This window comes from Cryptomeria japonica, chromosome 5 (assembly GCF_030272615.1).
Source record: "Cryptomeria japonica chromosome 5, Sugi_1.0, whole genome shotgun sequence".
Taxonomy (NCBI): domain Eukaryota; kingdom Viridiplantae; phylum Streptophyta; class Pinopsida; order Cupressales; family Cupressaceae; genus Cryptomeria; species Cryptomeria japonica.
The window spans coordinates 626,643,135-626,715,223 of NC_081409.1; the positions used below are offsets into that span (position 1 = coordinate 626,643,135).

Below are 72,089 nucleotides of genomic sequence, written 5' to 3' on the forward strand. Positions count from 1 at the left end.
ATTATAACTTAAGATCGGGATATGGGATGAATTCGTGCACCTGGATTTGGTAGTAAAATGTCGATATGAAGTCGCCCTGCGAATTTGAGGAAAAGTTGCATGGACCGTGGTGGGAATGTACATGATCCTATGAAAAATCCGCGAAACAAAAAGGGTTTTTCCAACTCTGCAAATGGATCCCAAATCCAAAAGTATAGTTACCCACTTGCAACCTACACACAGAAAAGAGAGGAAAATGGGTTGGGATTGGGGGTTTGCCTTTAGGTCAAACCCCAATTTTGGAATTAACCAAGTAATAAAAGAAAGTACTTGAAAGTATATGTAAATGAAAGACTGAATTGTAAATCACCTCAAGGGAGGTTGTGATAGAAATGTTGATAGAAATGCTTGTGTGGAATTGAATGTTGGAATCAATCTCCTCTTCAATGGTTTAATCCTTGACTTGAATGCAACACCTAGCCTTGAAGGAAGACTTGAGAATGCTCAATGTTGGAAAAGAATGCTTGAATGCTCTTGAATGTTTGATCACTTATGCAACATAACCTTATCGGAATTCCACCTTATGAAATTCTACAAATGAGAGGATGAATGCCCCCTTAAATACATGTTAGTGGATTTGATTTTCATCACGGACCGACATCGGGGGAGTTTCCCGCCCAATGCACAACCAACAATGCAACCCTAGGAAGGTTCCTGCCCCAAAATAGGGTAGGGACGGGGGCATCACGCCCCTGTCCAAAGGGGCATAGTGGCACCACACCCCTATCCTACCCCTTTCTCCAGGGAAGAGTGCAGATGGGGCGATGTAGAGGCCAAGAAAGAAGTTGTTTCTGAGGTTTGAGCAATCTCTAGTCTTTGATCAGGCTAGAGGATTCGATCTCGCGTGCGTGAGGACCCTAATGCAGTCAAAAAATTTCTAGGGTCGCAATTTTATGACACTACACTAATTGGTTGAATCCTTCCCAACAAAAAATTTTAATATTTAACTTTGATGCGAAGTGCCTAAGCATGAGATTATTTGAGAGTTGATTCTTCTCAAGATCTTATTCAACCCCAATTTACATCCCATAGAAACATTATCATCCACCTTTTTATTTGAATCTTCTCCCTAAGATTTCAGACCATGAACAAGCAATTTTAATTCATTCATTTCCTTATTGACTATTAGCATTCCCTTAATCATCTCCTTCCTCATTGATGAAATTTTTTCTTTAACCTTATTGATTTCTCATTAACATCAATATCCTCAATTTACAAATAATACTTATCTAGAGATTTTTCAAGTGAAACAACATTCTTTTTGCTACTTTTTACATCCCCTAACATGATGGGAAAAATAATTTTCCACTAAATCCTACAAATTATATTCAAAAAATTAAATTTTCACTATAACTTACCAAGGCATAAATCTCACTTTCCAAGAAAAAACTCCAACAAATTGGCTAGTTTGTAACCTTGAAAGAGAATTTGATGGAAACCTTAATTCTACAATAAATTGTTTGTTTGTTTTTTTAGAAAAAAGACTGGTAAAAATTTGTTCAATCAAATTGAGCAATACACATAATAGGGCCACAACCCAGCAATAAGAAGCGGAGGACTTGACATAAGACTCCCAACCAAACAACAACTAAACTGATAAATCCTCCTTGACCAAACCCTCAACAACATGAACATACTCCAAGGGTAGATGAGCCCAGTCTTCAACTCTCCACCCATCCAGGTGATCTGAGGCCCAGTTTTCCAGACAATCAGCAACTCTATTCAACTCACGAGGCACATAACAAAAAGAAACCATTTCTAAGGAAGCACTCAAAGAAAGGATCTGTCTACCCACCATAGCCAAATGCCACTCAACATCCTCCATCTGCTGATGATTTAACATATCAACCACAACTTGGGAATCAGACTCACAGATAATCTTACTCCACCCTAGAGAACAAACTCTCTTAAGGGCCATCAGAATAGCAAGGGCCTCCATATAATTATTAGTTTGGAAACCTTTATAGACAGAAAAGAGAAAAACAACATTACCAGAACTATCTCTGCCAATTCCACGTACCCCAGCATACCCAGGATTACCTCTACAATATCTGTCAGTATTAATCTTAAGATATCCCAAAGGAGGAGGGGTCCACTTACCTTCCCGGCAAGCCCTCCTTTTAACATTTCTACTACTGACCTGAAGTTTCTTACATAAGACATCATGAAGGTTTGTCCCTAAAATATTCAAACTTTGAACCACCTGCATGTCACTAGGATCAACATCTCCTAAAAGGTCACACTTCGCCATTAGGGTCTCCCAAATCATATTTAAAACTTTCAGACACACTTTTTGCACCATTTTTATCCTATCCTGGAAAATCCTACGGTTCCTTTCCAACCAAACCTGTCAGATAATAAAACCTGGACCAATGTCCCAAGTTGCATCCAGAAAGGGATTCTTGGTAGGAGATCTACCAAGGTTGTTCCAAAGCTCCGCCAGAGTGCTCGCATGAACACAAGCATGTTTCCAAACCCCCCACCACCAATGCCAAATATCTCTAGCGAAGGAGCACTGGAAGAAAAGGTGAGGTTGTTCTCCTCACTCTCATGGCATAAAACACATATAGAGGGCCCATGAAAGCCCCTCTTATGAAGATTTTTCTAGGTAACACACCTATTATGTACCACAAGCCACAAGAAAAAGTTACACTTTGGCCAAGCCAACCTATTCCAAACTTGTTTCCACTAGGGAACATCCACCTTGGCAAAGGACATACGTTTCAGCTCTTGATAGCCAGAAGCCATAGAAAACTTGCCCTTCGGATTAGGGCCCCAAGAAAGGGTGTCACCACCTCTAAGAGAATTACACAATCTCCCAGCTAAAATTTCAACTAGGGATTCCCTCTCCTCCACAGAACCCCCAAGAGGCCATTCCTGATGTTCCTTCCATCAAGCTACCTCACCACATCCCACCCTTGAAACCACTTTAAAGTCCTCAACTTTACTCCAGCTTGCTGCCATAATGATGTCACCAAGAGATTGGAGATGAGAAAATTGAGACAAAATAGGAGGATATCCATTCCAAGAGTCCTTCCATAACAAAGCTTCAAATCCTCTATTACAAATCCAAAAGAGACCCTTCTTGACTAGATGAGCTTCTCTCTTCAAGGTGTCCCAAATCATTGACCCATTTTCTATCAAGATACATCAGGGGACATCCTTCCCTTCCACATCACCAAGATATTTAATCCTAAGGATACTGGCCCATCCTTGATCTTGATTTACACACCATCTCCAAAACAGCTTAGCAGCAAGAGCGCAACCATTCAAGATAGTTTTCCGCAAACCAAGGCCACCCTCCTATTTTGATTTACACAAATTATCCCACTTAAACAAACTCCACTTGGAGGAAAGCAAATTGCCAATCCATAAGAACTGTCTAGAGAGGGCTTCAAATTCCTTCATAAAGCTAACTGGGGTTGACTACACAAAGCACCTATAAATAGGAAGTGCCTGAACAACTGACTTTAAAAGAGTAACTCTACAAGCAGTTGAGAGCCACCTATTATTCCAGTGACACACCTTGCTTCAAAACTTATCCAAAATTTCCTTCCAAAAAACTCCTGGCAATCTACGAACGGAAAGAGGAATTCCAAGGTAAACAAAAGGAAGGGTACCAATTTGAAACCTCAAAATACACGTTATCCTTTCCTGAATGGGAGCAGGAGTATTGAAGAAAAAAAATATGAGATTTTTCCTTATTAATCAGTTGTCCAGAGGCCTTCACATAAATATTCAGAGCTCTTCTAAAATTGGTCGCTTCATTGATTCTAGCAACCCCCATTAACGCAATGTCATCCACAAATTGAAGATGAGAAGAAGGAGGAATACCAGGACCCCACCTCCAACCCTGAATCAAACCTTTCCTGATTTGAGACTTGATAAACCTCCCCAAACCATCAGCCATCAGAACAAATAGATAGGGTGAGAGAGGATCACCTTTCCTCAGGCCTCTAGTAGCACCAAACAACTCAATTGGCTCACCTTTAATAAGAACAACAAAGGAAGAAGAGGTGATGCAGCTCATAACCCAACTAATCCATTCCCTTCCAAATCCAAAATCTAAGAAAACCTTTAGCAGAAAACTCCATCTGACCCTATCATAGGCTTTGGCCATATCAATATTTATAAACATAGCCTTCTCCTTAGAAACAGCCATGGAATGCACTGCTTCAGTAGCAATAATGACACCATCCAAAATTTGTCTCCCAGATACAAAACCCCCTTACTCTTCGGAAATTAATCTACTAAGCCAAGGCTTCATCCTTTCAGCAGTCAATTTAGTGATAATTTTGTAGATCACATTACACAAAGAAATGGGCCTAAAGGAGTTAAGATAATTAGCACCTTCCTTCTTAGGAATGAGAGCAAGAAAAGTGACATTTAGGGTCTTAAGCATCTGCTTGTTACCAAAAGATTCATGCACAACTTCCAATAGATCTATCTTGACAACATCCCAAAAAGCTTGAAAGGAATTAATAGGGAAACCATCAGGCCTAGGAGCTTTGTCTTTCTTCATACCGAAGACCACTGCCTCAATCTCAGAAAGAGAAATAGATTTAAAGAGAGCCTCATTCATTTTCAGAGTAACTATGGAAGGAATGCAATCAAGCGCCAATCTTTCTTCAACACAAGCAGGCACCAAATCTTCTTTGAATGGGTTCCCCAAGAATCTAGTGGCTTCCTAGGCAATCTCCCTATGAGAGGAAACCTGAGTCTCTTCCGAAGTAATGAGAGAATTGAGAGTACTACCATGCCTTCTGTTATTTACTGTGTTCTGAAAGAATATTGTGTTTCTATCCCCTTCCTGAAGCCAATCAATCTGAGATTTTTGCTTCCAATAAATCCCCTCCCAAAGCTCTCATTCTTATAGCTCTTTCAAAGCAATAGCCTCTTCTCTGTATAAGTATCAGACATCTCCTGGTCTCTAATTTGATGGGTAATGATGTCCACCCTCTGTTGAGCATTCCTTTTGGCAGATAAAAGATTACCAAAGCTCGCCCTATTCCACTTTTTCAGCCCATACTTAACATGTTGCAACTACTTGACAAAGGAATACATAGTAGTTCCAAAAGCCAGCATCCCTTCCCTCCACCATTCAAGCATATGATCCTGAAGAGAAGCATCCCTCAGCCACATAACCTGAAACTTATATGAGGGATTCTTCGTCCTCCTAAACTTAATGGCTAACAAAAGGATAGGCCAATGATCTGAGCCTCTCCAATCCAAAATGTCTGCACAGGTAGTCCAACTATCCTCCAACCAGTAGCTAGAAACCAGGAACCTATCTAATCTTTATGATATAGCCTCAGCCCCACATCTCCTATTATTCCAAGTAAATAAACCGTTGGAAGGTTGGACATCCACAACCCTCAGAGTCTCAATGTTACTCCTCAAGAGCCATGTAGAAGGGTCCAACCTGGAAATACCTCCCCACTTCTCTTCCAAACATAATACAGCATTAAAATCACCTGCCAAAATCCAGCAAAAGAAAGGCACAAGAGAGCGGATAACACCTATATGTGACCAGAACAAGGATTTTCAAACATAATCAATTGGAGCATACACATTAGTGAGAAGGAGAGTCTCACTAGTCTTGCAGCAAGTGGCCACCAAGGAGATAGAAGACTTGCTAGAGATCCACCAAAGTGGGACAAGCTTACGAGGATCCTATAACAAAGCCAAGCAGCTAACATCACATCCATTTCCCCCTATGGATTCCATGTCCTTCGAGCCCAAGATTCCAAGAAAGGCAAGGATTCCTAGATCCCCATAAACTTACAAAACAGAGAATTCCTAGATAGATATTCAATGTCTTCCTCAACAGAAGATAGAGGAATTACAACAACCGGCCTACTATCACTCTTAGCCAAACACCCATTAACCTTCATTGGTTTGAAACCTTCAGCATGAGAAGATTCTTCCCCCATATCTGAACTAGCTAAACCAACAATCGGATTCTCTCGCATGCAGGAGGAAGAAATATTGCCTATCAAAATATCACAAAATGATGTGCCCGAAGTACCCACGGGTTCTTTTTAGGCAACCATGCAAGGCCCCCACACAAAGAAGCAGGACCCACGAAACCCCCAAAAACTAGAACACAAATTGAACAACAAAGTGACATAGATACCAAGGCTCGGCACCACCACCCCTTACAAAAGCCAAAGAAAAGAGAAATAAGGCAGGGCAGGGCAGCCCAGTGCTACTCCTACGCCACCACACCCTGACCCACTAAAACTCCCCCTGAATCACACCACTCAAACCCCCGACCCTGCACACAAAATCTCCACACACCAAAAATAAGGATAAAGGTCACCGATCAACGGACCACAAAGCTCAAACAGAGAAACAAAAGTTGGCCTCAAATCCCAACCGGCACCCCGAACGCTAGCCCAATACCTCAAAACCCTGACTCCCCACACAAACACTCCTCCCTTGCACCGATCCACCACTCCTAGCCGCATGCAAGGTCGCCAGGCTTGTCATGCAAGCCACGGCCCTCAACCGGTTCACCTTCTTGCCAACAATAAATTGTTTAATTGTGCTATAATTTATCTAAAATTTAGATTGTCAAATCTTTAATATATCCTTGAAAAATCAAGAAAATTCAAGAAAAATTTTATCAAAATGTGATAGATATACACTTATCAAAACTCCAATATTAAAAATATCTTATTTCTTGTATTCACAATGCTAAGAGCATGCATTGATATCACATGTAATGAAAAAACTTGCACAAAAGAGAAATATAATATTAAATATTCTATAAATACTTGACAATAATTGAGAAAGAACAAGTCACTTTGAAGGGGAAAACCTCTAAATATCTTCAATGAGAACACAAATCACAATTTAATGATAATTAACTTACCTCTTAACTCCTATATACTTAATTGTGACTTGGTTGTCATCCATGCTAACTTACACAAATAATTAAGACACCTAAGATGACCTAAATATCTAAATTTATGAATATAATAATTATCATAACTTAATTAAGAGTTAAGGCAACCACAAACCAACTACTCATAACCCTATGCACATTCTAAGATTAAGGGCATAGTATAATAACATTAAAAAAATAGTTTCTACAAACACTAGACCTAATAGCTATAAAATCTATGGTAAAAGATGTGTGCTTTATCTCCAGGGCTATATAGTTGGTGCTTTCATTACTTGTATGTAACAATTTATTTCCAAATTATCCAAAATGATATTAATAATAATAATAGTTTAGAGCCAAAATAATAATAAATTTGAGAAGAAAAATATTGTTGTTTAGAAATTCATCCTTCATCTAATAGTTTATAATAACTCAAATTTGTTTAAATTATTATTTAATGTGTCAATGAAGCCCTATAGAAATTCAATCTTTCATTATGTCAATTACAACTACAACTATACATATTTCTCTTCATTTTGTTGATGTCAAAAGAAAATTTCAGTTTCATGGTAGTGGAATTGATCGGTCAACTTTGCAGAATGAAGAAGAAAATGTTACCTCCTACTCTACAATGTTGAATTTGAAAGTATAATCAATAGATACAATACTTAAATTCTTTTCTATGTTAGGGTATTGATCACATTGTAGATCTACAATAAACTCAATACATAATACAATTGTGTTAATAGGTAATAAAATTGATACAGAAAGAAGGTTTTGATAGTGTGTTTACTTCTTTAACTACTTTGAAATTGTATTATGTTTTGTTCTTGTAGGTTGATTCAAGCAAATCGTACAAGATATAGCTATCTATAATATTATATGATAATAATCCTCAATCAAAAGAATTTGATTACAGATATGTTGAATGTAAGATATGAGGATTGCGTTGATATTTTTTAATAGTGAGAATTTAACAAATTTTGAAGAGGCCCCAAGACCCTTTACAATAAGATTAAATCCAACACATAGCCTAATAACAACAAAATAGTAGCCAAAAAGGCTACTATGAAACAATCTAGCTCTCACATAGAAAACACAACCAACAACGCATATACAATTGAACCCAACTACCAACAAAATAAACGAAGATGACCAGCTACACAACCCCTAAGCCTTTCCTAATGCTCTGAGCACCCAAAACATGGGTGTGGGAAGTGCAAGCATGTTTACAAGGACCACTTTTCCTTCTATGGAAATCTTCCACGGGCTCCTAACACTTAGAACAAAGGGAGATGGGAGGGCCATCATCCATTTCCTACACCATTTCCATCGTATCAAACTTGTTCCCTTCAAAATGCATCATGTTCATCCTCATTTACTCGTTTTACATGAAAAATGATGTGCGGAGAAAAAAAGAGAGATAGGTAGTATTAATTGGTGATTTAATACAGTTTAGAAATCCCTCCAAGTTCCTAAATTTAGTCCACATCTCGAAATAACAAATATGAAGCCTTTCAATAGAGGTTCTCAATTGGCAACCAACCTCCAACAAAGGGTTAGAAGATGGTTTTTTATGTGCAGTGAAGATATGATGTGATTTTGTTAATGCGGTGAAAAATTGTAGATACTTCATTCCATATCTTGTCCAACAATTGACTTTTACAACTGCCTAGAGTTTAATTAATCAAGGGCTATGAAAACCAATCAGGTTACACAATTATTAAGAAAAATGAGGATTCAAGAATACATTTATTTCAATTATAATAAGTTCCAATATACAATTTTAAATGCAATATTTTGTACATATATTTTTTATTATCATATTCATACTGTGTTACGTAATTTTCTCATGTTACCAAGGTTATATTTTCTTACTTATAATTAAATTTCACATAAACTATTTGTTTTCTACACTAATACTTTTAACATAAGTCCAACCATGCACTTTTGATATAAGTCCACTAGCTTCTTGTTTCACTGTGTAGGTACACAAAAGATGAACAAGAAATAAAACTCTTTCCAAACTCATTGAAAAGGGAATCCATCAACTACAAAATATTCATAATTGAAAATGTTACAAACATTCCTTCAAATAAATATAAGCATTAATTGTTGATTTATTCATTGTATGTGTTTTTTCTATTGTAATTTGGACCAAACATATTATTTATATTTGCTAAGTTATTATGTTCTCTTCTTATAATCAAGCCAATACAATTGTTGGAGATTTTAATGTATATTTATTCCATCCAATCTTCCTTTAAGACACAAGACATGATACCATTAGAGTTACTAGCAAAAGACTCTTTATAGACTCATTTCATAAGAAAGGGAATTCGAAGCTGTAAAGTCAAACTTTGCAATGTTTGTCAATGTCCTCTTGTCTTACTTAAACATTGGTGTTTGTATTGTTAGAATATTTTGTCAATGTTCTATGTTAATGCTTCCTTGGAATATGGTTTTTCAACTTTGTCCTTTTCCTTTAAAATAAGAACAAGAAATGAATCTTTTATGTCTTAAATAGGCAAATTTTGTAGAAAAGTATTATGACCCAACCAAAGAAATATTTTTATAATGAGATGAGCCAAGATGACTCTCATATGGTTGTTGCTTCAGTCCATCCCCATGTGTAATCATAATTCTCTAGCTCATGACATATGTGTGTGTTGGATTTTGCCAAGATCAAGGGCGCAATGAAAAGCATAAAAGAGACAATAGAATGACAAGAACAAACTGTATTCTCATCAATATAAAAATGATCAACTGGATTAACCAATACAATGAATAGAGGCCTACTTATATAGGCAAGGCCATATGGATGTATGAGCACACAAATATGACATGTGGCTCAATGAGAAACAAGGGTAGGTAGGAAATAGGTGTGGGTAGGTAGGAGAAATAATATAATATTCCACATGAGGTGGATCACCCACCGAAGGTGGAATTATCATTCCACAATAAGTGGATATGATAGTGTAATAACAAGATCAACACCATAAAAGGTGGAATTTCTCCTACACACACTATCCCAATGTGACACAAACACCCAAGTGTCTCATATCCAAACGACTATGAAATGCATTATCCTAAGTTAACTTAAGTAAGTGTAATAATATCCATAATGAATATTTATTTACACCAACACCCCCCCTTAAGTGCAACTTAGGGGAATGAAGACTCAAGTCAACAAATGCAAGATGGGTCCCGGCTACTAGGCCATGATAGGTACCCATGTACAAAATGCAAATGCAAGCAAAACTATGCAATGCAATCTCTCACAAACGGAGAAAGGGAGAAAACCCAGTGGGAAAAAAACTCCCCCCCAAAAGAGAGATGAATGTACAAAAGAATCTCAAAGAAGAAGGACAAAACCTCAAAGAGGAAAAAGTCCCCCCCATAAGAGAGGAAGGAGAAGTCAGCTGACCCCCCCTAATGACACATCCCGCACCCCCAAGAGAGCTCGCAACTGCTGGAACTTACTCTCAGTGAAAGGTTTGGTGAATATGTCAACAACCTGCTCTGCTGTAGGACAATACTGCAAATCAATGACCTGCTCTTGGATGAACTCTCAGATATAGTGCATATGAATCTCGATGTGTTTGGTCCGCTGGTGTTGGACCGGGTTCTTCGAGATGGCAATAGCACTCTGATTGTCGCAATGTAGGATTGTCGGCCGTGGAGTGGTGAAACCAAACTCTGTGAGAATCTGCTGGAGCCAAATGGTCTCAGTTGCTGCGTTAACAGCGCCTCGATACTCAGCCTCAGTCGAAGAGAGAGCAATAGCATGTTGCTTCTTGCTCTGCTAACAAATGGGGCCAGAACCAAGGTGAAAACTATAACCAGAAGTAGACTTACGATCAACGAGATCGCCAGCCCAATCGGAGTCTGTGTAACCAACCAAGCGAAGTCCTGTGCCTGCGGCATAGTGAATCCCATAGTGAGGTGTACCCTGGATGTAATGTAGAATGCGTTTGGCAGCTTTCCAATGAAGCTCATGTGGTTCCTGCATGAAGCGGGAAACCATGCCAACTGCAAATGAAATATCAGGGCGTGTATGAGTCAAGTAGATGAGACTACCCACAAGCTGACGATACAAAGTGGCATCAACTGGTGGAGAAGAACACTGAGCCTCAAGCTTGACTCCTGAAAGAAAGGGAGTCGGGGCAGGCTTACAATCAGCCATATGGAAGCGTGCAAGTAGATCAAGAGCATACTTGGGCTGCGATAGGGTGATCCCGAAAGGTGACTGTGAAATCTCTATCCCGAGAAAGTAGTGCAAAAGACCCAAGTCAGTCATAGCAAATCTATCATGAAAAGCAGTTTTGACCCTGCTAATGATGGATGAAGTACTCCCTGTAATGATCAAGTCATCAACATAGAGCACAAGGATCAAGTGAGAGTCATCCTATCGCAAAATGTAGACATTCGTATCGGAATGACACCTGGTGAAACCTGCGGAGAGAAGAAAGGAATCCATCTTGGCATACCAAGCCCTGGGGGCCTGCTTAAGGCCATAGAGAGATTTCCTTAGTCTGCAAACCAAGGAAGTATCCTGGATGAAACCCTGTGGCTACTCCATATAAATCTCCTCATCAAGGTCACCATGAAGAAAGGCACTCTTCACATCCATCTGATGTACAGCCCAACCATGAGCTGCAGCAATAGCAAGTGTCAAACGAATGGAGTTCATCTTGGCTACGGGTGCAAAGGTCTCAGTATAGTCAACACCTGCAACCTGTGAGAAACCTTTTGCAACAAGCCGAGCCTTATACTTATCCACACTACCATCCGCTGCAAACTTGGTCCGATAGATCCACTTACATCAAACCATCTTTCTCCCCTTAGGGAGATGGACTAGATCCCATGTGTTGTTCCTCATCAAGGAACTATACTCTTCCTCCATAGCTTGGTCCCACTCAGGAACCCCTGATGCTTCCCTAAATGTCTGTGGATCGGAAGCGGTAGCAATAAATGCATGTGGAAGATCTTGATGTTGTGATCGAGTTCTCCGTGTATCCGAAGGATCCCCAACAAGAGAACCCGTGGACTCAAGTGTCTGTCGAGCCCAACGAGGTCTAGGTGGAGGTGGAGAACGAGGCTCCTCAACTGCAAGTGGACCCTGCGGAGGTGGAACCCTGCGAGTCGGAGTTGAGGGAGTCTCATCATCTGAATCACTAACATCACTATCCACAATGGAGGAAGGTGGAGGAGGTAGAGAGGCTAAGCTAGGAGAGCTTTCCTCAAAGTGAACACTCCTCTCAATGAATACCTCATGTGTCTCTGGATCCATCAATCTGTATGCCTTAACACCCTCAGGATATCCAACAAATATGCAAGGTCGACTCTGAGGTTCCAATGCCTTGCGTTTTTATGGAGGTATGCGAGCCCATGCTGGACACCTAAAGACTCTGAAATGTCTCACAATCGGTTTCCTACCAACCCAAGCTTCAAAAGGAGTAATACCTTGTAAAGCTTTGTGAGGAACCCGATTCTGGATGTGTGTGGCACAACTAATAGCCTCAGCCCAAAAAGTGGGATCAAGAGAACGTGCATGAATCATACAGCTAGCCATTTCTTTGAGAGTTCTATTCTTGCGTTCTGCAACCCCGTTCTACTGTGGAGTGTATGCAACAGAATGCTGAAGATCAATCCCCTCAAATGTACAAAAATCCTCAAGTCTTTTGTTCACATATTCCCTTCCATTATCTGTGCGAAGAATCTTGACCACTTTCCCTGATTGCTTCTCCACACGAGTCTTGAAGTCCTGAAATCTGTCAAATACTTCACTCTTATGAATGAGAAAGTAGATCCAAGTGAAGCGGGAGTAGTCATCAATGAAGGTAAGAACATAGCGGGCTTTACTAAATGAAGGTGCTGGAAATGGACCTGCTACATCACTGTGAACAAGTTGAAGAACTTCCAAAGCTCTCCAAGTTTTCTCTTTATCAAATTTCTCTTCGGGATGCTTGCCCATGGAACAACCTGAACATACACCCTCTGAAAAGTTGATTCGAGGAAGACCTGTGACCATGTCTTTAGTGCTGAGCTGCTGAAGATAGCGGTAGTTGAGGTGACCAAACCGCTCATGCCATAGCTTACTTTCTGAATTTGAATTAGTAAGCAAGGCCCTAGAAGGTGAACTTGGCACAAAGTGGGAGAATGAATAAAGCCTTGAGTTGTCATTGACTTGTCCCACTGCTAGCAAGGCATCATCATCAAGTTCCTTTACCACAACTGAATCTGGTGTAAACTCAACCTTTTTCCCATTCCCATAGTGAGTGATTTGGTAGAAGGAGAGAAGGTTGGTAGACAAGTTAGGAACATAGAGAACATTCTCAAATGTTCCATCATCCATGTCAACTGAACCTTTCCCTTCAACCTCTACTTGTGTGTCATCACCTATGTAAATGTGAGGTACCTTAGATGGCTCCAATGAAGAAAACTGCTCCTTTGTAGAACCCATGTGATATGAGGCACCCGAGTCAAGTATCCATTGCTGTGAAGAACCTGTTGTAGCCACAAATGCTTGCCCTTTTCCCTTAGACTGTGAGGAAGAAGAAGAAGATGAATCCTTCTTTGTGTAGGCGGATGGCAAGTTGATGTTGTTTTTCTTGAGAAGATTGGTTAACTCATCAACTTGCTTTGCGTGGCATCGATGCTCATCATGACCATACTTTTTGCAATATGCACAAGTTGGTTTATCCTTCTTAGGTGGTGTCCCCTTCTTGGAAGAGGATTGAAAATTGCCTTGTGATGGAGAGGATGATTGTCCCTTTTCCTGGTGTGGTTGAGACTTAGATTGCTTCTTCTTCTTGTTGGAATCTTTGCCTTGTCTTCCTTGATTTCCTTGATTTGCTACCAAAGCCTTGGACTTTGAAGACTTGAGAAACCCCATGTTCAACAACTTAGTTTGTTCTAATATCAACATTTCTGTGAAAGCATCAAATGAAGGCATAACATAAGAACTCCCCACTGTCAAACGATGAGTTTGGAAGCTAGACACAAATGCTGCATATTCTGGTGCAAGCTTATCCAACAAATTGAATATCAATTGAGCATCCTTTTTGTCAATTCCACAATCCTTTAGCTTTGCTCTTAGCTCATTTGCTTTGGTTACATAATCTTGGATTGTATCAAAATTCTTGGGATCTAAGTTGGTGAGCTCATTATCAATCTGATAGCCTCTGATTTCATCAACTTGTCCATACAATTTCTGAAACATATCCCAAGCCTCCTTGATTGTTGTACACTTCTCAATGTGGAAAATGAGGTCATCTGATACATACTTGCGTAAGGTTCCAAGAGCCATGCAATTCTTTGTGAGCCATTCTAATTGAGCATTTGGATCAGCCTTAGGATCAGGTGGTGTTGTTATTGTTCCATCTATGTAGTGTGAGAGACCCTTTTCCATTAGTTTACTCCATACTTTAATTTTCCATGATGCATAATTATGTGGAGTTAATGGTGGAAACTTATTAGGACTCATTGCAACAAGAATGGAAAGAACACAAAGAGAGGCACAATCACACAAGACACCCCCCCAAATTCACTCAATCAAAGAACCCCCCCCAAATAAGATGATTTTGGCACTTTATAAGTAGTGCGTATACAATGGGCCACTTGCAAAAAATGGCAAAGTGGACTTCTGATTTATAGTTTTACAACTGCCTCAATAAGGCCAAAAGAGATTCAAACTGATAATGCAAGAGATCTAACTAAGATCCAAGCAATTTACAAGTACCTAATAGGCCAAATAAGACCAATATCTGAAAGTACAATTTTCACTCAAAATCTCTGAAATCTGATCATAGATTCTGAAAGTAGACAAAAAAATAAGCACTTTCAAAAAAAATAGCACCTGAAAAGGAGGTCGTATGAGCTCAAACGAGGCCTTTGAAGTTGCAGAATTGAGGATTGAACAGGTACAGCTGAGAGAATCCAAAAATTCCGAAAAACCTGTGCATCAAAATCAGAAAATAACCACACCACTGCGAAGATCACGAAATTTTAGCCCATTTCAAAAAAAATTGCACCAAAAAAGGAGCAAAAATGAGCAAGATATGGCCTTCCAAAGTTGGACTGCAAAACTGAAAAACCCAATGGAGAGGGGTTAAAAAAATTTCAAAAAATGCTGATGTGGCATTGACGTCAGCAAAACACTGTGTTAAATTTGACGGCCGTATGACCGTCACGAAAACTTCGCCTCCCTGCTGACTGGGCATCCGTACTGTACGGACTGCTGACTGTGTCACTGACTGTGCAGGTCGTACGGATGACGTGGCACTATACAGACTGTTTGCGTGTCGCGATGACTGGGTAGGCCGTACTGACTGTGTGGCGCTATACGTGGCGTACGGAGGTTATGTCAGGCCACGTGGCGTGTTCGGCTTGGCTGGACTCTTGCGTGGCATCGTCGGAAGACTGGGCAGCGTCGGGAGTCTGTGCCGACAGCTGTCTGTGTGTCGCCGGTGCTGGAGACGAGCGTTGTCGGAGCGAAGGACGGGAGAGCCGGAGCTGCCGGAGGTCTGGGTGGCGGATGCCGGCGGGTTCGGATCTCGGCACGGGCGGCGGAGCGGTGGAGGGGGAGCCGGAGAACGCCGGAGGCGGTGAGCGGAGGTGCCGTCGGGACCCTGATGCTACCGTCGGCGGGAGATCTCGGCACGGCGTCCGGGACCTGCACGGGCGGCTGTCTGCGGGTACGAGCGCCTGCAATACCTGCAGAAAATGCAGTGTACAGTGCACGGGGGGGGTCTTCGGACCCCCAAACAAATTCACTTTTTTGTTTTTTTTTTTTTTTTTTTTTTTTTTTTCGAATTTTTTTATTTTTCCAAATTTTGAAAAATATTTTTCAGAAAAAGAAGAACAAAATTTTTTTTCTGAAAAATAATAATAAATCCGAAAATCCGTACTATATAGCAAAATTGGGAAAAAAAAATTTCTCACCAAAATAGGTCAACTTTATAGTCGAAATTTATGGAAATGGCCTCCCAGATTCAATGGTGATGTCCAAATCGCTGTATGATGCCTCCAAAAAATGAAGATCCCCAAATCCGAAAATAGAAGCCTTCCACGATGTCTCCAAAAACTGATCAACGAAGCCCCAATAGCTCTGATACCATGTTGGATTTTGCCAAGATCAAGGGCACAATGAAAAGCATAAAAGAGACAATAGAATGACAAGAACAAACTGTATTCTCATCAATATAAAAATGATCAACTGGATTAACCAATACAATGAATAGAGGCCTGCTTATATAGGCAAGGCCATATGGATGTATGAGCACACAAATATGACATGTGGCTCAATGAGAAACAAGGGTAGGTAGGAAATAGGTGTGGGTAGGTAGGAGAAATAATATAATATTCCACATGAGGTGGATCACCCACCGAAGGTGGAATTATCATTCCACAATAAGTGGATATGATAGTGGAATAACAAGATCAACACCATAAAAGGTGGAATTTCTCCTACACACACTATCCCAATGTGACACAAACACCCAAGTGTCTCATATCCAAACTACTATGAAATGCATTATCCTAAGTTAACTTAAGTAAGTGTAATAATATCTATAATGAATATTTATTTACACCAACAGTGTGCATGAAAAGTTCCATTTGTACTTAATGGTTGAAATGGATAGTTCACCATTTTGCTTTTTTAATCTACATCTACACTTTTTCAATGATTTTTTTCTTATATATTTTTAATCCTCTAGTAAATTTAGTAATAAATGGTTAATGTTTTAAAGCAAATTTGGTAATATAATTTTAAATTCGTACTTAATGAGGTTTGTCTTATACGCAATGCTCCATGAGTCATAGATTTTGGTTTAAGAGGAAAAGAATATCAATGATACAGAAACTTGGTAGCACTCTTGAAGTATTATGTCATGCAAGTATGGCTTGCTAGAGGAACTATCTACACTCCAAGTCATGAGCTTGGAAGAAGAAATTACTAGAAGTGATTGTTGAAACCATGTGAATGATTTTGGTTTTACACAATGAATATCTCCATAATGGCATATTTATGTTATGCAAATATTTATGTGAATAATCTCTCTAAATGGATCTAACGATGTTGAATTTATAAAATACTTGGATGACTAAAGTTTAGTAAACTTCTTTTGAAACATGGTATTTCATAAGCACTACATGTATGACATCATATATAAGTCAAAATCTTAATAAGCGTGCAACTTTCCATAAAAATAGAGCATTCATTCAAACATGTAGGTCTATATCTACAACATATTCACTATATGATTATGTCTATATTTCTTTGTGGAATCATTTAAATACAAAGATTGATAACTAATCCCCATAACAACACAAGGAAGAGAGAAAAAACTCCATTTGACAATGCAATGCTTACCCTTTGTAACAATTAATAAAATAATCACAAACAACTCTCTAACAATTGACATGAACGCAAGGATCTCTGTAAGTATTTGTTGGGTTCTAAGTATATGTATATGCAAGCACCACAACCCCTACCAACTAGTTGGTATGCTCACTCAAGACCAATAAAATCTCACAAAGCTATTATAAGGTAGTCCATTTGAAATCTACTACATGTAGATCTTTGGCCCCTTATAATGTAGATTCCTCAAATATAGGAGCACAATATTGCTTGGAGATAGATGTCTCTTCCATATCACTTTATTTTTAAGTCTTTTGAGACAAAAATGTGCCAATTATATGTATGGATCATGTCTTATTATATAACATCTATATATTTCACATGTACCAGCCTTTCAGTTCCTTTGATATTATATCTTATAATGACTATTGCTATTTTCTATCATGCAAACTCTTAGATATTTTATGGATTTGTAAACTTGATTTTAGTCATTTACATTGTTCTTGTCTCATTTGTTTACTTGAAATTAAATGTAGATTGCACATGGGTACAATTGTTTGCTAGGATTGGTTTCTTTAATACTACATCATCAAGTACATAACCATGGTCATCTTCATTCTTTGTACTGTGATATTAATTATATAAACAAGTCTAAGAATAAGATTTTATTCCTTATAAAATCAACATAACCATTGCACCTTCATTACAATCTTGGTGTAAAATTCATAAAGAACCTAAAATCAAGATTGTATTTCAAAATTGTATACACAAAAGAAAGAGTTCTACATAAGATATTGTAAATTAAATTAATGTATCTTCTATTTATATATAAAATTATACTTACTTATATATTAATTTATATAATTCTCTATCGGTGTAACCCTTGCACCTCCTTCTGGTGCAAGTGCTAGTTACTACCCTTGTTTTACTTTTGCATGTAACTTCTAGTTTTAACTTTTAGAAAAGCTAACATTCATTAACTTGGTGTCTAATTTCTAGAAATTATTTTGTATTTATGTGTTAGTTATTTTAGAAATATGTTTATTATTATATATTAATATTTTGACATGTAAATGGTTGTCAAATTTAAGATAAAACATAAGACATGAAAGAACATACTAAATAATCCCTTGGTGACGACAATGTGAAAACAATATAGGGGAGCAATGTTGTCAAGGTAATAGATAGAGGCAAATGATGCAATGACACCAATATTTAGGTTTAGGTACTTGAGGCAAAACCATGCAATTAGCACAACCTAATACCATTTTAATGAAACAAACCTACTTACTTTAAAACAGGGAATATCAATAAGTTAAGTAAACCATTATGCTCCTATTTGTGTACAACTCCTCTCCCCTGAATATATCTCAAAATGATAGAATGAAAAATACATTACTCAAAGTTGTGTAACCCCCTCAAAATCCATCATTGTACATTATAAAATATACTTATCTATGGACTTTAATAAGTTGTATAAAAGGTTTATTCCACAAATTTTAAATGTGTGTCCTATTATGTATGTGTATGCATGCATACAAACGTCTCTCCAAACTATGTATGTGTATATGTAGAGTGTATATACACATAAATCTTGCACCTTCATGTTGTATATATCACCTCATTGAAATTAAATGCATATATGTCAAGACCCTTATGTATATACCAAAAGTAAATATTGTGTATACTTCCCACCTATTTTCTATGTATATACCAAAACTAGACCATGCATTACAATACATTTTTTTGTAAAATATGAATTGTATTTTCTTACAAATTCCATGCCACCATACATAATTATTTGCAAATGTAACTCAAAAGCCCTTGCAAACACTTTAAATTTTCTTGTGAGAAAATAAGTATTATATGTCAAAATTTGTTTCTCAACCACTTTGGACTCAATTATGAGCTCCATTTCACCCTTTGAGGTACATATAAAATGATCCTGAACCACTTAAAACCTGGGAAAAACTAGTTACTCAAAAACCACTACAATGCAAAAGCATGCAAATGAAGTTAGATAAGGTAAAACTCTCCAATAAATTCATCAGAATGTAATTTTGTAATTTTAAAATGAAAAATGGAAACAAAAAAAAGCATACAAGTTCCTATTCAAACCAATTACCTTTTTTGACAACATGTACTTAGCTCATTGTTGATCGATTATAAAAGGATGAGAGAGTGTCTCTATTTATAGGATTGTGGAAGAGGCAAAGGATGGTTGAGATCTAATGGTGATATCAATGGTGGAGGATGAATGAGATGGTTTCCCTCGTATCAAAAAGGGGCTGGAAAGTTGAGATGGCATTATAGGCATGTGAAGAGCTAGCATACACTTACCTAATTTGACAAGTAGTTGCAATTGTGAGAGACATAACGCATATATGCACCTAACAACCTTATATTCTTAGGTTTAGTGGAAAGAATATAGGAACCGTAAAGACAAGTGTTCTCGGATGTCTTTTATTCTTGAAATAAGTGGAGGGAATATAACTATAATTAAATAGTAAGAATACTCAATTATTTTATCCATGTGTGAGGTGCAAAATAGATGTAAATAGTAATTATTTACTTATTTACATGAGGTGAGATGGAAAATGGATGATTAAATTATAAGATTATTTAATTAAATGGGAAACTTTGGATTAAATGGAAGGCATTATATTAAATGGGAGACTTGAGATTTAATTAAATGGAAAGAATAATATCATTATTTAATTAAATGGGAGACTTTTAGGTTAAATGAAAAAAGTCCCCCATTTAATTGAATAATCTTATAAGGCAACTTGTCTAGATATGTTTGGTAGATTAGTACTAAGAATATCTTTTGGTTGATTAGGACTAGGATTATATTTAGGTGTCCTCAATGTCATGGCCACCACTCAAGTTGACTTACACTTAAAAAATGACACCTATAGTGACCTATATATATCTAAATAAGTATATAATACTAATCATATGACTTTAAGTAGCCACATGTGAACTATGCATATCTCAATGCATGCTATAAGATTAAGATTGTAGTATAATAACATAAACAAATTTAGGTAACCATATGTCAACTACACATATCCCAATGCCAACTGTAAGATTAAGAGTGTAGCATAATAACATATAAAAAAAATTAATTTAACTAATAATTTTAAAATCTCTTTACCTCTAAAGCTACATAGAGCTTCTGCAACTTGTATGTAACATTTCATTTCTAAATTATTCAAAGAAGTCCTCCGAAAGAGGTGGAAATTCAGAACCAAAATAATAATAAATTTGGGAAGAAAATTTGATTGTTTAAAAATTGGTCCTTCATCTAATAATTCATAATGTCTCCAAGTTGTATTCTTAATGACTCCAAGTTGTATGCATGATTGCTTATGATCTTTTAATATATGAATGAAACGACTGATAAATTCAGCTATACAAATTCAATCTTTCAATCCATCAATTACAGCTACAATGATACATATTTCTCTTTATTTGTGTTAATGTCAAAGCAAAGTTAAGTTTTATAGTAGTGAAATAGATCGCTCAACTTTGCACAATGAGAAAGAATTCATTACCGATCGTTCTGCAATGTCAACTTTGATATTTTAATCAGTTGATGCAGTACTTCAATTCTTTTCCATGCTAGGATATTTAAGGCATTGCAAATCTACAATAAGTCCAAGTAACATAATACAACTATGATGATAGGCAATAAAATTGAAATGGAAGAAGGCTTGCAGTGTTTACTCCTTTAACTAATTCAAAATGTATTATGTTGCATGCTTGTATGTTGATTCAAGCGAATTGTGCAGGGCATACCAATGTAGAATATTATTCAAACAATAATATTCAATCGAAATATTTTGATTACAAGTATGTTGCATGTGAGATTTGAAGATTGTATTGTTGAAGAGTTTGTTTAGGTTTAGCAAATATTCAAGATTATATATGAATACATCTATAATATTCTTGAATTCATTAACTAGTATAGATATCTTAAATACATTCATCTAAAAAAAAATTAAAAATATCAATTTGGAGCTATTTTATATACTTAAAAACTATTTTATTTTACTTTGAAACTATTTTATTTATTATATACATAAACCTAAGTTACCGATTCGGGTATGAGTATGGATACTGATACAGGTACGGATTCGCGGGTATGGCAAAAAAAATCCTTGGGTATGGGTATGGGTACGTCTGTACATATATATATATGTATGTACACACATGCGTGAGCGCGCGCACGCACACGCACGCACACACATTCAAACATTATAGACTATATCATTGTATAAATACAATAAGAGTGATACTCATAAATCTATAATTGCCAATAAATATCAAAAATTAAAATATTTTGATACCTCATTCATAATTTGCAAAAATGAAAATACTCAAGTTTCAAAATGTCATTACACAATGAAAATTCAAATTATAATTGATTTTAATATTCACGTTCTTCATCAAAGGAGTCAAGGTCAATATCAACATTTTGTTCAATTTCATTTGAACCACAATCAATTAGATTGCCACTACAACTAGTTGTGTCAAATGCAAAAGCTGGTTCAATTTCATTTTTCAAACATTTGACAAAATGCCAAATCATTAAGAACACAAGGAAACTGATTTCACAAAACATGAACAAATTGTTACTACGTATGAATAATGTAAATCAATTGAAATCAATCTCAATAGTGCTGATATAAAGTTTACTAACCCTATGTTCATCTGTATAGCTCGCAAATGCAACTGAAATGATATTTAATTGCTTGCTTGCTGACATATTCTGATAAAAATTGTTGTCACAAAGTTGTGGAAGTGAAATTGAGGTTTTAGTTAATGAAACTATGCTTGGGTAGGTTTTAGATAAGATTTGGGTTTTAGTACCTAAGAACCACCCAAGCCGTACCAGTACCCTAACAGTACCAGTACTAGGACCCGAGCTAAACTAGAAGAACCTAGTAACTTAGACATAAACACAAACTTTTAATTTTATCTATATCATTTACTTTTTTTTTCTTTTTTATCTAAATTGTCTACTTTTTTCTTTTTTTTATATTTATTTTATATGTAACTTTTAGTTTTAGTTTTGAAAAAGCCAACATTTATTATCTTCATAGTTCTGATTTTTTAAAATTATTTATTAATGTGTTGCTTATTTTTTAAACAATATGTTCATTATTAAATATTAATATTTTGACATGTAAATAATGATCAAATTTACAATCAAAGGCGAGAGTTTTTGTTAATACATTCACACTCCATCCTTTAATGTCATTGTAGAATGCATCATAATAAGATTGAAATTAAATTGATAAAGATGAATGAACATACTAAATAATAATTGGTGACAACAATGTGAAAACAGTGTGTGAGCAATGTTGTCAAAGCAAATAAAAGGAGTAGATGAGAAAGTACACTAGTTAAGATATGCACATTTGAGTCAAAAGCATGCAACTAGCACTATCCAATACCATATCAATGATACAATCCAACTTACTTGGATGGAAATGGAAACATGATACTAAGTGATCCTATTTTTGGATTTGCATATGGCTTACAATATATGACTCTCATACTCCATGCAAGAGGCATCAAACTATGCTACAAACAAGATATACATACCCTGCCCCTGCAAGATTTGAACTTGTGACCTCTCTTCCAATAGTACAAGTTATCTATAAACATAGAATATTGAATCGTGTGAGATAACCCATTGTGTAGACCCACTCCTCTCCCCTAAATACATTTCAAACACTAAAATGAAAAATGCATTACTCAACCTTGTGTAGCAATACCCTTGAAAATCCATCATTGTCCATTACTATTCTTTGTCATTGCCATTATAGTATTTACATACACAATAAAATAGCTCTCACTTCAACCTCAATTATAATTGTTGAACACATCTAAACATAATAATTCAATTAAACAAATAATTTTTTTTACTTTCATATTTTTATATACACAATAGCATGAGAGCTCTCACTTCCACCTTCATCATGATTGTAAAAGACGTCTAAACATTGTAATTCAAATTAACAAATAATTTTTTAACTTTATGTTTTTATATACATAATAACATTAAAGCTCAGTAAAAATTTAACTTAGTTTAACTACTTTTGACTCATACTAGGAGGCTAATCTATGTAACTCTAGCTTGGCTTATTGTTAGCACCCTTAGGGTGCTTCATTCTGAGTCGATTCGTTTAAGATTACTATTGAAATGACCCAGATAACTGTATGTCGTATCACTTCATGGAACTAAGAATTAGGATTACATTAATTGCATAATAGCACACCTTTTTTTATCTTTTTAATCTTGTAAATTGTTACACCATCGTTGAGGAGTGATTCCATTTCATTTGCTCTACATGTTAAAAAGAATGAATGAATGAAAGAAACAAAGATTCTTTTATAGTACAGATGAGCCTGCAGATGGCTTATACCAATATGGTACTATCATGTACTTCTTACCCTCTATTAGATTTGAACTTGTGACCTCTTTTTTAAGAGAAAGTTGAGTATTACATTTTAATATAAATTAATATTGAAATTTACACACTTTAAAATAAACGATTCCTAAAAATTAATTCATCCTTCTTTCCAATGAATGTGAAAGTACAGACTAAAAATAAATTCATCCTTCTTTGAAATAAACGATCCCACAAGCCCTACTCTAAGCCATCACAATTCAACTAAATCAAATATGGAGGTGGTGTTGCATTTTCCCATCAAAAATTTGTGAATAAATTTGATTGAATATTTACCCCGGAGAGAGGAACGCCATATGTCCATTTGTCTCCACATTCAAAAACGCACAATTTAAATGTTTCATAAGTTGTGGAACCAAAATTGGTATTAAATTGACACTAATAACTCAAATAATATTGTAAGTAATAGAGAAAAGGAGATATTTGAAATGGGCTCTCCCGCTCGCAAGGCGACCGTAACCTTGGCGACTCATGCCTGCAACTATGCCTTTGCTCATGCCTGCATCTCGTTCGTTGTGCCTTCCACTGTTTCTGTGGGTTGTGCGACCGTGTTTGCGATGGAAGTGAGTGTTGCTCGTGGCCTCTTTTGCTGATTTCCCCCCACTTCCTCCTCGCATCAGTGGTGTTCTTGTTGTCTTCTGCACCCACACCCCCTGGTTCTGCTTCTTGTACTGATGGTTGCACCATTGCATGTGTCATTGGCGATGTGGGTGTTGGGGTTTCTACTCCACATGGGGTTATGCTTCCTGGTGATTCTGTCAGGCCCTCTATTCCGTCTACTAAGGGTTTGGATGTTGGCTCGGTTTCTTTGAACGCTGGTGTTGACACCTCTGTTGCTGTGAATGCTAGCGAGGGTGTGGTTCCCAAACCTCCTCCCCCTGTTGTTGGTCAAAACTTTGCTCACGTGGCTAGATCTGTTGCTCCTTCTCACAAAGGTATTCGTCCTCTTCCTTGTACCAAGACCTCCCCTGTTGTGGTTTGTGGCAAGGAGGTTGTGGAAAATGACTTCTATCAACACAATGCTTTGGTCTACAGATTTACTGGGTTTTGGCCTTCTCTTCCGGACAAGCATCATTGGGCGTGTGATTCTTGGAAGCCTTTAGTTGCTCACGATATTGAGCTTTTACCTTGTGCTAAAGGCTTTTTCATTGCTTCTTTTACCTCTGCTCATGATTGTGATTTGGTTCTGGGAAAGTTGTAGTCTTGGGGGGACCACTCTCTCTCTATTAAGCCCTCGACTACTTCCTTCAACCCCCTCACTGAATCTTTGGTTGTTCGTCTAGTTTGGGTCTGCATACCCAATCTTCCCCTCCATTTTTGGGAGCCTTCTTGTTTCGATGCCATCAGTAATTCCATTGGTAGCTTCTTGAAGGTTGATGACACCATGTACTCATGGGTCATTCTACCTTCGCCCATCTATTAATTGATGTCGACATATCTCTACCCCTACCCAGGGATGTGTTCTTATGGTTGGGGATAGGCCTTGTACTCAACCGCTGGATTATGAGGGCCTCCCCTTTCATCGCCGAAGGTGCTTCTCAATGGGTCACTTAGCTTCAAACTATGCTCTCGTTGTAGAGGTGTTGCTACTTGGTGAAAGGACGCTACTGATCATCTAACAATCAATGCTTCCAACTTTGTTTCGATTGATTCCTCTCAAGAGGACAATGTTGCTGATGTCCGTGAAGACCCAACTCTTGTGGCTCCAACTTTGGATTCAACTCTTGTCACCTTTGAATTGCAGCTCCGCTCCACATCTTTTGCTTCTGCTTCTACTCCTGAAGCCACTCCTCTGCAGCAGCCTACTATTGTTATACAATAGTCCTCTGCAGCAGCGAGCTGCTGCACTCCCTCGAACCTTCGAGGGTATCCAAGCAAGAACCTTATCACTTGATAACTCTCTTGATGGCCCCAAGGACAGTATTGCTTGGACTGTTTAAATTTTCCCCACCCCCCACCCAAACCCCTGCCAGTGCAAGTTTCCCTACCCCTACTTGAGTTGAGTCTAGGTTGTTGAATCGTAAGGTTTTGTTGTTGCAATTGTATTATTGATAGTCTCTGACTATGCAAAGGGTCAGCACCCTAGTTATCACTGCTTTTTTAATCAAAAACATTCTAAGTAATAGTCAACCATAAAACTTTTTCAGTACAGATTGAGAACACATAATTTCTTTCATTTTCATCTCCGAAACAATGAAAGCAAAATTGTAACCTATACACAAACAAAGATGCAGCATTCTATTGACATACAAGCACATGGTTATATAAAATACTTTACAGATATAGAGTAGTCATAAGATGTTAGAAAAAGAGGTGGCAAATTCAGCTGGCATAATTAAAGCTGAATTTGGCATTAAAAGCCTTTTCTATCATACGATTCCTCATTGAGAGGACACTGGACATTAGAAATACCGAAATGGAGTTCACCATATCCCCTGGTATGTTTGATTAATTGTTTTTACCAGATAGGCTTACCATGAATATGTTGTGGAACAGATAACGACTGCCAAACTGGATAAAGCTGATGGTTAAGTTTCTAGACGAGGGAGAACGTGATCAAACATTATGAAGGTCCTCATCTTCCAAACTGGAGAAAGCTGATGGTAAGTTTCTAGGAAGGATCAACATTATGAATATCCTCGTCTCCTTGGAGATTAAATTATGAGTTATGGTGAAAATGATGAAATTATACTTTCCATAGAAATTGTGCAATTAAACTTCTACCATCCAAGCAGATGTCATAAAGCTAGTCAGGTCTATGGCAAGGTCATGGAATGCGCCTATCACATCAAAATGACTAATTATGGCAGATCACCCTTCAGTGAATGTAAGAACATATGGATGTATACTCTCGTGGCCAAGAAATTCTGCTCAACTTCATAAATATATTCAAAAAACTACAATGCATGGAACATAATGGCAATACTTATGCTTCGATGCAAAATAGCATATTTGTTTTTTTGATTAGGTAAGCAGTGTTTTGAAAGGGCCCAGAACCTTTAACAAAGAGAAAGATACAACATGAAACACAGTGAAACACCAAGGAAACAGCAGCAAGACAATAAAAAACAGAGCAGAAACTAAAAACTACAGGTAAACAGCCAACCCATATCAGCATGGTTTAAAAAAGTGTTCCAAAGCAGTTTGTTTTTCCAAAATGCCAGGATCCTTTTCCCCTAATCTTTTTCTCTTGAGACCAGAGGAGCACATGATAACACTGGCATCTCCATCTTCAAGCAAAGAGTTTTGGATAAGGCATCGATCTTCGAGCAGTCTATAGAGGAGTTCCTTTTGTTTTCATCTTCAAACCTTTTTTCCTTGAGACAAGGGGAGCCACTGGCTGCACCATCTTCAAACCTCAAAGTACTGAGAGAGGCATCTATCTTCAAACAATCTGTAGTGACATTTCTTATATTTTCATCTTTCTGAACCTCTTCAATGGGAGAAGAAGAAACCTCTCTGGGGGCAGGCTCCTTTTTCTTCCAGACATTGTGATTTTTCTTACTTCAACAAGAAGTACGCCTCACTTTGCCACAAAGGTGGCAAATGATTGGAGAATTTTCATAATTGATTTGCTGTACCCAAACTCCATATTTAGAGGACAAGGAAATATGGGTAGGGAGCACTTGGATTTTCTTTACAAACACAAATTCTAGCATCTTGGATTTAGTGATCTTATCTATGGCACCACAATGCCCAAACGAGTTGCCTATAATCATAAGGATCTTTTCACTCCAAATTCCAAGGGTAGGCCAGGCAGACCAACCCAAACTTGAAAGTTGAAGGGGGATATCCTTCATAGGGTTGAAACTAGGAGTCCACCGTTGAAGACACAAACCATTTAACCCCATAAACCAAGGACCATCTGAAATAATCCCAGTGTAGTCCTCCCAGATTGGCAAAAGCAAAGAGGAAAAAATCATTCAGCATTGATGTTACCTCAACATCACCACAAATGTTCCAACTCCAGATCACCCATCTTCTGACCGAGTATATGTAAGGGCAATCTTCTGACTGAGTCTATGTAAGGGCGATTACCATAGAATCTCCCAACAAGAGATATGAAAAGCAGAGCAGAAGATTCATCAATAAAAAGTCTGGAATATCAATTTGGATCTGATCTTCCAGCACGTTCTCAGTTGAGACTCTAAACAATAAATTCAAGAATTTTGGGTTTGGTACAAAATTTCAAAATGACAAACCATATAATGAAATCTATTTTTGAGGCATAGACCTTGTAATATTAAATTTACAGGAAATCAGTTAACTTAAGATGTTTATAAATAAAAACTTCAAAAGACTTTGATTTAAGGAAGCTCAGCAAATTTGGTCATAAACACAAAGAAACATTATCACTTGAATGTCGAAAGCTTAGACTAAGATTTTATGCCTGTAGCAAAAAATGCAGCTGATAAAACAGTTTCAATTTAAGGTCATTAAAATTAGATGTTTCAATTTTATGATCAACGATACAGGATATGTTCATATGGGTGCCAGAGTTTGACCGATAATAATGCAAGCTCAAAATAAGACATCAGAAGTTGCCTTATCTTTGAGGCTTGATAAAGAATCATATACACCCCAACAGTTAATTTCTCAATCCATACACATTGAACTTCAGGAAAAATAGAAAATAAAATGTGCTGACAATATTGCTCAAACGTCTTTCAAAACATGCAGGTTTACTGGCTGTTGCTAAAAGCTACAAAATTCGATGATCTAAAACTCGAGAAATAAAAATCTCAATTTCAAACAGCATTAGAAATTATTACTGCATACATGCAGTCTATTTCAATGCTTGAAAAAACTTTGTTTTAACTTTTCCATACAGTCTTTACTATAGTACTAGCCAAAAAAATTGTAAAAGCATTTCCATTCATAAAGCAAGCTTTTAACTGGAATCTAGGCTTTCTACAATAACTAGAAAAACCATCCAGTACATAATAAATTCAAATCTACATCCCAGTACTTCCATTCTAAACAAATTTAGAATGAAGCAGCAGCAACCTTCTTTCTGGGGACTGCTTGAGTTCCTGAACAACAAACATTACAAAACCATGTTACTTGTTATACCAATAACCATTTAATTAATAAACTATCATATTTGAACCATTAATGACTTACCCTCCCTAAAATTATTCTTGAAACGTCGGGGCATGTGTCGAAGATATCTCATTCGTCCAGTCCCTGTAGTCTTTCTTCGAATAGCTTTCACACTCCAGTTATCTAAACCAATTGCAAAACACTAATAAAAATTTGTTTGTACAAACCTTATTTACATATTACACAAATAATGTGCACGACAAACTAACTAACAAGGAAAAATCAATGTTTAAACAGAAGATAATAGCTGACTCTAATAGAGTGATATCAATTGAAATTCTATTCCAGAGCGTCCCACAACATCAACAACAGGCACACATAAAATAGTGCTCAAACTTAGTTCAATCACTCCAGTTTATTACTTTAGCATTGTTGGATTATTGTCATCGATGTCAAGGGCTAATTAGTGGCATATCGGGAGCAGAGTTGTTAGATTCATTTGAGAAGACCTGAGTTTGAATGAGCAGAATTGTAGAAGAGCAGAAATGTCCTAAATAGAAAATATTTTATAGCAGCAAGTATATTATGAAGGTTGACCAACATAATTCACATGCTGGTCGACCCATCCTTGGTTTTGGTGAAAACGAATAAAACAATTTTAGGGACGACCCTCATGAAGTTATGTACCCTTTTGATTGGGAGGTACTTTTTAAATTAAATAAAAATGTATGTCTTGGCCGAACAACTTGAACTAAGCACGCACTTTGGTGGAAGGAAATTTATGCAATAAAAAAGTATACAAAATGCTGCAAGGACTGACCTCATGGATTGTTATGCCCATTTTTGGGGGAAATAAATTTATATTAAATATTTATTAACTGCTCTTCTGGCAGACCTATTTTGAAGCAATGCAACCATTGGTGAAAAGGTATTTGAAGGAGTATAAATAAGAGGTTTGTTGGAGGCTTAAAGAATATCAATCATTGAATATGTTTCTCATGTTTAAGAGCAGAAGTCAGATATTTGAAAGCAGATCTAATCACAGAAATCAGATGTTTTCAGAGCAGATTTATGAGCAAAGATCAGATGTTTTGAGAGGTGAAATCAGAAATATTAGGAGAGGACCTAATTCAGTATTTTTTAAGATAATAGTTTAGACTTCAGAGAAATCATTGGAGATCTTATTGCAGATCTGAGTAGAGGTGTATAGTAGACTTGACAGAAAGATTTGAAGGCAGATTTTGTTGAAGTTGTGAGCGGTTGTTGAAAGTGATTTAGAGCAGATCCAAAACATTATTATTATATTGCATTCCAAAGGTTGGTGCCTTCTATTTTGTGAGATCAGGAGGTCGGTGCCTATCACTCAAAAAGATTGGTGTCTCTTGCTGAGTTGGTGCTCAATGAAGAGGATTGGAGTCTCCTGTGGGTTGGTACCTACCAAGCTTGTAAGAAGATATATGTAAAAGCAATATGTTGCTGTGGTTTTCTCCCGCAAGGGTTTCCAAGTAAAATCATGTGTGCATCTTGTGTTCTTCATTGCTAGATATTACTTGTGTTTATTGCTCTCTGATCATTAAAGTTTAAATAAGTGAAAGTTGCTGTATACTGATTCACACCCCCCTCCCCCTCTCTATATGAGACTGTTTTTCTTCAAGCATGAATTCAATGTATTGTTCTTATACATTGAATGTAGAATGAACAAAAATTGTTGTATACTGATTCACACCCCCCTCCCCCTCTCTATATATGAGTGTGTTTTTCTTCAAGCATGAATTCAACATATTGTACTTATACGTTGAATGTAGAATGGACAACTCGGTATTATTCCAAAAAAAACTTGAGTTGAGTTTGCTAACATTGGGTCCTTGTGTTGGCCTAACTGTGAAAGCAGTCACAAGTTCAAAACTAGGTAATATTAGTAGGTAAATGGAAAATTAATCCCATTATTATATGTTTACGTGAAGGATATCTCATACACCAAACTGGTGTCTCCCTTGGCAGTGAACATTTTTACTCTTTATAAAACTTTAGTTGGCCTAATGTTGAAGGCTGTCTCCCTTGGCAGTGAACATTTTATTTTTTATACAACTTGAGTTAGCATAGTGGTGAGTTAGCATAGTGGTGAAAGCCTCTGTACTCTAAATTAGGGATCACATGTTCAAATCTGCGAGGTAAGGATTGTACATTTTGTTGGATCAATATCTGAGATAAATCAAATCAATCTCCATAAGTGGGATTTGCGTGCACCAAATTGGGCTTCTTGACAGTGAACCTAGGAAACTACCTTCTAAATTTATTAAAACCACCAAGATTTCCGTAACAAATCATGGCAGAAACAATATATTTAAGCCAGATTAGTCACAAGCGCTATACTGTAATTTTAATGTCTAAAATAATTTCCGACTGTTCAATGACTCAACTCTAGTTTACTCAGCATCATCATGTCCGAAGGACTCTTAGAAATCAAACCTATCAATAAAACCATTTAACACACAAAAATCAAATAGCATGTCCCCACAAACTAGCTTTTGACAAGCATGGCATCAAATATGATGCCAGTAAATGAGAGTATCGTGAGTTATATTGGAGGGAGTGGTGGTGGCAACCAGGAATGAACTAACCATTTAATGGTAAAGGTAAAGGTAAAGGTAAAGGAATGAACTAACCAGTGACCTAAGAAACTACCTTCTCAGTTTATTAAACCACCAAGCTTTCTGTAACAAATCATGGCAGAAACAATATATTTAAGCCAGATAAGCCACAAAGTGCTCATACTGTAATTTTATCAGTCCTCACATTTCTAAAGTAATTTCTCACTATTAAATAGATCAACTCTAGTTTACTCAGTGTTATCCTGTTCGTGGGTTTAGAAATCAAACCTATCAACAAAACCATTATAACATACAAAAATCAAATTGCATGTCCCCACAAACTAGCTTTTGACAAGCATGGCATCAAAAAAGAACCAGTAGTTGAGAGAATCATAAGTTATATTGGAGGGAGTGATGGAGCAACCAGGAATGAACTAACCAGTGACCTAAGAAACTCCCTTCTAACTTTCTTTAACCACCAAGCTTTCTGTAACAAATCATAGCAGAATCAATACATTTAAGCCAGATAAGCCACATAGTGCTTGTACTGTAGTTTTATCTTAAAAAACAGTCCTAACATTTCTGAAGTAATTTCTGACTATTCAATGAATCAACTCTAGTTTACTCGGTGTTATCCAGTTTGTAGGACTCTTACAATCCAATCTATCAACAAAACCATTATAACATACCAAAAACAAATTGCAAGTCCCCACAAATCTAACTTTTGCCAAGCATGGCATCAAATAAGAACCAGTAAGTGAGAGAATCATAAGGTATATCGGAGGGAATGGTGGGGGCAACCACAAATGACCTAGCTACCACCTGGAAGATATGGCTAATAATATTCAAGTTTTCAGACAATCCTATGTTACGAATTTTTCATGGCTCAAATTTGATATTAACTCAACAGTCTTTCATATTTATTTAGGAAGCAAAATAGAGTTTTTTAAAAAACATGAAACTTATAATAGTCAGGAACAGTGTGAGTCAATCTAACTGTTTAGTGCAATTACCTCTTCATTGCAAGTAATGATAATCCTCTAAAATTCAAATACCCTGCTACAGTTTTTGCATGGCTAAATAACATTTTTCTCCTGTTATGTTCACTAAAAATTGCAAACATTGTGTATCCTGATTCTCAATCAGTTAAATTGTAACATATAAATTATTCTAGTCAAATGGTAAAAGCCTGTCCTTGGAGGAACAAGTTTGGGATTACCCATTGCACACATTGTCTAGTAACAGTGAAAAAAATCCAAGACTACAAAAAAGAGTTCTAGGTCGGCAAAGGGAAAGGTCTTATATATATCAAGAGCTACTTAATAGTCATATTAGACTTCAAAACATCTTTAAACATTCTGAATAAAAGTAATTGAAAACCTGGAATATGAGATTTAAATTGTACAAATTTATAGAATGTGATTATAAAATAATAATGATAATAGACAATTCAAAAATGCCGCACTATTTTACTTACCCAGAAAAAAATTGAATAGTTAACATGGTGGATAGTAGGATATTCTCATGTCCCTGGCAGTAGGGAGTAGTGCCCCAATGTCTTGGGACACCATCAAATCCTCTTACTCGCTCTCTTTTACTTAATTCCCTTGCATGCTGTTTGAATTTTCTCCACACTATGTTGACATCATCCATTCTAATTATTCATACTTATCTCAATATATATCATGGTCAATCTCTTTAACTCCCAAGCATAAACAGGAATGTCACTTGGTCACAGTGACTCATCTCCTCAAAGTCTATTGTGGATTGGGATAACTATTTCATCTCTTTCATCACAGATCCTCTTATTTGCTTCCTTTGTTTCCTTCTCTTCTATATGCAAGTGCTAGACTCTCTTCATTGTCTACACTATTTTCATGGTAGATAGTAGGATATTCTCAAGTCCCTGCAGTAGGGAGTAGTGCCCCAATGTATTGGGACCAAAGATCGGAAAATCGCTCAGGACTCGCCAAACTCGACGAGTCCACGTATGACTTATGCCCCTCGAGTCTGGCGAGCTTAGACTCAAACTCGTCCAAGTCCAGGGGGCGAACTCGCTAGACTCGCTGAGTTGGCGAGTTTGGCATAAACTCGCCAATCTCTGCGAGTCCCGTGCCTGAAACTCGGCAAGTCCCATGCATGGGACTCGGCTAGCGGCAAGGCCCAAAAAAGGCCAAAAAAAATGCATTTTTAAAAGTTGTTTTAAGATGAGAAAAATTAGGGTTAGAACATGTCAGCCAATAGAAAATAACACCTGTTGCCCCTTGACCCCACCTCCTTGAGGGCGCTGCCCCCAAATCCCCATTGAAAAATATGGGGGGAAACTGCGTCGATAGAAGTAGGGAAAATTTAACCTCCGAGTCTGACACTAATTGGATCGACCAGGTAGATACAGAGGCTGAGACTGTAGCCATGGCAGAGGAGGAGTGGAGAGCACGAGCAGAGACGGGAGATTCAAAGGTAGATAGTGACACAAATGTTCCTGACGTTGGTGAGCATGGCATGGTGTCACGTGGAGCAGCTATGGCGGTCGAATCATCCGGGACCTACCTTAGATGCCTTCGCAAGGGGTCGGGGCTGGAGGGTGCAAGCTCCTCTGAGCCATAGGCTTGTAGTTGTATTTACCTTTGGCATTTGTATGGAACATTTGATGATGATCATATGAGAACATGGATTTTTTATTCCATGAGTTTTGTAATATTGTATACATTTAACAATATTTATAAATCTATGTTTGTTATTTCCTTCACCTACAATTTGCATTTATGCTTATGTAATTGATGTATACTTGTGTATGTAATTGATGTATACTTGTGTATGTAATCAAATGAGCCGAGTTTGATGATGTTATTGTGTCTTTAAGGTGTATTCAATAAAGGGTGCATGAAACAAATTTTAAATCTTTAAAAATCTCCAAATTTCTTGAGTTTTTCACTTTCCTGAGTCCAGCCAAGTTTGACTCCGAGTCCCGAGTCCGAGTCTGGGTCAGCCTTGCCAAGTCCGAGCCGAGTCCAAGTCCCGTTTCTTTGCTTGGGACACCATCAAATCCTCTTAATCCCTCTCTTTTACTTAATTCCCTTGCATGTTGTTTGAATTTTCTCCACACTATGTTGACATCATCCATTCTAATTATTCATACTTATCTCAATATATATCATGGTCAATCTCTTTAACTCCCAAGCATAAACAGGAATGGCACTTGGTCACAGTGACTCATCTCCTCAAAGTCTATTGTGGATTGGGATAACTATTCATCTCTTTCATCACAGATCCTCTTATTTGCTTCCTTTGTTTCCTTCTCTTCTATATGCAAGTGCTAGACTCTCTTCATTGTCTACACTATTTTCATCCACTCCCAAGCATCACAGAAGATGACAGTTGGTCCCAAAGCCTCACCTCCTCGAAGTTTCTAATTGTGGATTTTGTAACTATTTCATCTCTATCCTCATGATTCTTCATATCTACTTCCTTGATTTCCTTCTCTTATCTAAACATGTGTAATGGCTATCTAGAGTCAATTATCTTACATTATTTTCTCCATCTATGCTATGTATTCCCCTTTTTCCATTATTTCTCACTTTTCTCTTCTTATAACTCTTCTTCTATATGTTTCTTTTCCTTCTTGTTTATATTATCTCCTACCCCACTATAGTCTCATCTACCAAATGCATTCTTGCAGGGGTTTAATATGGTAAGTTTTGTGTTACTTACCTTTTTACATTCTTTCACACTTCACTCTTCTTCTTCTACTACCTCTACTTCCATTGTGTTCCCTTTCCCTCCTATTTATTGTATCTCCTACCTCACTAACAGCCTCATCTACCTCTAATATTCTTTCAAGGATTTGATATGATGAGTCCCCTGTCTGTCATTCTCTCCTCTTCTTCTACCCTACCATTATATTATATTACAAAGGCACCATTTTGAAGCAACCTTTGCCTACCGCTCCAAATTCCACTAGTCTATCCTCTACATCTTCCAACTTTAGATCATCATCTATCTCTAGCTCTAGAGACAGTATGGGAGAGGACCATCTAGGACTACCCCACCCAATGGTTACATCTTTTTAACCCCAGTATCCTCTTCTTTAAGACAAGAAACAAACAGGACACAGTGCAGTAAACAATGTTCAGCAATAATTCTTCTGAAACATATACCAGGCTTAAGCATATATATCGTCCTCAATTGTTCCAAACTTGACATTACCGAATGTATTTAACATGTTTCAAAACCTGCCATTGCCAAATATATCTAAAAAGTTTAAATTCGCTTGTTTTTTATCGTAAGAAAGAACCTGTTGCACGGTCTAGACCTAGAATTGTGTCATTAATAAGCTTCTAGCAATATCCTGAAGTGCAAATAGCTAAAATATTTGTCTTCAAATAACTGTACTGGGTGTACAGTTCTTCAAGTGAAAGAGAATCACAAGCAGCAATATAATCTAGGTTGCCAGCAGACAGGTACTAGTACCGGTATGGGAGACTGGTATCGGTATCGGTACCAGTACGTCTATTTTTGAAAATTCAAAATAGGAGATAGGGATACTTCGAGATGCAATTTTTTTCATATAATTTAACAATTTATAGAAAATACCATGACATTGGACTTTCAACGCTGCAAATCCTTTCACAAGGTATGCCAAATACTAAATAGGCAATAAAAATCATTCAGGAGAAAAATGAAGTGTCAAACACTCAACAACAATCCGGATCTATAGGATAAAAGGAGCAAAGAGTTCATCTATAACCAAAACATCCATCAGAAGCAAAGGATACTTCATAGGAATCAATCAAATTCGACAAAGTGTATAAGAAAACTGAAGGCAAGGCCCAAACAAACAAGTTGAAAATTTCAACACTGCAAATCCTTTTGCTATAGTGTGTGATTATAGATATGAGAATATGAATATAGACATACTGACAAGAATGAAGAAAGAAAAAATATTATCACAATTGGATATCCAACTCCAAAGGATCTAGTAGAATTCACCCCCATTGCGTATATCCCAAAGTCCGCATTAAAAAAAATTAAAAGAACAACAGAAAGACTATGGAAAATATAAATATCTTTTGAGTTTTGCATCAAACTGCAAATAGCCAAATGGCAAATACTTGTGGTCTTGTTGATTCATATTGGCCCCTGCCCTGTGTAATGTCCCCTCTCGAATGATTAGACTTGAAAATGAAATTTCCTGGCCTTTCATTCCCGGGGGTTAGGAGAAATTAAAGAAATAATGGGAATTATTGAATAATTAAGATGGAGGCCAAAAAGCTAAAGTCTTAAGCAAATATATTTTAATTGTTATGACTTAAGTTGGCGCCACATTTAAGTTACAACATTATTTCTCCTAGGCGAATGATTATGGGGGCCAATTTAATAATTTATACATCATTGGAATTTGTACTTGTGTCTCTTATAAGGAGGTTTCTAGATGGATTGATGCTTTTTGGGTTGATGTTGAAGCTATTATTTATAGAGGGTCGATGCTTGAAGAAGGATTCATTATGTTTGTCTTCTCTTATCAATTTATGAGCTCTGCAATTCAGAACACACACAGGACGAAAACCCTGTCATCTGCAGCCTGGACGCAACTCCAGGTCTGATTGGTTAGCATCAAAGTACTGCCATATTCCTATCGCTGTGATAGAAGAACTCCTACCACACGTTTTGGGACTTCAAACTCAGACTACAGCCAGCATACGTGGGGGTTTGGAATCAGTGGACAACACAAACTCTGCAATCCTGTAGCAATGTATTACCAGTCTGATTTTATATTCAGAAATCGCAGCTTCCTCCCATAATAATTGTCATGTTATGCATGAGGGTTTGGGTGCCAAACACAGTTAAGGCGATTTGTAGATCAGCATCAGATAGAGGTAGCACTCTTATTTAGTGAACTTGATGTGGTATGTTCAGAATAATATTAATCAGAAGATGAATGGAAATAGTGATAGCTGCAATAATATGAAAAACCTCATTCTGTGAATTTGTTCTTTATCGTATTAAGTATTTCATTGTATTGCATCTGTATTTTGTTTGCCATAAATTATCAAAACCAAATCAATCAAGCATCTATCCCTTAAAAACTTCAAGCAAGAATATTTCACCCTGCATGATTATTTTCTAGCTTCCCAATGCGTTTAAACTTTATTTTTAAGTTAAAAAAATTTTGGTTTTATTTGTGTGGAAGACAGCGCCTTTTAAATGGGAGACTGTGGCTGGAAGTTTCCTGCAACCAAGACATCTCAGGCAAGGTTGCCTGTACCGGAGACACATTTCTGTCTCAGAGATGTGTCCCAAGGGTTCGAGATGCATCTCCTCCCAACACAAAATATAAGTAGCCTATTTCTTGAAATAAGAATTATATTATCATATTATAATCTCAAACAAAAAACATTAACTGCCAAATTAGTACAGTCATGGACTCATAGTTATAAATTTATATACTACCAAATCATTGGAGACGTGTTACAAGTAGAAATCGACTACAATAGTAGCGTGAATAACCGTATGCTTGCTATCCTATGAGTAACTATTTAATAGATTGAAGTGTGATCACGGCACATCAGAGTGAAAACTAGGAATCCATTTTTCCAACATAATTCCTTTGACATTATTTTAGGTAAATTATCTTGCTCAATGAACCTTTCATTATCTCTCTTCGAAAATATCCTTCGTTATTCTCTACCTGCCTAAGAATATGCTATATACCCGCATAGGTTTCAGTAAATTGTGTACCTCAGAATAATTCACCGCAAGCCAGTGTTTGATTTGCGTGTATTAGAATCTAAGCATTCTCAAATGAGATCCGAGTTAAATCTACGGTGGGCTACCAACGCCGTTGTTTTAATTCGGGCCACGCCATCCTACGTGGATATAAGCATTGTTATTTTCCAGGGAACGGCTGTGACTTACCTTGCTAGGAATTTTAGAATGATCAAACAAATACATATTTCAGTGGGAGGAATGGAAAACCCAAAAGGACGGGTTCTTCATGCAAAGGAAAATACTGTATACAAAATTTAAACACGAGCATCAAAATACGTTATTCTTTAGGGTTTTTTGGTCTCTTCCATATGAAAAAGAGAAATACATACATTTGCGAATGCGTGCAGCAGGGTATGCACAGGCAGAACATCGACTCTTTTGGATGTGAAAACTGCGGCGGCCACAGCGCACGCAAAGAGTGTGGGTCTTGTTCCTCCTCTTTCCGAAGCTTCCTGTTCCCTTTCCCTGCAATTCATCGCACTAATCAATACACGCGCACAGGAAGAAGACGAAGAAGGAGGAAAAGAAAAATCCGTAAACCGACCATTGCTCCTGCTCCTCCCGCTTTGCACCTCCGCCGTGGTCCAAAGAGACTAAAACCCTCAGACTAAAAACTCTTAAAGATAGATTCACCAAATCATAGAGGCCAAATGAGTAAAACCCTAAGATGGGAGTATAACTATTATGAAATAAACAACTTTTGAACGAATCATACTATAATTTTATTTTATTTTGGGGACTTATGATCTTATTTTATGCTATTTGTCTTGATTTGTACTCGTTATATATTTCTTCTTTTTTTTATTGATCAAAGTAGAGTTCAAGAATTATAAAAGAATAATAAGCAGATTCATAAATATTTCTTGTGAAATATGAATCAACAATTTGTAGAAAAATTAAAATTGAATATTAATGTGAAAGGGAAAAATATTTTAACAAAGTTGTGAATATGGCTTAGAAAAAATTAAAAAGCAATGAAGAGATGAAGAGGTGTTAGAAAATGTGTATGGGATCCTTAAATAGAAAATTGACAGCAATAATAAAAATAAATTATAGAAAGTGGAACTGCGAAAGAATTCACATGATTTATTCATCACGAGGTTACATATTTATATGTGCAAGATAACTCAACAAAATTTCTATTAAACTGCTAAGAGTAACATACATGTTCGATAGCATGTTGAACTTAGTTGATAACAAACATGACACATCCACATGCTTATTTAGGAGCATTTATTCCAACACCCCCTCTTAATGCTACAATAATAAATGGACTTACAACATTAAATAAAACAATACATTATATAGAAGCTATTCTTTGAAAACAGTTCATAGACTAGCTTCTTCAAGTTGCTCCCAACTACTAGTATAGTCATGCAGCTATCATCCAAGTTCCCAACATCATTGGACACCATTTGCACATGAAGTGTCTCATCACCTTTGTAAAGGTGTGATGTTGAACTTCGAGATTTTTGGATCTCCCCTAAACTATTGGACACCAATCCTCACATGTATATCTCATAACCTCAATGAGGTATAGTTTCTTCGATTCGTTAGCACCTCATACTATTGAGCATCTATCTAGCATCTACTGCATCCTTTACTATATTGAAGGAAATGAAGGCCTTTGACACATAATTTTGATCTTTGTTCTTTTTGCAAACCTTCCAAGTTGTTATGACAATTATTACTGTAGACACATAAAATTAATTAAATTAATATTTAATTAATTATACCTTTATCCCTTGATTAATTTAATTAATCATGTTAGCTTATTATTCCCCTAAATTAAATTAAATTACATTTAATTAATTTTCCCCTTCCACATATATATTTAATTTATTAATTAATTATACATGTCTCTTTTATCGTAAAGTTGATTTATTTCAATAAGTCAAGCTCACCTTTAAGGAATATTTCAACTTTATTCTTAATCCCAAATACCTAAATAAATTTGTAATTAATTAAGTTATTTCTATGATTCCTACAAACCTATTTTTTAATCCCGCCATTAAACTAATTAAACTAAGGCCTAACCCCTATTAGTATTAAAAATACTACACATCTACCCAAAACCCACATGTGACCCCCTCTTGAAGGACTTGCATGCACGAGTCACTTCAACATCTCCACATCACCTTTGACCAAGATGTGCTCACACATGTGGGAACAAATCTTGGGAAGTCCAAGGAGTTGACAAGTGGAAACAATTGTGGAAGGGTGTAAGGGCTAGTGGAAGAAAGTTTATGACATATGGGCTAAAAGAGGAAAGTATAGGGTGGCTTATAGACTGGGACCAACGAGAAAAACTTGTTTTAGACGTATGTGTCGACGACAATGCTCTCATAACTCTCCTGACTATGCACGACTTGGAAGATTGCAACAGAGTTCACGGGATCCAACTACATGAGGAAGGATACTTTGGTAGTCAGGTCAATGCCCTTAGTTGCAAAAAAGACAAGAAAAAGAAAAATCACAATTCCTTAGGTGAAAACCTTCCTGAGGCACCTATGGATGAGGAAAAAGTAAAAATAAAGGTTGTATCCTCAAGTGAAAACCTGAATCAGGCACTTGAGGATGAGGGACTTGACCTCCCTACCATGGTTTCCCTGCAACAAGACAGGTCAACCCTACTTATAGAGGAAACGAACACTATCAACATGGGCACTGAAGATACTCCTAAGAACGTGCTCATTGCTAAGTCTTTGTCGGATCAAGAAAAACATAACTTCATCAATTTTCTCACAGAAACAAAGATTAACTTTTCATGGTCATATGTTGACATGCCAGGCCTTGATCCAGACTTAGAAGTCCACAATCTTGTTGTTCATCCAGATGCCAAACCTGTTAAGCAAAAATTATGCAAAATGCATCCGCGTATTGCACTTCTTGTTAAGGCAAAACTTCAAAAAATGTTGGATGTTGGATTCATAAAACTAATATATTATCTTGAGTGGGTGTCCAACGTTGTCCCTATTGGCAAACCTGCTGGGGGCATTAGAATCTTTACAGATTTCAAAGATTTGAATAAAGCATTGCCTAAAGATGATTTCTCGCTTCCCAATATAGACTTGATCGTAGATATCATAGCGAGACATGAAATGCTATCACTCATGGATGGATTTTGTGGATACAATTAGATTAGGATAGCAGAAGAGGACCAACACAAAACATCATTCATAGTGGCTTGGGGCACCTTTTGTTATCAAGTCATGCCTTTTGGTCTCAAAAACGGCGGAGCAACATATCAACGAGCAATGACAACCATCTTTCATGACCTCTTGCACAAAATCATGGAAGATTATGTAGACGATCTCTTAGGAAAATCCAAGACAAGAGATGAACATATTCCTATCCTAAGGCAGGTCTTTGAGAGATTGGAAAAGTATAAGTTGTGCCTAAATCCTAAGAAGTGCATCTTTGGTGTTACATCTGGGAAACTACTTGGTTTCATTGTTTCCCGCAGAGGCACAAAAGTTGATCCTGCAAAGGTGAAAGCCATCATGGAAATATCTCCCCCAAAGACCCTCAAATAGCTACGTAGCCTTTAAGGAAAGCTCCAATCTATTAGACGCTTCATTTCACAGCTTGCAGATAAGTGTCACCCATTTGCACACTTACTACGCAAGGATACCAAATTCAAATGGGACTGCCTGTGTCAGAAGGCTTTTGAGAAATTCAAGGAACACCTAGCATCACCTCCAGTCCTTATGCCTCCTATTCTAAGATAGCCACTCCTTTTGTATATATTAGCAACTACAGTGGCACTAGGGGCATTATTGGCACAAATAGATGATTAAGGAAAAGAGCATGCTATTTACTACATCAGTCGCACTTTGGTAGGGTATGAGCTCAATTATATCCCTATTGAAAGGGCATGCTTGGCACTTGTTTCCAGTACTCAGAAGCTTTAGCATTACATGCTTAACAACAAAACAAAATTCCTTGCTAAAATTGACCCCCTCAAGTACCTCTTATCAAAGGTTGCTCTCATAGGGAGAACTGCTAAATGGATCATGTTACTGAGCAAATTCGACATTGAGTATGTGGATAGAAAGGTAATCAAAGGACAAGTGATAGCAGACCAACTGGCAGATGCTCCGCTTCAAGGTGATCACCCCATCCTCACATAATTTCTCGATGAGTCCATAATGACTGTCACTATATCATCCAAATGCCAGTTATACTTTGATGGCTCTTGCACGCAGAACAGATCAGGGGCAGGCATATTGTTGGTCACACTACAAGGAGATTGCATCCCTACATCATATAAGATCACCTTTGCATGCACCAATAACATTGCAGAATACGGAGCACTAATCACTGGACTCTGTTTGGCCATCCAATGGAAGATATTGGAATTATATGTTTATGGTGATTCCCAACTTGTCATTAAACAGATTAATGATGAGTATCAAACAAAAGATGACAAGCTTCTTCCCTATCGCGGCATGGTAGAAGACCTAAAGCAACACTTCACGATGATCCAGTTTGATTAAATCCCATGCATGAACAATAAAGTTGCATATGCAATGGCCACTATTGGTTCTCTCCTTCAGATGTCGGCACATAGTCATAAATCTGAGTTTCTGGTCGAGCAACTCTTCATACCGGCATACAGTCTACCTAAGTCTTAAATGGTATGTGTACTCATTGGACCTAAATCCCCTTGGTATCAAGAGACCTTCGCTTACTTAAGAGACAACACCATCCCTCCCCACCTCACCAAAACCAAACAACAAACTTTCATCCGTCGTTGCACCCGTTACACCATCCTTGGAGACACCCTATTCAGAAGGCATTTCTATGGTTCCCTCCTAAGGTGTCTAGACAAACAAGAGGCTAAATGGGCACTGCGCAAAGTGCACAAGGGTATCTGTGGGGCACACTCAAGTGGTCTCACTTTGGCTAAAAAGCTCTTGTGAACAGGATACTACTGCCTTACAATGGAAGAAGATGCATATAATTATGTGAAGAAATATATCCCTTGTCAGAAGCATGGCGATAAGATTCATGCTCCATCACAAGATTTGCAACCTTTTATCACACCTTGGCCCTTGTCATAGTGGGGGCTCGATCTCATTGGGAAAATCCACCCTGCATCCTCCAACATTCATAAATTCATCATCACCGCAACAAAATACTTCACCAAGTGGGTGGAGGCCATCCCTCTTACCTTCACCACTGGAAAGAAGGTCTCTAAATTCATCCTAAACTACTTAATCGGCCGCTATGGAATCCCCAAAGTTATCATCATAGATGATGGTCGACCCTTCAAAAATCGGGATGTTAAAGAACTCTATCAGAAGTTTGACATCCAGCAGTGCTTCTCCACCCCGTATTACCCGCAAGGTAACAGTCGAGTTGAGGCTTCTGATAAAACCTTAATCAAAATCCTTAAAAAGACAAACAATGAAGTTGGTCGTGATTGGCATCTCCAACTCCACCCTGCTCTATGGGCTTATCGTACCTCCATCCGCACACCCACAAGCGCCACTCTATATTCCCTTGTCTTTGGCTCTAAAGTTGTCCTCCCTCTTGAGATCGAGATCCCCTCCCTAAGGGTTTCGCTGCAAAATATCCTCCCAGATGAAGAATATAGATTTGTCAGGCTACAAGAGCTAGAATTGTTGGATGAAAGGTGCCTCAAGACCTTAAACCATCTCCAAGTATATCAAAATTGCTTACGCTTGAGCTACGACAAGAAAGTCAGAACCCAAGAAAATAAAGTTGGTGATCTTGTCCTTATGGAAAATAAGAGAAACCTTCAAGAAAGAGAAAAGAAAGGCAAGTTCAAGTCCAATTGGCTTGGACCTTGTGTGATCGCAACAAAGTATGGATCGGGGGCATATCAATTGGCTACTCCCGAAGGAAATCCCTTGGATGAGCCTATGAACATCATGCACCTGAAGAGATTTTATGCCTAGTCCTCAGAAGGTCACTAGTTGTCTAAAAGCATGGAAAAAAATCATAAAATTAGTGAAAAAATTAGCAAAAAAATCAACAAAAAAATTAAAAAATTAGCGAAAAAATTCAAGAAATAAAAAAATCATTGAAAAAGAAAAAAGTAAAAGTAAAGAAAAATCAATACGTCCATCAGTGAAAACCATGTTGTGACGCTATGGGCAAGTACCTTGGTGAAAACCTGGTTTAAGGCACCAAGGTAAATAATCTAGATCCATCGTATATCTGCACATACTCAAATCCACCCATCCCCCCCTCCTGCTTTCTTTCAGTCGATTGTCTCCTTCATTCTTCGATCCACGTCACTGGATAAACCTTCGAACCCCACTAGTGGATTGTATCTTCATTAGGAAAATTGATCCGCTGACCCTGCTTCTAAACCTGCAAATCCCTCACTTTTAGGAGATGATGAGTCTTTGTTCGAACTGTGAATATGGATCATCCCATCCCACTGAGTTTTTATCCCATCACACTGAGCTTTCCCCTAATCTTTGAGCTTATACCATCAAGTTGAGCTTCTTCTTGACTTGTGCACAATCCAAACACCCATACACAATGTCTTAACCAAATCCAAGCAGAGATTCTATTCACTACCATCTCTCCCAGTCAGCATAATCTATTGCCTCCCATTGATATATTCCATCATCATGCCCATTGGGATGCATCCTTCCTATGACCGATGATCCTATCCAAATCCATGTTCTACTCTTGGCAAGAGATGTTTGTTGGCCAAACGAGTCATTTTCTTGAATGATCTTTTTCGCTTTGATTTTATTTTTGTCCTAGGACTATACCTATTCATGGTTGCCTTGATCTTTCTATATCTTGGTATGTCTGAGTTGGTGTACATTGGGGCATAGTTTTTGTCATATGACATGTTTGATGGTTTCTCATGTTTGATCCAACAAGTATTGCATTCACTTCGAGTATGTTGATATAGTTGTATGGCCCATCTTCTACATATTCCAATCAAGTGCTCGTAAAGGATTTGAATGCACGAGGATACCATTGAACTCATATACCTCATATATTTTGTCATAGTAACATGTACGCTTACATACATTGATAAAACCTATTGTCTGCGAGTCTAGTCCACGCATCAGATATTCATTACATTATGATTCCTATAATCAGTGATGTCGATAATCCTTTGCAAAATCAAACCTAGGATTGCTCTCTACATACTGCATAACAACAATCCCATCATCTTCACTCATAATTATTATTGTAGACACATAAAATTAATTAAATTAATATTTATTTAATTATACCTTTATCCCTTGATTAATTTAATTAATCATGTTAGCCTATTATTGCCCTAAATTAATTAAATTACATTTAATTAATTTTCCCCTTCCACATATATAATTAATTATGCATGTCTCTTTTATCCTAAAGTTGATTTATTTCAATGAGTCAAGCTCACCTTTAAGGAATATCCCAACTTTATTCTTAATCCTAATTAGCTAAATTAATTTGTAATTAATTAAGCTAACTCTATGATTCCTACAAACCTATTTTTTAATCTCGCCATTAAACTAATTAAACCAAGGCCTAACCCCTATTAGTATTAAAAATACTACACATCTACCCAAAACCCACATGTGACTCCACATGTGACCCCCCCTCGAAGGACTTGCATGCACAAGTCACTTCAACATCTCCACATCACCTTTGACCAAGGGGTTTTCACACATGTGTGAGGATGCTCTTCACCATAGAGCCACCCTACACTTGAATCCTCTTTGAGCCTGTATGTCATAAACTTTCTTCCACTAGCCCTTACACCCTTCCACAAGTGTTTCCACTTGTCAACTTCTTGGACTTCCCAAGATTTGCTCCATGTGTGAGCACATCTTCCCCTTTTCCTTATGACACTTGTTCATCCAAAGATGTGCTCGCACACCTTTCTCTCTCTTTCAATCTAAGCCCTTGATCAACTTTTGATCTTGACCGTCAGTTTCCAAGCCTCAAACTCTATAAATTGAGCCCTTATCTCTTATCAATTCATCCACTTTTTATGCACCATCATGCTAACGTTTTTATCCACTTATCATAGCGCAATCATAATATCCATATTTCATCCATATACACTCATCCATTGTTATGTCATTATGCTTTTGAGAGCATTCCACACAACTCCATCCCTCTCCCACTCTCTATTAGTAAACTTTGGATCTAGAAAAGTTTGTGGAGACGAGGAGGACAAGGAAGAGTTACTTGCAATGGGAGGTTCATGAGTATATTCCATTGATTGATTGTTTGTCTTTCATTATGCTTTCATTTCAAATCTTTCTTGATATCACATTTTAAATGGTTTGGTTTTATTAAATATTAACCATGCACTAACCATTTTGTTGTGAGACAATTACTGGGGACAAAGGTGTAATAACAAATTTTTAATATTGATTTCCCCCAACCAAGAAATAAACAAAGCATGTGCAGGGATAATGAGAGAATAACACTAAAAATATCATCAAAATCCCTTCACTAGTTAGACAAAAGGGCTTTCTCTTCACTAGTTGATGGCACATATTCTAAAGGAAACCCTAGAAATATTTTTCCAGCCTCCAAAACTAACATCAAAATCTCATCCACCCATTAAATGATTGTGAATTCATCACAAAATAAGAGGAGAAACAATACGCGGTTAAAAACTTTGAGTTGTCTCTAGTGTGCAAGACATGCTACCGGACGGGTTTATGAAAAGTATCCAAATGAAGGATTGTTTGTTGTGTTGCAAGGCATACTGTCGGACGAGTTTATGAAAAGTATCCAAATGAAGGATTGTTTGTTGTGCCATAGCCCCACGACAATTTCATAAATTTGGGCTTTGGAAGATGAAGGTAACTTCCAAATGAAATGAATTAACGAAGTTGTTACTTTCAAAGGTAATTTTTTGATAGACTATGTACAAATAAATTGAAATGGAACTACTTATTTATAAACTTTAGACTTTCGCTTTTATTTTTTTAAATTAATTATATAATTAAAAATTTTAATATTTTTTAAAAATAATTGTGAAATCATTAATTCGTAAAAGTTTTAAATTTCAATTTTTAAAAGTTATCTACCATTATAAAATCAATGAAATTTTCTCTCCACAAGCAAAAAGGCACAATTTTGAATAGTGATGTTGAGGGAGAGAATACATAACAATTACCATATAATTTAATAGAAACATTACAAAAGTAAAATCAAATATTTCCGAATTTTAATATTCTTAAAATCCGTAGCACTCAAAAAAGCAACTTGAAGACGTAAAATTCACGAATACGTCTACAGCACTTCATCAAAACATATTTCTCTTTGGGAAGTGCATAGCTCGTAGTTAAAACCACTAGTCCAGAGCCGAGGTGCAGAGAAAGATGATAACAATGTCGTTCCAATGCTCCATCATACATGAAAAACATAGCGTGAAAATCTCACGGAAAGACCGAGGCTGTCGATTTTGATCTTGGCTCTTCACCCCGATCAACTGACCAATGTATTTCAAATGCTCCCTCCAACGCCAAAAAACCCACCTCCCATCCTCACGAACAAACTGAGGGTGAGGATGTTCCTATTGGATCCTGAACGCCATGAGTTGAGTAATGATTTCTCCTGCAATCAATACCAGCATTCCAAGAGCAACAATGGCGGAAATAACAAGAACTGCTTGGCGATAGTGACAGATAAGAGCAGGGATGGTTTAAATCTCATACACATTAAGTTTTGACTTTTTAGGTTTAAAAGTGTTAAACACTCAGAGTTGACTGGCATTCTTTAGGCTTAACATGTTGCTTAGTGTGTGGTTTAAGTTTGGTCGTAAGGACATCGGCATTCAACCCACCAAAGAGCATGGTTTTCAACAATAGTGTTTGAATCGTGAGACACACTTGAACGCATTTCCTCAGAGACAAAACCATGGGAATCACTTGATTCGCCTTCGCCAAAGACACCTTAGATAAATCTATCAACTATCAAATATATGTATAGCAAAAAACAACCATTAACCATTGAACATCTATGCAGCTGAAAACAACCATTGAATACACTATACTAAGAATTACTCATTCATTACAATATGTGTTGTTGATTGACTCACTTCACAAACTCACAGAAGCCACAATCTAGATCAGTGAAGCACACCACAATACTGAATGCACTATTTCAAAAAAACAACGAAATATGTGAAATAAGAATAATACATTCCACAAGTATGAGAACCTCTTTTACAAATATGAACATGAGAGGAGACCAACTAAAACATATCTTACCATACATAAAAGATAATTTCTATTAACATGACATATGTAGTTTTAAAGAATATATTCATAATGCAACATATGTTTAGACAAAAGCCTAAGCAAGATTATCCTACACAAAATAAACATAACATAATAAATAAAAATTTAATAATATTATACACTCTAATTTGTTACACCCATATTTCACACGTGCAAAAAAAATTAACATAAGTATCAAATTATTATTTTTAAGCTCTAACTACTAGCTCTTATCATGTTCACTTTTATAGTAAGTTGGGACAGTTCAAATGTATTAATACTAACCATTCTTAAAGAAATATAAATAAGGAGAGATGATTTAATTAAAGTATAAATACTATGATATCAAGTAGGTAACTAATATAACATTCCTTTTTACAAGAAGGTTGAATTGATCAGAGAATGATAATTTATGATTGTTTCAAGTAGTGTTCAACTAAAACCCTACCTTTCAATATTGTGATGTGAAATGAGTTTATTTCAACACAATTTTTACATTTATGCATACACATGACTTATGGAGTCTACAACTCACAATTTATATTCCTCGTGACTCATGTTTAATTATATAACATAAACATATAAACTAAAGAATATCAAATTCTTAAAATAAATATTAACACCTAATTTTTATGTCGACATAAGATTTTTTTAAAGGATATCAATTAATATTTGGTTTAAACATCAAATTTAACAAAATACATTAATTAGACATTTTCTTTCAACCATATAGCAATTTAATGTACATATAAAAAAGTTTAAGAAATAGAGGTATGTCGTTGCGTGTAGCTTCGCACCCTAGGGTTCCTGCAGGAAGGTCTTTTTACGAAAATTTTCTTCCTTGTTGAGGAAATGGCAGTTGGGTGTCTATGGTGAAAGGGGATTCAGGAGGCTTCAAGTTTGCTGGTGCTCCCACTCGGGAATGAGGTAGAGACTTTGGGAGTGTTCGTGATCAGAAGGGTGTGGGTGCAGCAGATTACGCTGCTTTTGAGCAGCAAGGGCAAGGGTTTTGATCCCGATTTAAGACTTCTGCAAAGAAATTATGGACATTGGGTGTTAGGAATGGTGGCATTTTTTATCAGAGGACTTTTCATTTGATGCATATTGGAGATTTGTTGCCTCATGGGAAGGATAAACCGAGTTCCTTTGCTACAACACTGATTGTTAAGCCAATTATTGTTAAGTTGAACAAGGAGATAGAGATGGAGGTTGATCATAATGAAAGGTTTTTTTTTTGGATTAGGGCTTATTGGGTGCTTTAGTGGTCTTCGACTGAGTCTTGGTGAGATTCATAAATGGATATTTGTTCATTGGGAACCCATTGTGGAGGATTGTGTGCAGATTTATCACATGCTCGAGGGTTTTTCATTATTGTTTTCCAAAATGAGGTGGATAGAAACAAAATCCTTGTTTGCAGGCAATGGTGTTGGGAGGACAGTCACCCATTGATGTTGAAACCCCAGCATCCAGCTTTCAATCCCGTGTTAGAATCTTTTGAGCGTATCCCTCTTTGGGTTCGACTTCCAAATCTGTCAATGCAGTTCTCGTTGACTCTTATTTTGAAGCTATTGGGAACTCTTTAGGTAAATTTATGATGACTGATGATGGTTCTTTGAATTTACTGCACACTACTTTTGCTCGGCTATTAGTTGAGATGGATGTTTCTAGGATTCTCCCTTTAGAGATTTCTATTACTTCTTCGAAAGGCAGTTGGACTCAACCTGTGGACTATGAGGAGGTCCCTTTTAGGTGCAGTCGATGTTTTAAGACTTGACATAATGCTAACTCATGTGACAGGCGTAGGGTGGAGCGACTAGCGTCTTGGTGGAAAGAGGTCACCCAACAATTTTATATAGTAGAGAAGCCAAAAGGCAAATCTTATTACCTCCCAGGACCTGGGGGGTGTGATCAAAGATGCAATGGAAAAGGTTCCAAAGCCTGATTTTAGTTTTGATCCAGCAAATAGCGAGCACGGTTTGGCTGGAGGTTTGGATGTTGCGGTGAAGGGTGGTGGTCTTTTGAGTTGTAACTCTAATCATGCTAGCAGTGGGGTTGTTGTGACAATGAGGGCTTGTTTTGGCTCTCTTGGGGGTGGCGTCACAGGGATGATTGATGGGCATCAAACTAAGCAACACTGTCAGAATAGTAGGGGGGTGGATGGTTTGGGGGTTTCAAATTTGAAACTATTGGAGAACGCAAGAGCAGATGGATGGATAAAGGTTAAACGAAAAAAGGATAAGAGGGGAAAAGGGGGAAGTATTGATATTGTCTCTTCTTCATGTGAAAGGGGAGATGTCTTTGGGGAGGTGGCTCCCTAATTGTAGCCTACCTAGATTGAGCCAGTTTAAAATCTCGTTTTATTAATAACAACTAATTATTACGGACTGGAATGGTGAAAAAAAGGTGAATGATGGAGAGATCAAGAGGAAAGTTTTTCTTCCCTCCAATGAGAGATGAAAGTTTCACTGCGGATTTCCCTTCAAACACTTTATCCACATTACATTTAAAAGAGGGGGAAATTCACTAGATCCAATCTCTTAGGGAAGAGATTGAATACTAAATGAATTGATAATGAGATAGAAATGCCAAGCTAACCCCTCTTTTAGAATGGAAAATGATTGAATTATGTGTTGTAAGACTAAGTGTAAAAGTAGCAAATAACTGATTATAACTCGAGATCGAAGCGTGAGATGCAATTGTGCACCTGGATCTGGCTATAATATGTCGAGATGAAGTTGCCCTAAGAATTGGAGGAAAAGTTGTCAGGACTGTGCTGAAAGTGTCCATGGTCCTCCGAAAAATCCGCAAAACCAAAAGGGTTTTTCCGCCTCTACAAATGGAGTATGAATCTGCAAACATAGCTGCACGCCTACAACCTACACACAAAAGAGAGGAAAAGGGGTTGGAATTGGGGGCTTGCCTTCAGGTCAAACCCCAATTTTGGAATTAACCAAATGATGAAAGAAAGTACTTTCAAGTAAATGTAAATGAAAGACTGAATTGTAAGTCACCTCAAGAGAGGTTGTAGAGAGAACGTAGGTAGATTTGCTTGTATGGAATTGAATGTTGAAAGGGATCTCCTCTTCAATGGTTGAATCCTTGACTTGAATGCAAAACCTAGCCTTGAAGGGAGACTCAAGAATGCTCAATGCTGGAAAGGAATGCTTGAATGCTTGAACTTATGCCCACCTTATCGCTTATCCAATTTTTTTGCTTGTTGAAATTATGCAAATGATAGGGCAAATACGACTTATATACTCGTCAATTAGGGCTAATTGACTGATTTTTCATCACGGGCCGACACAGGGAAAGTTTTCCCACTTTATGCAAAGTCCAATGTAAAGATAGGACAGAGGGGGGCCCAAAATAGGGCAAGGAAAGGGGTGCCACACCCCTGTCTTGCCCTTGTCTCAAGACAAGAAGTAGGTTCACGCAATGCGAAGGGCAGAAAAAGTGTGATTTCCAGGGGTTGATCAAGTCTCGGGTCTCTAATCAAGCTTGGGGATTCAAATCGCTAATGTGAAGACCCTAATGTGGTAGCAAATTGCAAGGGTCACAATTTTATGACACTACATTTAGCCCCCACTTTAGTGGGAGTATAAGCGTACACCAATACTGTCGGTAAAGTACAAGGAAACAAGATTGAAAGATTTCTACCACGTCAAGGAGGCAAGATGCACCAAGCCCCCAGTAGACTAAGGATCTTACGACATCTATTGACAAAGTAAAAGGGAAGATCAAGAAGGTAAAACCATGACTAAAAGTAGCACGTTTCCCCTCACTATGAGTCATGAAAAACATACCAAAATTATAAAGAAAAGTCGAGTAAACTAAATAACTTTAAGTATCAAGAAGAAAAATATGAGCGGAGTGTATGACCCCACATTAAAGTGATCGTGCATGCCTTATTGGGAATGTTTGCTTTAAGGTAGGATACACTCAAGAGAGAGAGAAGAGAGGGAGCATTTTATCGCAAGGATTTAGCCCCCAGGCGAGGAATAAACCCAAGGATAATGAACACAAAACATGAGGTAGTTTTGCTTTTCTCAGAGTCAGTATGTTGTATGATAACTCATGTATATCATATATGTATGTGTGTATATAATGATCGTCATTCCCCAAAGAAAGGACACTACCTTGGAAGAAAGGGAATAGAGGATTTATTTTGAGTCAACATGAAAAGAAACCAAAGGAGATCTCAATGCTTTGTATCATCCTCAAGTATACATTGAGGGAAAAATAGAAGAACAAGGATACACATAGAAGAATAGTCACAAAGAGCAAGAGAGGAGAGAGGGAGAAGATCTAGAGTGCTAATATTGCTAATCTAGCACAACATCCACCTCCCGATCTTGTTGATCACTATTTCGGGAAGGTGAGAAAAATGCCAGAGGAGCGATATCGAGCACAACAGATGGAGCTATCACAAGATCCAAACAAGGACTATGCTCATGTGGTAAGTCACTTTGTTCAATTCTAGGAGCTAGGATTAGGGTTTTTGAAAATTCAGATGATAAATGCTTGTCCACATCAATATATTCATAATCACTATCAGAAGCATTAGGAATTGTATTGCCATCATGAATAACATTGTCACCCATTTCTTCATCAAGATTTATAGAAGAGGAGCACAAACACGAATAAGAGTAAAACCATCACATGTTTTGTGTAACTTATAATTTGGAGATATAGGTCAACATCTTGCTTAGGAGAAAAGGGAATCATATCAATTGTTGGAGTCTTGGGAGATTGAATGGTTTGAGGAGCAACTTCACGAGCTCAAGCACGATGCCTTCGTCAACGGTCTCTCACACAATGATTTCGTCGAGTCTTAGAGGAAGACTCAGGAGGAGGAATATTTATGAAAGGAGGAACCATCTCCTCTTTGATAGTTGAAGGTTTAGGTTGAGGTCTTTTAGGTTGGACAAGAGGAGAGGAAGGCCTCTTCTCTCCATAAGAGCAAGGAGGTGGAACTGCGCCATATAAAGGAGGAATATTAGGTGTAGGAAGGAGACCGAGTCCATCATGGGGAGTTGGTACAGGTCTAACCTTAGGAGGAATATTTTTGTTCTTCTTAGGAGAAGGCATAGTCACATCCATAGGAATAGTTTGAGGATTTCCTTAGGAGGAAGATTAGTCCTATCCGTAAGGGGAAGGATTTCATCTTCAAGAAGGATGGGAATGTCAATTGTTGGGGATCTAGGTTGACTCAAGGATAAGATCATTTATTTCTTCTATTTTTTATAAGATTAGAAAATAGCATCGCTCCTTTGTGGAAGAGATTAAAATTGCTTATGCCAAAAGAGATCAATTGGAACACTAGGGCTTCTTTCAAATGGGCAAAATAAGCTATGGTTCACGATTATGATTTCTCCATTATGGGGTAATTTCAAACACATGTGAATTGGAGAAGCAATAGCCTTCATGGAAGATATCCAAGGGTAGCCCAACTTCACACAAATTTGTTCGGAAGAAGGAATGATAGCAAAGGTAACATCCATAGATTTAGTGTGAACTTCAACAAGAAGGGTGATAGAACCAATGGCAGGACAAGAGAAGCCATCAAATAACTTCACAACCACATTAGAGTTATCATAGATCAGTTTATGCAATCATAAAGTGAAGAGATACTCCTCAATGATGATATTAACCATGCAAGAGGGATCAACAAGAGCACCACGATAAGGTATGTCCTTAACCTTCGCAACTATGTATAAAGGGCCATCAGGTGCTTTAATGGTCTCACTAGGGTCAAATGTAATACAAGGGTCCTTAGGTGTCTCTTGTTTCTCTACCATATTCACTAAATTCGGAGTTGTGGTAGTAAGATCAGAAGGAGAGAAAGAAGTATGTTCAGTCTCAATCATGTTAGAGGTAGGAGAAGGCAAAGGATCAGTGAAAATCTTAAGATTTTGATTAGGAGGAGCTACGGATTCGTTTCCCTTATCATTCACACCTGCCACAAATATAGTATTATTATCAATAAAATCTTGAATCTTACTTTTCAATGCAAAACATTTCTCAGTATCATGACCAGGTTGATGATGAAATTGACAAAAGGAATTGCTATCAAAATAAGGGGATGCAAGCTTAGATGGGTCAACTGGTTTGGTAGAAGGAAGTTTGATCACATTTCTTTGTAATAACTGAGACATAATACTATGTAAAGATTCATTCAAAGGAGTAAATTGTCTTTCTCTTTTAAAGAATTTAGAAATGGGAGGCACACCTGTTGTAAAATTCACATTGTTGTTGTTGATTGTATCATTGAACTTGATGAAGCTTTTTGTTGGTTTGAACTTAGGAAACGGTTGTTGAACACTCTCCCTATTATCACTCAGAGCCATAGGAGTAGATTGTTCCATTTGACTCACAGCCAGTTGATAATTATGGAGTGTTGCGCACAACTGCGGAAAGGAAGTAAACTCAGACAAAAGAAGCTTTTCCCTGATATCTTTTTGCAAATTAGAAATGAAAATTCTTTGAATATCATTATCAGGTACAGGAAACTAAATTTGAGCACACAAATGCTTATATCTACCAATGAAATCAATCACTTTTTATTTAAAACCTTGTTCACAATGCATTAAATCAGTTAAAGTGATTGTAGGACCAATGTTGTTTTGAAATTGTTGGATGAAAGCATTTTCTAATTGTTGAAAAGAAGCGATAGAATAAGAAGGTAAAGAGCAATACCATTGTAAAGCCTTATCTCGTAGTGTTCTTGTAAATAGTTTCGCAAGCAATCTTTGATCATAAGCAAAATCAGTACACAAGGTTTGAAATGTTTTAACATGTGTGAGAGGATCGCCTTTTCCATTATAGGGTTCCAATTGAGGTACCTCAAAATGCTTAGGTTGGACGGCTTTAACAATATCAAGGGAAAGTGGGCTCGCAACATCAAATGTGGGCACACTAAACTTGGATTGACTCATGGAAGCAATTTGTTGTTGTAAGGAAGACACAGTTTGAGCAAAATTGTTAATGGTTGCTTCGGTAGAAGAATTGATGTGAGACATGGTTGATTTTAGAAGGTGGTGTGATTCTATTGAAGGAAGGCATGGATTGAGAATAAGGTGGTGGGACAATATGATAAGTAGGCATAGGTAATGATTGAGTAGGAAAAGGGACACTTAAAGGAGGAATACAATTGTTGAATGAATTGCCCCTTTGTGTGACATTGATTGGTTGAGGGATAATAGGAATACTTATGAAGACATAGGTAAAGATGGAGGATTAAATGAAGAAGAGGGACTGCCCCCATGACCAATTGTTGTAGGAATGACATTTTGAGATGATGTAGCCATGATGTTTGAAGTAAAAGTAGGAATACTAGCCATAGGAGTGGTCAAAGGAATAGAAGAATTGATTGTATTTGAAGGTTGTAAATAACCTAAGCTCTCAACACAACTTTTTATAGGCATGACACTAGAATCAACAATATGAGAAATGCCATGCAATATATCAATTCCATTTTTATCACTTTAAATAATTCATTTAAGGCCTTCAATTAATGGAAGAGCTTCACTATTAGGGTATTGTTGGGACATCCATTGTTGAAAGTTATCAAATTGATTGTCCAATTTTGAAAGTTGATCTATGGAAACTCTAGTAAAAGCTTCTTCGTGTTCATCATGAGATTCATCAATTGGATAGATAGGGACATGATTAGGATGGGAAGAATTAGCATGATCCTCATTAAAGAAGTCACCCAAATGATGCTCCATCTCCTCAATAATTAAACCTTGGGAAGCCTTAATTCTAATGCTTCGTCTAACAGGGATAGTATAGGTAGGACTAATAGTGATAAAACTCATACATTGGAGGGAAAATTTTGAATTTTGAATAAGAAGAACAAAGTGTACAAAAATTAAATAATGCAAAATTTGGGAAAATGATGATTAAACAATTTGAACTTTTTTGAAAGAAGAAAATGACATAATTTCCAAAAATAATTTTTATGATAAATGAAAGGAAATTGGAATTTCAAATTAGGGCTAATGGGATACCACTTAATTTTAAAATTGATAAAATCTGAATTTTTTAAAATCGGGGCAAATTATAATTAACCACTTAATTTTTTTAAAAAATCTTGAAATTTGAAATGTTGAATTTTGAAGGTATTTTTTTATTTTAGAGGGATAAAAAATCGACAAAATTAGCCAATTTTCTGGATTTAAGCTATTAAATACGGTCATAACAGTCTCCCGAAATTTCAGGAAAAAAGCCAGGAACCGTGTTGAAAGTGCACACAGTCCGACCAACTTTTTTCAATTTTTTTAGGGATTAAAGTTACAATGATTTTAAAGCTAACCTCAAAAAATTGGCAGATTTTACGATCTCTAGATAGGCGAAATGAAGGGTTGAATGTGAAAATAGGACCCTATTAGGGTTTTGAGAAAAAAGAGGAATTGAATTGAAAATTTGAAAAGGGTCAAACCTAATGGATAGGGACACCTTGGAAAATGTTCAGAAAATTGAAATTGATTGAAATTTGCACAACATCCAATTAAATTTGAAAATTAGGGTTTTAGGACCTAACCACTTAATTTTTTAAAATTTTGAATTTTGAAAAAGGAGGGAAATTGAAAGTTTGAATTGTAGGACAAAAGATAAGTCTGAAAACAGTCACAAATCTGAAAATTAAATGGAAATTCAATTTTTGCACAATTTCAAGATGATTTTTAAAAATTAGGGTTTTGACAATTAACCTCTTAATTTTATGAATTTGATTTGCAAATTGAACAAGACAATGAAGAAATTGAATTTGACAAACAAAACAATTTTCAGATCTAAGACAATAACAAGCAATTTTTACAAGACAAGAGTTCAATTTTAAAAACTAGGGTTTTGAATGAATTAACCACTAAGTTGGCAGAAAAATTAAACTTGTAAATGAAAAATATGCAATGATTCTCATAATAAAGCATGTAAGACATTGGGTTCATCAAAAATGTAGTGGTGAAAAAAAGGTGAATGATGGAGAGATCAAGAGGAAAGCTTTTCTTCCCTCCGAGGAGAGATGAAAGTTTCACTGCGGATTACATTACATTTAAAAGAGGGGGAAATTCACTAGATCCAAACTCTTAGGGAATAGATTGAATACTAAATGAATTGATAATGAGATAGAAATGACAAAGTAACCCCTCTTTTAGAATGGAAAATGATTGAATTATGTGTTGTAAGACTAAGTGTAAAAGTAGCAAAGAACTGATTATAACTCGAGATAGAAGTGTGAGATGAAGCTGTGTACCTGGATCTGGCTATAATATGTCGAGACGAAGTGCCCTGCGAATTTGAGGAAAATTTGTCGAGACTGTGCTGAAAGTGTCCACGGTCCTCCGAAAATCCGTGAAATGAAAAGGGTTTTTCTGCCTCTGCAAATGGAGTCTGAATCTGCAAACACAGTTGCACACCTGCAACCTACACACAAAAAAGAGAGGAAAAGGGGTCGGGATTGGGGGCTTGCCTTCAGGTCAAACCCCAGTTTTGAAATTAATCAAATGATGAAAAAAGGTACTTGCAAGTAAATGTAAATGAAAGATTGAAATGTAAGTCACCTCAAGAGAGGTTGTAGATAGAATGTAGGTAGATTTGCTTGTATGGAATTGAATGTTGAAATAGATCTCCTCTTCAATGGTTGAATCCTTGACTTGAATGCAACACCTAGCCTTGAAGGGAGACTTGAGAATGCTCAATGTTGGAAAGGAATGCTTGAACTTATGCCCGCCTTATCACTTATCCAACTTTTTATCTTGTTGAACTTATGCAAATGAGAGGGAAAATGTGATCTCGTCAATTAGGGCTAATTGACTGATTTTTCGTCACAGGTCAACACAGGGAAAGTCCAAGGCAAATATAGGACATAGGGGTCCCAAAATAGGGCAAGGACAAGGGCGCCACACCCCTGTCCTACCCTTGTCTCAAGATAGGAAGTAGGTTCAAGCAGTGTGAAGGGAAGAACAAGTGCGGTTTTTGGGAGTTGAGAAAGTCTTGGTCTCCGATCAGGCTTGGGGATTCAAATCGCCAACGTGAAGACCCTAATGTGGTCGCAAATTGCAAGGGTCACAATTTTATGACACTACACCGACCGAAAAAATAAAATGTACATATAAAAACATAAATATTGGGTTTGAAAAATGAAGTTGTTATGCTCAAAATTAGATTTATCGTAACTTATGTTTATAAACCTTCATGAGTCAAACACACTAATTTGAAGGATTGCTTAAGTGCTTTAAAAAATATAATATGCAGTGTGCTTCTTTTAAATTATGGTTACCAAGGGGTATATTGCAAATAGAGTTTACATTTATACTACATAATTTGTCATAGAATTTTTTGAAGATGAGGGAATCAATCTTTTGTAAAGGAGAAAATTATGTGACTTGGCAATTTGCAACATAGTGTTAGAGTATTCGGGTATTTACTTGATTAATTAAAAAAAATTTGTTTAATTATTTAAGTTCCCTTTATCTCTTTTACACTTAAGCTAACTTTAGGTGCATATAATTAATTATTTTAATTAATTATTATGTGCAAACCTAGGTTTTCCCTTTTTAGGGTTTCTTGACCTATTAAAGGTTGAGTTCTTTCTTTTCATTGTAAGAATCACATTACATATTTTTGTGAATATTGAGCTCTCTCTTTTTGAGCATATTCTCTGTGTTTTGTATGTTCTTCAGATTTTGCTTCATTGCTTCTCCTTGTAACAGGTTATTTGGCTTGTAGAAGATCTTCAGGCTCTTGTGGTGTTGTATTTTCTCAACTCCTATACATAGAAGGAGAAATCACCAAATCACCCATTTTTGCTTGAATGAGGAGATGCATTTACATTCAAAAGAGGGGGGGAATCCACTAGATTTAGTCACTAGTAGATTAGGACTGAATACTAAGTAGATTGATTCAAATGGAATGTGCTTGACCCTATTTTGTAAGTTGACTAGTTAAATTAAGATTAAGTTCTAGAAATGAATACAAATCTAAGAAAATAGTGAGTTGTTAATTCGGGATTGTGTCATGCACCTGGATCTGAGAAGTATGAGATGATTCGGAATTGCTATGTGAGAATTTCCAAAAATAGCAAGGATCATGTGTAGGGACTAGGACACCCTCCTCTTGGTCCACTAAAATTTTCGATCATCGAGAAGGTTTCTTTCATCTGTATGTCTGAAGCTTATCCCAAGAGTTATAGTTGCGCACCTATTTTCTACACACATAAGGAAAGGGAAATGTGTTGGGGATAGGGGTTTGCCTTTAGGTCAAACCCCGGTTTCGGAACTAACCAAGTGGTTGAAATGATGTAATTGAAATGACTAAAAGTAGAATTCCTCCTCTTTGAGGGGATGTTAAATTGACTGAAAATGAAATGATTATACCTCCTTGTGAAGTTTTGCTTGCCTCCACATGGAATTGGGACTTCATGAATTAGGATGATGATCTCCTCTTCAAAGCTTGAAACCTTGACTCTATTGCTGCTCCAAAGCTTGAAGGAAGACTGAAAAATGCTCAATTGCTCTTGAATGCTTGAAATGTTTTCTCATGAATGTAATTGATTCTTGTAGATGCTTCCTATTCAAATGAGAGGGCTAATCCCTCTTATATACTTTCCCAAAGGGAAAATGCATTAATTTCCCGACATGAGCCCAGATGGAGGGGGTTTTTCCTGCTCAAATTTGAGATAGGTCAGGGGGTCCAAAATAGATCCCCATTAGGGAGGACCAGGGCACCACACCCTGGTCTTGCTCTATTTTGGGGTAGGATCAAGGTGGCAATGAGGTGCATCTTTGAGCTAGATGGTGTTTATGACATGTATGAGCATAATCAAGTCTCTGATCAGGCCAAGGGGTGCAAACACTAAGGCGAAGACCCAATTGTGATAAAAAATTGTAACGGGTGTAATTTTAGGATGCTACACCTTCAATCCACAAATTTAAGGTATTTAAATCTTGTAATAATTGTGATTTTCTATGATGACCATACAATTATTCAAGTGCTTTATATTTAAATTGAATACAAATTGGTGAAATTCAACATTTCTCACCAAATCATAATGTTTTTCAAATATATATCAGCAATAGACTTGAAAATAAATACGTAAATAATTAATAAAAACATATAAAAGGGCCAAAAAGGAATACATGCAAGGTGAAGGGAGCATAGAATGAGTACATTCATTCTTAGATTTCACAAATGACATTTATATCTATTATATTGTGTATGTGGAATGTTTTATGATTGTTAAGTGGCTCTTTTTTTCTTTTTAATATCATTCCTAAAGGATGGTTCGTTGACAAGGATTATACATTTAATCAAGATTAATAGAGGTATCAAGGTGCTTGGAGATAAGCCCAAATTTTAGAGGATTCAATTTGTTATTGGAAGCAATTCTTGAATTAAAACATGTGTTAGGGTCGAGAGACCTAGCATTATAAATGACTCTCTTAGGTAGTTATTAATAAGAGTAACATCTAACTTGATTATTTGTATGGTAATGCCCATTGGCAACAACCATTCAATGGATTATTTGTAGCCTATCTTTACTTGATTTATATAGTCACATTTTACTCAAGGAACCATAATGTTAACTAGAGATGTCTTGTGTTAGGTTCCTATTGATTATATGTTGATTTTCATTGATTTGGAGATTAGATGGTTATTCTTTGATTATTTATGTATATAATGGTTGAGACATTTAGATGAGTCTATTTTTTTTTTATGTCTAATACATGGTTATGTTACTTCTTTGGTCACTTTTACAATGTTGCACTGCAAATATTATGTTAGGATTGAGATCATAGATTATCATGGTACACATTGAACATGTGACAAAATTGATTAAAGTATAATATGCAAGTAGCTATTAGAATAATTGATATTTATGTAAAAGAATTTAAAGAATAATTAAACACATATATTATTACTGGTGTATTTTTGCATTCACCGATATTTGTAGGAAAAAAATTATGAAACTATATCAAAGAAAAAAATTCTAAAAATGTGATAGCTATAACTAATCTCCCTACAAATACTACTTCAATCTATTCACAACAAATGAAAAGCATAACTAAAAATATTAGGGTTTTAGACCTACCAGATTTTTGAGCTCAAGGACCATCTTGTAGATCAACTTAATGGTTGTTCATATTTTTTCTCATCATGTTGAAATATTTTCTTGGTTGATTATTTCCCTCCCTCTTCCTTAACTAATTTCTCAAAACTTAAAAATGTAAAAAATGACTAAATATGAGGTCTATCTAAAATTTGCATTTTGTAAAATAGCCAAATGGATATTTGCAATTTGAATTTGGTAAGATTAGAAGTAAAATTGGCCAAGTTATGGCCAATAGGAGGTTTCACCTCAACCAATAACAAATCAGAGGTTCTCATTGTTCCAAGAACTAATGAAACTACTGATTGTTCCATTTCCATTTGAAATTGTTGATTGATTCATCTCTTTGTTTTTTGGGAAAAGTACTCTTAGTTATTTAAATTAAAGCCTTTTGTGGCTTTAAGAATCACTAGAACCTATGACTGTTGATTTTGGGAAAATGAGGCAATGTATAAATGTTTTGAAAACATCATCTTGTAGATCAGCTTAATGGGTGCTCATTATTCCAATCATCATGTTATTGAGTGTGTTGTTGGTTGAGTGTTTCCCTCCCTCTCAGATAATTCCTTAAAGCTCACAAATGCAAAAAATGGCTAACTCAAGGTCTATCTAAAACTTTCATTCTGTAAAGCAACCAAATGGATATTTGTAGTTCAATTTTGGTGAGATTTTGAGTAAAATTGGCCAAGTTATGGCTAATCAAAGGTTGTCTCTATGAGATTCTGGATTTGATTGTGTGAGCTTTTTTGCATCAAACATTTTGGATCACCCTCTGTGATCCATCATTTTCTCCTTGTGCTCTCTACTTTCATCCCGATGATGGATCATAGAGTGTGATCCAAAACATTGATGCAAAAAAGCTCACACAATCAAATCCAGAAGCTCATAGAGACATACTAATGGATTGTGGAAATCTACTAATATTAATCAAAAGTTTCTATCATTTGATTTAGGTAGATCGAAGCAATAAAAAAATTATTATAATATATATTAAAATACAAAAATAACAATTTCTTAACAACACATAAAACTAATGTAATTCACCCAATTTGGGTTGTATCCATTGAGAAATAGTCATCCACTATTTCTATTATCCAATGAAAAAAAAAATTAAAATCTCCATAGCTATTATGTGTTGTACCAATGCACTCGTGCTACCTAAAATCTCTTGGCCTTAAACATTCCAAAACCACATATTTAACAAGCCTTTTTTGTGGTTTACAAATTTGGTTTATATACATAACTAACATACAAATTTTTGCTTCAAGGGCATTGTCGTGAAAATACAATTATCAAAGTCACCAAATTTAAGCCTTGTAGCATGATCAATCACCACATACCAACAGTCTCACCTTAGTCAAGATCAAAATCAAAGGTTCACACTATTCCAAGAACTATTGAAATTGTTGGCTATAGTTTCCTCTAAAATCATCTATTGACTCGTGTTTTTTGGGTAAAGTAAGAACTTCGTGTAGTAGAAGAGCCCAATGCATACTCCTAGTTTATTTTTCATGACATTTCAAGAAAAAGTGGAGAAGTTATTCAAAGTCGGAGCTTTTGGTGGTTCTAAGAACCACTAACTTAGTTCCTAGTTCTTGGTGAACCTTCAACTATCAATTTCAAGAAAAATAGGCAAGGTGTGAATATTATGAAAGGACTATCTCGTAGATCAACTTAATGAGTGGTCATTTCTAGTCACCATGTTGAAATGTGTTACTGGCAAGTATTCAGAATCAAAAATGCAAAAAATGACTAAGAATGGGGGTCTATCTAAAACCTGAATTTCATAAAATAACAAAATGGGTGTTTCCGATTGAAATTTGGAAATATTTAGAGTAAATTAACCAAGTTATGGCCAACCAAAGGTTTTCACTGTTCCAAGAACTAGGGGAAATATTGACTATTGCATTTCCCTCTAAGATTGTCAATCAACTCATCTCTTTATTGTTCCCAAGATAAGATGTTGTACACCTTGCATGATGTTTATAATTTATTATTTATTATTGTGTGTGTGGTGCACTTAGGGGACCTAGATGGATGTGTGTCGTTGTGAGTTAACATTCTTGGGGCCACTTTATGTTTTATATTGTAGCATTGAGATTATATTTAACGTGGGTGTCACAATGCGATACTTATTTAATATTGGGGAAAGATATTTTTAAAAGTTAAAAGATAGTACCCAATATTAAATGAGGGGTCAATGGCATTGTCTTCACATGGTTTTGTGGTATATGATTTTACGATACCACTAGTTGTATTTTGTGTGAGCTTGATTCTAGAAAAGCAAGCGCATGTTAGTGGATTAGGTCAGCTAGTTGAATGGGTTGTCATTATTGAGTGCTCCTAAGAAGTGCAAATGTGAAGCAAGCATGAGATATGTGGATTTTTGCTTGGATGCATGGAGGATGCATAGGAGAGTCTTGATGTTTCAGGAGTATTCATTATAATTGTGTAAGTGCTTTGTATTGTTTTATTGTTGAATAATATGATGGAATGTGGATGATTTTGGAGGTCGTGTTTTTATTTTCTTTGTATTTTTATTGATATGACCAATTCTATACCAATATAACACTCAAATTTATTCCAAGAAACTTATATATCTCCTTAAATCTATATTTAGTTTCCTTTCTCTTTTTCATATAATTATCTTTTGAATGACCTCTATGGTGAAATAATCTTAGATGAATTATGATGTTTTCTACATTATTCACTCTAATAACAAATTAACAATCACTTATTCAAGTTTTATGATGGAAACAATAATACTAATTACCATGATGAGGTTATTATATTATAAATCTAGTAAACAATAATACCAATTACCATGACGAGGTTATTCTATTATAAATCTAGCAAAGAACACAGAATAATGATCACTAGAATTCCTTGTTCAACTTTGCATCAACATATGATGAATAGCTCACTACAATGTTGAATCCATTCAAGTGTTATATTATGGAGTTTGTAATTCATAGTCCATGAGTGAAACATATTTCATAGAGAATCATGTTTAGAAGGTACTTTATCTTATACAAATTACCTCCTAACTTTATCTAGATGTTCTTAGTGGTGGTTTCTCTTGATACAATCAAGAGCATTGAATTTGAGAGGTAGGGATGAGCCAAAATTTTAGTCTTTCTAAAAAGAATTAACCAAAAATTTGTACACATGGGCAAGGGTTTATACCTAGCTACAACAGTCATAAATATCTATCAACATGAAGGTCCTCCATGCTGAGTTTCCAAAGCTCAAATTCAATGTGTTAAAATTTTTTAAAATCTATTTTTAGATATGCTTGTGATTATCTATTCTTGAAAATAACATTGTAATTTTAAAGTTCTCACTAAAATAAATATTAAGACATAACTTCTCCTCCCACAAATCCAACAATTCTAAGAAAACTATGTTATCTATAATACAAAATGAAAGGAAACTAATATTATATCATAACAAAACAAATAAAGAAGCAATTTAATAGTATTAAATTTTAAAAATACAAAAAAAATTGGAAAGAGGGATTGTTAGTAGGATATAGGGTTGTGAGACACCACAAATTTCATTTTGGTAATTTCTAGACCCATATATCTATTATATACCACTTAAATAGATTGAAAACGCTTCTAATATGCCTAAATAAACTATAAAAGTGTAAAATATCTAAGAATAGAAGGCAAATTTATGGGAATAAGATAATTAGGAGTTATTATGAAAGGATGAAATGAAAAGGCATACAGAGGCTATATAAAGAGGAAAAATTGAGAGGTAAGAGTATGGAGTAATGTGGAAACATGTGCGAAATACTATGGAGTCATATGTGAACTATATATATATATATATATATATATATATATATATATATATAGATGAAGCATGATGGATGAATTGTGATATTGTTGGATTTGTCCCCAATAATGATATGTGTATTTGACTCTATAACCCTTTCTAAGGATCAAATCAGTAACCAACAATTGGGTAAACTTGAAACAGTTTCCCTCTAGATTAGTGTACAACCCCCTTTTTTTTATATTCAATGAATGATTTTAAATAGAAAATAATCTTGCAAGCATACTTTTTACCAAAAAGTACTAAAGGCAAACTACCATTCATACATAGACATGTTATGAATGTGATCTTGTATGAAATCGATCTTAATAAACAAAGCACACAGACTCTGTCTAACTTCTTATAAAATTAATTAAAATGAGCTTATAAACCAACCAACTACACTCAGATATATGATGAATTTCCAAAGAAATGAAAAACTATCACACTGAAAGATAAATCCACACAGAAATTTATTTCCATCATCTCAAACACATAGATTTAAGCCTGTGATAATCATCCATTCATTCTATTCACAGATAAAAAGTCTTTCTCAAAACATCATATATCAAAATATAACTACTAAGTCTATAAGCTCCAAAAACTCTTAGACCTTTTCAAAGTCATTTTAAAACATATATATAGCCAATCATAGGCTAACTATCTTTGAAACGCAGAGTCACTTAACCCTACCCTAACTAAAATTTAGTTTTTGCATAACTAAAACTATTCAAAAACATATCCAAAGAAACTAAATAAGAGGTTGAAATCTGTTGGCATGATCAAGGCTGGTGTTGTGACGTGGAACCTCCAGGTTGGTTCTATGTTGCTGCAGTGAAATGTTTCCACTCCATATGAGTTGCAGAGAAGTTATGAATGACCGCAAAGTTAGGAAGCCCAATATGAGTAATTTGTTGCTTCCATACTTCCTTATCCCGCTTAACTTGTGCCACCTTGCTCGCATGATTGTCCAGGTAATTGATGTAGAGGGTTAACAAAGACTCTATTTTTGCCACCCTAGAGAAATATTCTATTGTCAATGTTTTTGCCTCTTTTACGTAATCAATTTTTTCTTTGAAAGATTGAATTATGATATCTATAGCCTCTATGGTTTTACCACCATCTTTTAAAAATTTGTCATCAATACATTTTAGATCATTCTTCAATGGCAGAGTGATTTTTGTTAATTCTTTCAACAACTTAACAGATTCCTCATGTCCTTGTTTCACAATTGAATTCCTTCATTCTATGTTTTTCTTGCATACATATAACACATTATCATCTGAGCCAAGCACAACCTTCTCTGCTAGAAATTTAATTACACCATACTTTTGAATTTCGCTCATCTGAGCAATTACTGTCGTCCATTTGGCTTCTTCCTTTTTCCATGAGGCCATTTTTGTTTCCAACTCCTTGATCTTCACCATGGTATCTTCATATACTTTTCTTAAATCTCTTATGTATCATGTACCTACTTGAATCACTCCTTCTAACCAATCAAGTAATACCTCAATTACCATTTTGCTTCTTTGAATCTGACCCATCATCTTTTAATTGATTGGGGATTTGGGGTCAAAAGACGTAGGCAAGAGTTATTGGTTGCGGTTTGGGATTATGAATTGCTTCAATGTATTGAACCATTATGTCTGCTTCAGCTCTTGTTTATCTTTTTCATCCTTCCAAATCCTAATGATTATCTTTTTGGTAGAGGCTTCCAATTGATGTACATCTATAGCTCTCGAAGCAATCCCAAGGTTGATCTTTCCAACAGTAAAATCTTTAGCTGTGGATTTTTCTACCTCTTCATCTGTTACTGGACGAGCTACCTCTGCAATCCAATTTCATGTGTCTGGATCTAAATCCACCCTTGAAGTAGTTTTCAATTTCTTGGACTTGGGGGTTTTCCCTAAACATTTTCTTACCATGTCTTCGATCGACAGAGATATTGATACCACACTCCTTTTCTTGCTGCTGAAAGAGGTTTCTAGCCATCGAGGGGTATTAGTTGCATCACTTTTATTTGGAGGAGACTGGTTGGGTGTCACATCTATTACCACCATAGTGCTTATAGGATCTGACACTTCTTCAAGTGGTTTCTCTACATCAATATTCTCCACAACAGGGGTTTCTTGGTTTTGATCAGCCATTGAATCTTCAACCCCTTAAAGTGCCTCTAAATCAATGACCATTTTATTGTCCGAACTTCTCCTTGTTTTCCTCTTACTCCTGGATCGAGTGGCGCAAACAAGTAGTTGGCTCACAAAGGATTTCTTTGATTTCTTGGTAGTTGTACCTTCAATTTTAACTTTAATAACACCTTTCACGCAAATTGAATCCCTACTAACCTTGGAGAATGAAACTTATTACCTCCCATGCTGAATTCCTTTCTTGCCAATTTTATGTTCTTAATGACAGAGCAATTTATTTGAAATCTATAAAACGCTTAAAAGTTGGCTTCATAATTGTCATGCTTCAAATATCAAATCCACTTGTGCTGAGTTAAGGTCGAAGTGACATAATTGTGACACAATTCTAACACTTCTATTAATTACAAGTCACTTCGCTCAAGGCGCTTACCGTGTAATGATCACTTTCGTTTATGGAAAAAAATTAAAATTTAAGTATCCCGAGATTCCCAAAATATTCCTCCTTTCCTTAAGAATTTCTCTCCATTGATTACCGGCCTTTATATTTGTTTGCACCATGGACTTTGAACTTGCGAATATTTGAACCAAGATGAAAAGGTTCAAGTTCACTCACTGCTGAGATTCCTCCTGCACACTTAAAACTTATTTTAACAAGGATTCGACACATACACACAGAGGATGAACTTTGAACCAATGAACTATTGAACTCACACACAGGTTCAAGTGGGAGGTTCAAAAAGAACACTTTGGCATATAAAGGCCAAAATAAGAGGGATTTATAACAAAACAACATCGAGATGGCACTAATGTACTCTATTTTTGCTCGAAAAGGAAATTATGGAAAAATTAAACATGTGTAAAAATAGGGGTAACAATTGGCTCTGACTAGGGACCGGGACTGTAAAGGACTAGGATACAAACTTAGAATCTCTAGTTACACAAAAACTTAGAAACATAAAGAAAAGGACCAAGACACACCATAACCACACAACCAAAACTGACAATCACAAAATGACTAAACAAAGGACTATGTACAAGAACATGGGACTCCTTTTTTACAACTAATAGAGATTAAGATCCTGCCCATAGTAAGATGGGCATAATTTTTCCATCTGGGTATTCTAATTTAAAAGAGTTAGGTCCCAATACCCGATGAATTTTGAATGGTCCTTTCCAGAGAGAGTCAAATTTGTTGTGAGCTCCTTTAGGTTCTCTCCTTCTGTCCCATAGCAACACTTGATCTCCTTGCAAGAACTTTCTTGGTTTGGCTTTTCGATTCAAAATATTTTTAACATGAGCTTGATGAGTTGTGATGTGATCCACCATCTCACTTATCTCTTCGTCTACCTTGGTCAGGTAAATTACCCTCTTCTCCAAGGAATCTTGAAAATATTGATCTTCAATCACCTTCTCCAACTTGGAAGCAGATAACTCCAAAGGGAGTGACAATTGAGCTCCTATCCCATATACCAGTTTGAAAGGTGTCATTCCTATTGCCCTCTTAGGTGATGTTCTGTTGGCCCAAAGTGCTTCATAAAGTATTTTATGCCAATCCATATAATTTTCACTCACTAACTTCCTCATGATAGCTATCAAATTCTTATTGCTAGACTCAACTTGTTCGTTCCCTTGAGGATAATAATTTGACAAATGGAAAAGTGAGAAACCGTGGTCACAACAAAACATAACCAACTCTGACAAAGAAAAATTAGAGGCACTATTTGTTACAATCTTTTAAGGAACACCAAAATGCACCAATATGTTTTCTTTGAGGAAATTGCAAACTATCTCGGTAGTGGTCTTCTTTATTGGGAATGCTTCCACCCACTTAGTAAAATAAACGGTGGCTATCAGAATATGGGTGTGTCCGATGCTGGAAGGTGGTGTGAGGGGTCCAATAAAGTCTAAAACCCATTGTTTGAAGGTATCCTCTATAACAACAGGCCTTAGTGGTAATGCTGCTAACTTTGGCTTTCCAAAGAACAATTTACATTTCTCACAATTAGCCACCCATTTGTATGCATCTCTAAACATACCCGACTAGTAATAACAATTTATGAGAATTTTGAAAGCTATGAGTGTGGATGAGTAGTGACCGCAACAACACTCATCATAGAACACCCTCAAAAGATTTTCCTATTGTTCTTTGTCCACACACCTCAAAAAGGTTCCATATGGGCCTTTTTTGTACAACACATCATCAAAAATTACATATTTTCTTGCCTTCAATCTTAGATTCCTTTTTTCTCTTGGAGTTAGATAATCTAGGCACTCTCCATATGTCGGATAATGAGCTACATCCATGAACCACGGATCCTATAAGCTAACTAATAGGACTATTGGTAGTTCTTCACCTCCATCTTCTCTGTTCTCTACTATTAATCAACATAAACCTTGATCCCAAACTAGCTTTGTTGGCTTAATGTCTAGATCAAACTCCTATATTTTAGAAACCCAAGTAGCTCAGTTGTTGATTCCCACATCTTGTTGAGTCGAAATACTTTTAACAGCTGGGTTAGGTACAAAAATGACACAATGAGAATGTAAGATATAATATCTGAAATGTTTAACAACCTTAACCACATCAAATACTTGTTTCTCTATCAATGAATATTTAAGTTCATTCTTTTTTAAGTGACACACTCATAAAGGAAATGGGAACTTCTATATTTTGTTCATTCTTTTGTAAAAAAATACCCGACATTGTGTGCTTAGAGGCATAACAATAAATGATGAAATCCTTCTGGAAGTTTGGATTTATCAAAGTGGGTGCCTGTGCAATTGCCTCTTTCACAACTTCAAAGGCTTTCTTTGCTTCTTCATTCCACTTAAATATATGCTTTTCACTCATCATCTCCACTATATGTTTTGTAATCTCAGGGAAGTATGGCACGAACCTCCTGAGAAAGTTTACCTATCCGAAGAAGGATTTGACACCACTTCTATTAGATGGGAGACTTAACTGCTGAATGACCTTTACTCGATCTAGATCAATTTTGATGTTGTCTTTAGAAACAAGATGCCCCAATAACTTCCCCTCTATAACACATAAAACACACTTCTTTGGATTCAAGGATATTCCATGATCCCTACACCTCTACAAGATAGCCTTCAAATCCCTCAGATGATTTTTTCTTAACTTGGAGAAAACGGTTAAATCATCCAAATAAATAACAATTATTTTATCTATCAAATGACCAAGAAACAAATTCGTTGCTCTTTGGAAAGTTGGACCAACATTTATCAAGCCAAATGGCATGTGATTATATGCAAAGGTTCCCCATGGGGTTGTGAAGGCAGTTTTGTGCTGGTGTTTTTTAGCTACGCTTATTTGATTGTAACCTAAAAACCCATCTACCATGGACATCATTTCTAACCTAGCAGCTATCTTCACGATATGATCCATGACCAACAGAGGGTAATTATCTTTTAAACTTGCCCGATTCAAGTTTCTAAAGTCCACACAAATCCGAATTTCCCCATTCTTTTTCCACATAGGAACAATATTTGCCACCCAAGTTGAATGATGGATTGGGTATATAATCTCGACCTTTAACATTTTATCCACTTCTTTAAAGATGGCATCCACAACCTTGGGGTTATAATTTCTTAACTTTTACCTAAAAGGGGTTGCTTCTAGTTTCAAAGGAATATGATGTTGAAACTGGCCTTCCCTAAAATTCTTTAAGTCACTGTAGGACCAAGAAAAGACATCCTTATATTATATCTTAACAAAAGTTCAACAAACCTACGCTTCTCCTCAGGCATACAATATTTTCCCATATTAACAAACTTTGGATCAACCTCATCCCCGATATTCACCTTTTCATAATCCCCTAAGCCATCAATATTTGGGGTATATTTATTTCCAGTGTATCTATCATGGTGATCACATAATTGTTCAATGGATACCAAACCTTTTGGAATTTTGTTCCCTTATAATTGGATGACGTTTTTATCTGGATCATCTCCTAGGTCAGGGAAAAATTCACTACATTTCAATTCAGAACCTTCAAAGAAGATTGACATGAACATTTCTACCTTCTGTAGAAAGTTATTAATCTGTTTATCATTCTCAAATACCTACCAAAACTCAGAATTGTCTAAAACATTAGGACGATAAACCATCTCAATCATATATGTCTTTTCTTGAAAATCGGGTTGGGGAAGCAGAAGGGAAGCTGATACAACTAATGATTCAACCTGGGTACTTTGATCTCTAGGAATCAATTCAATTGAAAATGCATCAAAAATTTCTATCTGATCCCAGACCCTATTTCTATAATGCTTTAATATTTCATTCCTAACAGTAAAAACATTTCTTACCTGCTTAACAACCAATTCGGCATCCCCCTTCACTTTGAGCATTTTTATCCCTTTTTTCTTAGCTTCATCCAACCCCAATAACAGAGCTTCATACTTTGTTGTGTTATTAGTGTTCTTAAATTCCAATTTAAAGGAAAAAGGGAACTTCTCACCCCTAGGAGAAATCCAAACTACCCCAACTCTAGAACCTGTTGATGAACAACTACCATCAAACTCCAAAACCCAGAGACTTTCAAAACAATTGGAGTCAAGTACTGGTTTTTCTTCCTAATCGCT

General features: G+C 36.4%; 1 protein-coding gene across 1 annotated transcript; it reads right to left on the reverse strand.

Annotated features, from left to right (window-relative positions):
• Positions 1–28,401: 28,401 nt before the first annotated feature.
• LOC131055066 (large ribosomal subunit protein eL37z) lies at positions 28,402–38,877 on the reverse strand. Its single transcript, XM_057989699.2, has 4 exons — positions 38,723–38,877; positions 38,508–38,643; positions 28,901–29,002; positions 28,402–28,809 (listed from the first exon to the last, which is right to left on the reverse strand). The coding sequence occupies exons 1-4, from the start codon at positions 38,723–38,725 to the stop codon at positions 28,763–28,765; spliced, it is 288 nt and encodes a 95-aa protein (XP_057845682.1). The 5' UTR covers positions 38,726–38,877; the 3' UTR covers positions 28,402–28,762.
• Positions 38,878–72,089: the final 33,212 nt, after the last annotated feature.

What these genes read in the sequence shown, in the direction of transcription:
- LOC131055066 (XM_057989699.2), bottom strand. An exon ending in TGCTGCACGCATTCGCAAAT is followed by an intron (nt 29,003 to 38,507) that starts GTATGTATTTCT and finishes CAATTGGTTTAG; the next exon opens with ATAACTGGAGTGTGAAAGCT. An exon ending in CAAGAATAATTTTAGGGAGG is followed by an intron (nt 28,810 to 28,900) that starts GTAAGTCATTAA and finishes TTTGTTGTTCAG; the next exon opens with GAACTCAAGCAGTCCCCAGA.